The sequence below is a fragment of the Coregonus lavaretus genome (genome assembly GCF_964263955.1).
Source record: "Coregonus lavaretus genome assembly, chromosome: 20".
Taxonomy (NCBI): domain Eukaryota; kingdom Metazoa; phylum Chordata; class Actinopteri; order Salmoniformes; family Salmonidae; genus Coregonus; species Coregonus lavaretus.
In genome coordinates this window covers 1,468,444-1,540,532 of record NC_140007.1, presented here as the reverse complement: position 1 = coordinate 1,540,532, position 72,089 = coordinate 1,468,444, and the positions used below count along the sequence as shown (strand labels likewise).

Here is a 72,089-nt window from a genome sequence, read left to right as displayed (position 1 = left end):
CAGTACGCCACAGGATGTTTTTGTGCTGGTCAAGGGCAGTCAAGTCTGAGGAGAACCAGGGGCTATATCTGTTCTTAGTTCTGTATTTTTTGAATGGGGCATGTTTATTTAAGATTGAGAGGAAATTACTTTTAAAGAACAACCAGGCATCCTCTACTGACGGAATGAGATCTATATCCATCCAGGATACCTGGGCCAGGTCAATTAGGAAAGCCTGCTCGCTGAAGTGTTTTTGGGAGCGTTTGATAGTGATGAGAGGTGGTCGTTTGACCGCGGACCCGTTACGGACGCAGGCAATAAGGCAGTGATCGCTGAGATCCTGGTTGAAGACAGCGGAGGTGTATTTAGAGGGTAAGTTAGTCAGGATGATATCTATGAGGGTACCCATGTTTACGGATTTAGGGTTGTACCTGGTAGGTTCGTTGATAATTTGTGTGAGATTGAGGGCATCTAGTTTAGATTGTAGGATGGCCGGGGTGTTAAGCATATCCCAATTTAGGTCACCAAGCAGTACGAACTCTGAGGATAGATGGGAGGCAATCAATTCACATATGGTGTCCAGGGCACAGCTGGGGGTGTGACAGGTTAAAGGACATATTCATAGCCTGTTATACACTAAAAAGTATTAGTAAGTTCATGGTATGTAAGGATCTTAAAATATATACGGTTAAAAAGATCATGCATTCAGTACTAGTTCATAGAGATTGATAAAATTCATAATTGTGTTAAAATCCGTCAAGTGTACAAAGGGTAAATATTGTAAGAGGAATGTGTAAACGTTATATTGACTACTTTATTTTGTGGTGCCTAATTTAAGGGTAAAAGTGTTAATCTGTGATCTACTAAATGCTCTTAATCTATGAGCCTGAGATCGATTGCTCTGGTCTCCACCCAACTTTCTGGGGAAATCGCGGTCTTTTTTCTCATTATACTAAAGTTTTCAGTGAGGAAACATAACTGCATCACTTTCGTGATTATTTCTCCCCTTTTTCAGGTACGTTATTGATATAAAACGAGTTAATTTGAATGTAAAAACTTGCTAACATGTCAAGAGAGTTTAAGGTATGTGTTAGTAACATCTTGAGTAAGTTAGAGTTAAGTTGAAGAGAGTTATTAGGTGCGTGTGTGAGTGAAACCTGCTTGGTTGCAGCGAAGAATAGCTTCGTACTGAGAGTAGCTGCCATTTTATGCTAATTGTGAAGGAGCATGTGCGCCGTTAATAATATATTTTGGGGTTATTTGTATAATGTGTTTCGAATACTTTGTTGACAAGGTTGATAAATGTAGTTATGGGTTACTGAGCTAAAGCTACTTTGTGTTTGACAGTTATATTGAAACATTTGTATATGTTTTAGTGAATTACAGTTTATGCTGTTGTGACTTGAATAAGCTTTGTACCCTACAAAACTCTGGTTCCTGTAGATCTGTTGTTCTGTAAAATGTGGTATTTTTGTAAAAGCATTATACTAAAGTTTTCAGTGAGGAAACATAACTGCATCACTTTCGTGATTATTTCTCCCCTTTTTCAGGGGCGTAACATTTTGGAGGCTCCGCTGAGATTGCTGCTCAGATGTCCGGCTTCCACATCCTGGTCGCTGAATTCCGAGCCAGCTAAATCCCTACATAACAACCCAGGCAGGCTGCAGTGAGGAAAGTGTTGCTGTTCGAGGGGAGCTGGAAGTTGGGGGTTAAGTATGTGTCAGCTGAGGCCGTTGAGAGACCATCAGAGACAGTAAGGACCATCTAATTCAGAGTCAATGTCACGATCGTCTGAAGGAGCGGACCAATACGCAGCGCGTGGAGTGAACATGATGACTTTATTATTTAAAGCAACCACGAAGAAAACAACAAATGACGATACGTGAAGTTCAAATACTGATACAGACTAACAGCAACACGGAAACAATAACCCACAAAACAAAGGAGAAAACACACAGAATATATATGGCTCCCAATCAGAGATAACGAGCCGACAGCTGACACTCGTTACCTCCGATTGGGAGTCATAGACCAATCACCATAGACACAAACAAAATGAAACTCACCCATCCCCAACACCACCAAATGAAATACACCCAAACACATGAAAATGAACAACCCTGGCTCAATTATAAAGTCCATAGAGCCAGAGTGTCACAGTACCCCCCCCTAAAGGTGCGAACTCCGGGCGCACCAACATCAGGACTAGGGGAGGGTCTGGGTGGGCGTCTGTCCACGGTGGCGGCTCTGGCCCCGGTCGTGATCCCCACCCCACCACAGTCACAACCTGCTTCGGTAGCCTCCTCCCAATGACCACCCTCCAACTAACCCCACCTGGACTAAGGGGCAACACCGGACTAAGGGGCAGCATCGGCCTAAGGGGCAGCACCGGGATAAGGGGCAGCACCGGGATAAGGGGCAGCACCGGGACAAGGGGCAGCACCGGGCTAAGGGGCAGCACCGGACTAAGGGGCAGCACCGGACTACGGGGCAGCACCGGGCTAAGGGACAGTACCTGACTAAGGGGCAGCACCGGACTAAGGGGCAGTACCAGGCTGAATGGCGGATCCCGGCTGGTCGGCTCTGGCGGATCCCGGCTGGACGGCTCTGGCGGATCCCGGCTGGACGGCTCTGGCGGATCCCGGCTGGACGGCTCTGGCGGATCCCGGCTGGACGGCTCTGGCGGATCCCGGTTGGACGGCTCTGGCGGATCCCGGCTGGACGGCTCTGGCGGATCCCGGTTGGACGGCTCTGGCGGATCCCGGCTGGACGGCTCTGGCGGATCCCGGCGGGACGGCTCTGGCGGATCCAGGCTGGACGGCTCTGGCGGATCCTGGCGGGACGGCTCTGGCGGATCCAGGCTGGACGGCTCTGGCGGATCCTGGCTGGACGGCTCTGGCGGATCCTGGCTGGACGGCTCTGGCGGATCCTGGCTGGACAGCTCTGGCGGATCCTTGCTGGACGGCTCTGGCGGATCCTGGCTAGACGGCTCTGGCGGATCCTGGCTGGACGGCTCTGGCGGATCCTGGCTGGACAGCTCTGGCGGATCCTTGCTGGACGGCTCTGGCGGATCCTGGCTAGACGGCTCTGGCGGATCCTGGCTGGACGGCTCTGGCGGATCCTGGCTGGACGGCTCTGGAGGATCCTGGCTGGCTGACGGATCTGGCTGCTCATGGCTGGCTGACGGATCTGGCTGCTCATGGCTGGCTGACGGATCTGGCTGCTCATGGCTGGCTGACGGATCTGGCTGCTCATGGCTGGCTGACGGGTCTGGCTGCTCATGGCTGGCTGACGGATCTGGCTGCTCATGGCTGGCTGACGGATCTGGCTGCTCATGGCTGGCTGACGGATCTGGCTGCTCATGGCTGGCTGACGGATCTGGCTGCTCATGGCTGGCTGACGGATCTGGCTGCTCATGGCTGGCTGACGGGTCTGGCTGCTCATGGCTGGCTGACGGGTCTGGCTGCTCATGGCTGGCTGACGGATCTGGCTGCTCATGGCTGGCTGATGGTGCTGGCTGGGCGGCTGGCGGTGGAGGCGGACCCCAGCCTCGGATTGCAGTCATCACCTCCAGCAGGGCGGCTCCCATCTGCAGGAGCTGCTCTTGCTGGTCCCGAACCTGAGCTTCCAGTCTAGTATGGGCTGCGTCGGCTCCTGCTGATTCCATAGCAGGTGTATGATTCTGTCTGGCGGAAGGCTCTAGCGGCTCCTGTCTGGCGGAAGGCTCTAGCGGCTCCTGTCTGGCGGACGGCTCTGAAGGCTCATGGCAGACGGGCGGCTTATGCAGCGCTTGGCAGACGGGCAGTTCAGACGCCCTAGGGCAGACGGGCAGTTCCGGCGCCGTTGGGCAGACGGCCAGTTCAGGCGCCGTTGGGCAGACGGCAGACTCTGGCCGGCTGGCGACGCACATCGTGGACCTGGTGCGTGGAGTAGGAACAGGCCGGTCCATACCGGGAACACACACCACTGGCCTTAACTGGGGATCAGGAACGGGCCGGACCGGACTGGTAACACACTTCAGTCTCTCATGCCGTGCCACAACAACTTCCCTCCTTCTACTCGCCAATGGCTCCCGTACTCCGTTAGCCTTCTCTCCTTTTCTCCCTGTGGCAGCCTCCTGCTGCCCAGCTGCCCAAGCCATGTGCCCCCCCAAAAAAATTTCTTGGGGTTGCCTCTCTTCCACGGGCTTCCAGCCTCGCCTTCGCGCTGCCTCCTCGTACCACATCCTCTCGGCTTTGGCTGCCTCCAGCTCTTCACGAGGGCGGTGATATTCCTCCGGTTGTGCCCAAGGACCCTTTCCAGCCCGAATCTCCTCCCATGTCCAAAAATCCTTAGGAGGCGTCCATAACTCCTGTGTAGGTAGGCCCTGTTGCCGCTTGTTACGCTGCTTGGTCCTTTTGTGTGGGTTATTCTGTCACGATCGTCTGAAGGAGCGGACCAATACGCAGCGCGTGGAGTGAACATGATGACTTTATTATTTAAAGCAACCACGAAGAAAACAACAAATGACGATACGTGAAGTTCAAATACTGATACAGACTAACAGCAACACGGAAACAATAACCCACAAAACAAAGGAGAAAACACACAGAATATATATGGCTCCCAATCAGAGATAACGAGCCGACAGCTGACACTCGTTACCTCCGATTGGGAGTCATAGACCAATCACCATAGACACAAACAAAATGAAACTCACCCATCCCCAACACCACCAAATGAAATACACCCAAACACATGAAAATGAACAACCCTGGCTCAATTATAAAGTCCATAGAGCCAGAGTGTCACAGTCAACTCCTGCACAGTAAAGGTTCCTCCTGTCCTGTCAACATGACAACCGCCTTGGGAGAACTACAAGAACAGGTAGTAGGAGAATTGCACACCCTGACTAAAGACAAGTTACTAGACGTATGTGATTTCCTTGACATATCAGGCGAACAGAGAAGAGATGTTCAAGACAAATCCCGCATATTACTGATGACTCACATTATGATGTTCCTTGAAAGAGAGGAAGTTGCAGAGTTAGAAGATGGCGGCATGTCGGAATTATTGTTACTTAAAGACAAAATGACAGAGATGATCAGTGGCATAGATAGCAAGACAGGGCAAACTGACCATGATATTGAAACAGCCAGAACACATCACATAATCGAGGGACTGAGAACTGTAACCCCACAACAAGGGGTGGGAACTGAGCAGAGTACTGCAGACAAAGCCAGTGATTCTCTGCGCCAGCCCCAACCCCCTGCCCATCTTCAGAGGAGCATGCAGCTCTCACCCAGTGCACCGCCCGGCTCATACTGGTGCAAAGAGTTAAAAATTTCTGGTCAGATAGGTGAACCGGGCCAGAAAGATAAACTGACTTTTTCCAGCCTTGCCCATCAGATTGAGAATGGACTTAACAGAGGCTATCCTGAGGTAGAAATAGTAGACGCAGTAATCAGGGCTATTTCTCCAGGCTCACAGCTACGCAGCTACTTGGAAGGTAAACCCCAGCTAACTCTTCCCACACTTAGATGCATCCTGCGTTCCCACTTCCAAGAGAAGAGTGCAACAGAGCTTTACAAACAGCTAGCTTCAGAAGCACAGCATAGCAAGGAGACCCCTCAAAGCTTCCTGATGCGCGTCTTAGATTTGAGGCAGAAAGTACTATTTGCGTCCCAGGAGTCAGAATCAGGGCTTAAGTATGACCCTGCTCTAGTCCAGCGCATGTGTTTACACACAGTCCTTACAGGTCTCCAGAGTGACAGTATCAGGATAGACATGCAGCCTCTCCTGCTTGATAGCGAAACATCAGATGAGGTTTTGCTAGAGAAGCTTAACATTGCTTGTGCTAATGAGATAGAAAGACGAAACAAAAAGCGTTTTAATGCCCCACAGCCTGCTACAACCGTAAGTGTAGTCCAGTTAGAAGATACGCCATCTGCAAAGTGTCCTGTGAAGGAAGCCAAAGCTAAGATACCCGCAGAACTGTTAACAGAGTTAGCTGAACTTAAGACAGGTGTAGCTTCCCTAAAAGGTCTCAGTGCAGAGATTGCTCAGATTAAGGAGACATTACAGCAGCCTATGTTTCAGTCATCGCCTTATGCCCATGCCCCACTTCCAGTTAGGAGGCCAGATAGGGACCCCCAGCCACCTGTTTCCCAGCAGCAGTATTACAGCAACTACAGTCAGCCCCAAGCACCTGACCCTGCGCAGTATCAATATGCACCTAACCTGTATACCAACTGCTCTGCTCAAGCTCCAAGGAGGTGTTTTGTCTGCCAGCAGGCCAGAACAGATGCACGCTGCACACACTGCTTCCGATGTGGGAGTGGAGAACATTTTCAAGCTGGATGTAAAATCCGGGGAGTCAGACCATCCAAAGAGGCCCCTTTAAACGGGGAATGGTTACCGCTGAGGGACAAGTGTTAACTGTAGCTACCAAAAAGTCCCAGAAATGTGCAAATTGTGCCAGAGAAGATTCATTTGAGAAACTGAAACAATGTTCATCATGTAAAGAGACACTGTACTGTTCCAAAGGATTTCAAAACCAACATTGGACTAAACATAAGGAAAAATGCACTCACCTAAAAATTGACTCTACCTGTGAAAAGCTTTCCTGTACAGAAGAAAATGCCCACTCTTTACCATCCCTAGCTCAAGGTTGCCACCCCCATAAGGTCACCTCGCTAGTCGGTAGACAGTGCCTTGTTGAGTGTCACCTCAATCGCCACCACCTCCAAGCCCTATGGGACACAGGCTCTCAGGTATCGGTCATTGATGAACGATGGAAAGCGGAATCTCTCCCAAACGCAAGGCTGAGGGATGTTTCAGAAATTCTGGACTCACCTGATGATCTAAGATTGATGGCAGCAAATGGGACTGAAATGCCGTACCTGGGATGGATTGAAACAACTTTTCGGCTAGCCTCTGAAACTGACCAAACGAAGGAACTGATCATCCCAGTGCTGGTAATGAAAGGCTGTCACCTATCTCATCCCATCATAGGTTTCAATGTTATTGAGCACATCCTGACAATGACCGAAAAGACTAAACGGTACAGTACAGTGAAAAAAGCTTTCCCAAGCCTCAAAAGAAATAAGGTGAGGGCTTTTATACAGGCTGTTAGCGCAGAACAGACAGATGAATACGCAGTGAAAACCAAGAAAGAGAAGGTTGCTGTACCAAAACACAGTAGCATTCAGATTGAGTGCCGTGTAGCTTCCCAGCCTTTCAAAGACGACATGACAATGCTTTTCCAGCCAGACCTGAACCCGCAGTGGCCAGATGAACTTGAGTTCTTTGACACACTAGTCAGAGTTAAGAAAGGTGTTTTTCCAGTTGTCATGCTTGATGTCTCTTACCCCACTGACCACGACATTGCCCTGCTAGGACGCACCATAATCGGTACAGTACAAACCATTATGACTGTGTTACCTGCCCAAGTCTTTGAAAAAGCTGTCACCCCAGCCACAGTGAATCACACCAGTGTTCAAACCCCATGTACTGCTACTGAACAGTGGGATCCACCAGTAGGTTTAAGTCACCTAACCGAAGAGCAGAGAGAGGTTGTTAGGAAAATGCTTAGAGAAGAGTGTCACTCCTTCTCCAGATCAGACAATGACATTGGCTGCATTGAACGATTGAAAATGACTATTTCTCTAAAGGACTCTGAACCAGTCAAGCGCACATACATGTCAGTGCCCAGGCCACTGTATCAAGAGATGAAGGGTTACCTTCATGACCTCATAGCCCAGGGTTGGGTTAGGAAGTCAAACTCTTCATATTCTTCACCTGTCGTGTGCGTTAGGAAGAAGGACGGGACCCTCCGGTTGTGTATAGATTACAGAGACCTGAACAGAAAGACACATCCCGACCGCCAGCCCATCCCTCGGGTCCAGGACATCATGGACAGTTTAGGTGGTAATTCCTGGTTCTCCCTTTTAGATCAGGGAAAAGCATATCACCAAGGGTTCATCTCTGAAGAAAGCAGATCACTGACAGCATTTGTGACCCCATGGGGACTCTATGAGTGGATACGTATGCCATTCGGCCTCATGAATGCTCCTGCAGCTTTTCAGCGTTGTATGGAGGAATGTTTGGAAGGGCTCCGGGACAACATCTGCATTCCTTATCTGGACGACACGCTAGTTTTCAGTAAAACTTTCGACAGCCATGTGAATGATGTGCAAAAGGTTTTGCAGTGTCTCAGAGAGTATGGCATCAAACTCAAGCCAAGTAATTGTGATCTCTTTAAACCCCAGGTCCGTTATTTGGGCAGAATAGTGTCTGCAGACGGCAGCAAAGTTGACCCAGCCGATTTTGAAGCAGTAAGAGCATTGAAAGAGATCAGACCACAGACTGTGGGCCAGCTCAGAAAAATGCTTGGTTTACTCACTTACTACAGACAGTACATCAAATACTTTTCTAGGAGGGCCAGCTGTCTGTATGACCTCCTGAAAGCAGATTCATAGAAATTACCTGACCACCCACAGAAAGCAAAAACAAAGAAAGTAAGTCATGTGGTGCCCTCAAACAAGCCAATCCTGTGGACTGACCAGCATCAACAGGCACTTGAACAGCTGATTGAGTGTCTGCTTCACCCACCAGTCTTAGGTTTCCCTGACTTCACTCAGCCATTTGTTGTACACACTGATGCGTCACACCAAGGCTTGGGAGCAGTTCTTTATCAAGAGCAAAATGGGAAGCTTAGGGTCATTGCTTATGGCTCTCGAACCTTAACAGCAGCTGAGAAGAACTATCACTACCACTCTGGCAAGCTAGAATTTCTAGCTCTAAAATGGGCAATCACTGATAAGTTCCATGATTATTTGTACTATGCTCCGACCTTCACTGTATACAGCGATAACAACCCGCTCAGCTACATTCTGTCTACTGCCAAACTGAACGCAACCACTTCCAGGTGGGTTGCAGAATCGGCTGATTTCCACTTTACAATAAAGTACAGGCCAGGCAGAGAGAACAGTGATGCAGATGCTTTGTCGAGGATGCCACTGGATGTAGAGTCACTGATGAGAGAATGTTCTGAGGAGCTTCCACCAGACACCATTGCCGCCACGATACAAGCAGTAGAGGTACAGAAAGAGCCTTTTGTGCCTTGGTCAATTTCAGCTGCATCTATGTCAGTATCAGCTGAAGGTGAGACAACTACAGCAACAATCAGCTCGATCCCAAAAGAGGGGATAAGAGAGGCACAAGAGTCTGATCCGGTCATCCGTCCTGTGCTCGATTTCAAGCTGTCTGGTTCCAAACCGCCAGTTAAAGAGCAAAAGGAATTCAGTCCAAAGACAAAATGCCTATTCAGAGAATGGGACAAATTGACAATCGACAGTGATGGTATTCTTTACAGAATCACTACAGCCCGCAAGCAGTTAGTTCTACCAGAGCAGTACAAAGGTAAAGTGATGGAAGAGTTGCACAATAACATGGGACACCAAGGTACTGACCGCACTGTATCACTAGTACGTGACCGCTTCTTCTGGCCGTATATGCAATCTGACATCGAGCACTATGTGACTAAAACTTGTAGCTGTGTCAAGCAGAAAAAGCCAGGCCATGAAACAAGAGCTCCTCTGACAAACATTGTGACAACACAGCCATTTGAACTGGTATGTATAGATTTCCTCCATCTCGACAGATGCAAAGGGGGATATGAGTACATCCTCGTAATTGTTGATCATTTTACACGTTTCACTCAAGCCTATGCCACCACATCAAAGTCAGGAAAAACTGCTGCAAATCTCATCTTCAATGACTTTGCCCTGAAGTTTGGGTTCCCCTCCCGCATCCACCATGACCAAGGGGGAGAATTCGAAAATCAGTTGTTCCATCAGTTAAAGAAACTCAGTGGCATGGCGGGGTCCAGAACAACACCCTACCACCCGATGGGGAACGGTCAAGTGGAACGAATGAACAGAACATTGTTGCAAATGCTAAAGACACTAACTGAGACACAAAAGTCAAACTGGAAGGAGTCTCTAAACAAACTGGTTTATGCCTAACTGCACCCGTTGCGAAGTGACTGGCTATTCACCATTTTATCTTCTGTTTGGGAGATCACCCAGGCTTCCAGTTGATATGTTCTTTGGATTGTGCACAGAGGCAGGTTCCAGTAACCAGCGAGACTACGTGGAGAACTGGAAACGAGGAATGAAAGAAGCATACGCCATTGCAAATGAAAATGCTCAGAAAGCTGCTGAAAGAAGTAAGAAGTACTATGACACTAAAGTTAGGAGTTCAGTGCTACAGCCTGGCGAGCGAGTTCTGATTAAAAACCTGACACCAAGAGGAGGACCAGGCAAACTCCGTAACTATTGGGAAGATCAAATTCACACAGTAGTGAGACAAATGGGTTCAGACCTGCCGATTTATGAGTTGAGACCAGAAAAGGGTAGGGGACGCTCCCGGGTCCTGCACAGAAACCTGCTCATGTCCTGTGACCACTTACCTTTTGAGAGACAACCAGAAATGACTAAAGATGACAAAAGTAAGAAAAAGAGACATCAGCCTGGATCACAGCCTCTAGATTCTGATGAAGACAGCGGGGATGAATATGACCTTCATCATGAGCCACTACAGGTCCCCACATCTCCTACAGTACCTGAGAGGTATGCTGAACCAGCGAGAGAGTCGGAAAACAGGCCCCCACCAGTGAAACAGACAGTTGTGGTGCCAGTTCCTGATACGCTACCAGCACAGCCTCTTGTTGAAAATCAGCTGGAGGAGAAAACAACAGTTAAAGAACTGCCTGCTGAGGAGATGAACTTGCCTGCTGAAAATGTGCTTGATGATCGTCCACTAAGTGCCTTTCCTTCATTAACTGCTGCTGCTGAACCTGAGGAACCAGCTTACCAGCTGCCACAAAGAGAGAGACACCCTCCAAGACGTATCACCTATGATCAGCTTGGTATCCCTTCCTGCTACAGTATCCAGCCACAGCCACAGTGGTTCCCTGTCTACCCTGCACCAAGACTGGTTCCATGGCTGCCATCACTACAGCGATATTACCTTCAGCCACCCTACATGTATGGACTTCAGCAAACTTGAGGCCACAGACAGAGTTGACATGTTTGACCATGGACTACTGACTGATTTCACAGACTGTCACGAGACAATTAGCAGACTATGCATATAGATCATTAAAACTGATGGACTGTTGACAATAGTATGAGAAAAGACTGCTTATGGACTGTTTATACAGCTGGTCAACAGATATGGACTGTGAATATAACTTCTTGGTTCTATTTGAACCGTGAACTTTGACCTCTGCTCAAGTACTAGCTTATAGACTGGTTAAGAAGACAATGTTTGTAATGTTGGGACAACATTTATTTTGTCGGGGAGAGTGTGACAGGTTAAAGGACATATTCATAGCCTGTTATACACTAAAAAGTATTAGTAAGTTCATGGTATGTAAGGATCTTAAAATATCTAAGGTTAAAAAGATCATGCATTCAGTACTAGTTCATAGAGATTGATAAAATTCATAATTGTGTTAAAATCCGTCAAGTGTACAAAGGGTAAATATTGTAAGAGGAATGTGTAAACGTTATATTGACTACTTTATTTTGTGGTGCCTAATTTAAGGGTAAAAGTGTTAATCTGTGATCTACTAAATGCTCTTAATCTATGAGCCTGAGATCGATTGCTCTGATCTCCACTCAACTTTCTGGGGAAATCGCGGTCTTTTTTCTCATTATACTAAAGTTTTCAGTGAGGAAACATAACTGCATCACTTTCGTGATTATTTCTCCCCTTTTTCAGGTACGTTATTGATATAAAACGAGTTAATTTGAATGTAAAAACTTGCTAACATGTCAAGAGAGTTTAAGGTATGTGTTAGTAACATCTTGAGTAAGTTAGAGTTAAGTTGAAGAGAGTTATTAGGTGCGTGTGTGAGTGAAACCTGCTTGGTTGCAGTGAAGAATAGCTTCGTACTGAGAGTAGCTGCCATTTTATGCTAATTGTGAATGAGCATGTGCGCTGTTAATAATATATTTTGGGGTTATTTGTATAATGTGTTTCGAATACTTTGTTGACGAGGTTGATAAATGTAGTTATGGGTTACTGAGCTAAAGCTACTTTGTGTTTGACAGTTATATTGAAACATTTGTATATGTTTTAGTGAATTACAGTTTATGCTGTTGTGACTTGAATAAGCTTTGTACCCTACAAAACTCTGGTTCCTGTAGATCTGTTGTTCTGTAAAATGTGGTATTTTTGTAAAAGCATTATACTAAAGTTTTCAGTGAGGAAACATAACTGCATCACTTTCGTGATTATTTCTCCCCTTTTTCAGGGGCGTAACAGGGGCTGAGGGGGGTCTGTAGCAAGCGGCAACAGTGAGAGATTTATTTCTGGAAAGGTGGATTTTTAGAAGTAGAATATCAAACTGTTTGGGCACAGACCTGGATAGTATGATAGAGCTCTGCAGGCTCTCTCTACAGTAGATTGCAACTCCACCCCCTTTGGCAGTTCTATCTAGACGGAAAATGTTATAGTTGGGGATGGAAATTTCAGAATTTTTGGTGGCCTTCCTAAGCCAGGATTCAGACACTGCTAGAACATCAGGGTTGGCGGAGTGTGCTAACGCAGTGAATAACTCAAACTTAGGAAGGAGGCTTCTGATATTTACATGCAGAAAACCAAGGCTTTTACGGTTACAGAAGTCAACAAATGATAGCTCCTGGGGAGTAGGAGTGATACTGGGGGCTGCAGGGCCTGGGTTAGCCTCTACATCACCAGAGGAACAGAGGAGGACTAGAATAAGGATACGACTAAAGGCTTTAAGAACTGGTCTTCTAGTGCGTTGGGTACATAGAATAAAGGGGGCAGTTCTCCGGGCGTTGTAGAAAAGATTCAGGGCATTATGTACAGAAAAGGATATGGAAGGATATGAGTACAGTTGAGGTAAACCTAAGCGTTGGGTAACAATGAAAGAGATAGCATCACTGGAGGCACCGATTGAGCCGGTCTCGGCGTGTATGGAGGGTGGAACAAAGGAACTATTTGAGGCAGTTTGAGAGGGACTAGGGGTTCTACAGTGAAATTGTACAATAAGAACTAACCCAAACAGCAATAGGCAAGGCATATTGACAAGGGAGAGAGGCATAAAGCAATCACAGGTGTTATTAGAGAGAGCTAAGACAACAACTGGTAATAGCGATAAAGTTTGGGCTGAGGCTAAACAGAATAAACAGGACAGGGTACCGTGTAAAGGAACAGTCCAGCAGGCATCAGCTGTGCAGCTGAGTGATCATAAGGTCCAGTGAACAGCAATATGTGAGTCCGAGAGCAGTTCAAATTGGTGCTTCAGCACAGCTAGCAGGGAGCACAGTTGTAGTTTGCGTGTGCTAGCGGGCCGGGGCTAGCAAATGGATCTTCGTGGTCATCGCAACGGGAAGCCTGTTGAAACCACATCAGACGATTTCGTCGGCAAACCAGTCGTGTTGGATCGGCGGGGCTCAGTGTCAACACTAGGAGGTCCCGTCCGGTTGACAGAGAGGTAGATAGCCAGGAGATGGGCCTGAGGCTAGCTCAAGGCTAACTGGTGCTTGCTATGGGGCAATGGTAATTAGCCAACAACAGGTTGCAGCTAGCTAGCTGGTTGCGATGATCCGGCGCTAGGGTCCAGTGATTCCGGCAGAAAGTCCGATAAGCTCTGGGTCGATAGCACGCTGTGCAGACTGGCCGACGAATTGTCCAGGCTAGAGCTAGAGCTGGCTGGTGGATAGTGTAGGCCACGGACAATGGTGAAGACGCTAACGGTGACTAATAGCAAGTAGCCATTCAGTTGCAGCTACACTAGTTTCAGCTTAAGGTTCTTGATGAAAGTTATAAAGAAATAATAGAATCCTTTCCACGTTGGGTGAGGCGGGTTGCAGGAAAGTATATTTAGTTAAAGAATGAAAAGTAAAATTGAGAAATATATACAAAATAGACAAAAAAATACAAGAAACTGGATATTTACACTAGGACAATGAATAAAACCACGACCGCACTGCTACGCCATCTTGGACCAGTTTTCCACACCAATAATGTGTGTGTTTCGGTGTGACATCAAAAGGTGAGACAGGATTTTTTGCAGAAAGATGTTTGAAAATAAACAAAACTACTAAATAGATCAGTATATTTCAATGTAATAATATAACAACTCAAGATGTTCTATTGCTATAATAATGGTAAAAAAAATTAGGAGTCAGGATGTGGGGCTGCCACCTCTCAGTAGAAACAGGTATATAAACAATGACTTTGTACTACACTGCTCAAAAAATAAAGAAAACTCTAAAATAACACATCCTAGATCTGAATGAATGAAATAATCTTATTAAATACATTTTTCTTTACATAGTTGAATGTGCTGACAACAAAATCACACAAAAATTATCAATGGAAATCAAATGTATCAACTCATGGAGGTCTGGATTTGGAGTCACCCTCAAAATTAAAGTGGAAAACCACACTACAGGCTGATCCAACTTTGATGTAATGTCCTTAAAACAAGTCAAAATGAGGCTCAGTAGTGTGTGTGGCCTCCACGTGCCTGTATGACCTCCCTACAACGCCTGGGCATGCTCCTGATGAGGTGGCGGATGGTCTCCTGAGGGATCTCCTCCCAGACCTGGACTAAAGCATCCGCCAACTCCTGGACAGTCTGTGGTGCAACGTGGCGTTGGTGGATGGCGCGAGACATGATGTCCCAGATGTGCTCAATTGGATTCAGGTCTGGGGAACGGGTGGGCCAGTCCATAGCATCAATGCCTTCCTCTTGAAGGAACTGCTGACACACTCCAGCCACATGAGGTCTAGCATTGTCTTGCATTGGGAGGAACCCAGGGCCAACCGCACAAGCATATGGTCTCACAAGGGGTCTGAGGATCTCATCTCGGTACCTAATGGCAGTCAGGCTACCTCTGGCGAGCACATGGAGGGCTGTGCGGCCCCCCAAAGAAATGCCACACCACACCATGACTGACCCACCGGCAAACCGGTCATGCTGGAGGATGTTGCAGGCAGCAGAACGTTCTCCACGGCGTCTCCAGACTCTGTCACGTCTGTCACATGTGCTCAGTGTGAACCTGCTTTCATCTGTGAAGAGCACAGGGCGCCAGTGGCGAATTTGCCAATCTTGGTGTTCTCTGGCAAATGCCAAACTTCCTGCACGGTGTTGGGCTGTAAGCACAACCCCCACCTGTGGACGTCTGGCCCTCATACCACCCTCATGGAGTCTGTTTCTGACCATTTGAGCAGACACATGCACATTTGTGGCCTGTTGGAGGTCATTTTGCAGGGCTCTGGCAGTGCTCCTCCTGCTCCTACTTGCACAAAGGCGGAGGAAGCAGTCCTGCTGCTGGATTGTTGCCCTCCTACGGCCTCCTCCACGTCTCCTGATGTACTGGCCTGTCTCCTGGTAGCGCCTCCATGCTCTGGACACTACGCTGACAGACACAGCAAACCTTCTTACCACAGCTCGCATTGATGTGCCATCCTGGATGAGCTGCACTACCTGAGCCACTTGTGTGGGTTGTAGACTCCGTCTCATGCTACCACTAGAGTGAAAGCACCACCAGCATTTAAAAGTGACCAAAACATCAGCCAGGAAGCATAGGAACTGAGAAGTGGTCTGTGGTCACCACCTGCAAAACCAGTCCTTTATTGGGGGTGTCTTGCTAATTGTCTATAATTTCCACCTGTTGTCTATTCCATTTGCCCAACAGCATGTGAAATTTATTGTCAATCAGTGTTGCTTCCTAAGTGGACAGTTTGATTTCACAGAAGTGTGATTGACTTGGAGTTACATTGTGTTGTTTAAGTGTTCCCTTAATTTTTTGAGCAGTGTATATTAATGTAACAATATGTTTGTTATTGGCTTGGAATGAATTAGAATATATCAAAATGTAATGTTATTTTTTATAGTTTCTTATGTGGGATAGCGATTTACACCACTTCTGTAGAATCACCCAAACACACACATACACAAAGTAATCTGTGTGTGTGTGTGTGTGTGTGTGTGTGTGTGTGTTTGGAGAGACAATGGCTGCCATTCTGTGGAGTTTGACCTCTTGTCTCCTCAGGTTCACTGTGATTACCTCAGGCCACAACCTCTAGAATACAGACATCACACACACAGGAAACACACACACACGCGCCCACACACCCACAAATCAGTAACACCTAGATGTAGCACCCTCACCATCAATCCTACACATGCCAGAATTGCAAACTGTGATGAAGTGCAAAGCAAACTAAAGTCCAGTCATTGGTGAGCTGAGTACAGGGTAAGCCTTAAAACCCCATCCTGACACCTTTCCCCCCACACCATCACCCTGTCTGCTCAGACCCCAGTGTGAGCAACCCCTTTCCTCTATATTTGTCTTCGCCCAAGGGCCTCTTAGTCGTTTTCAATCCCTTTCAGACTTCCTCTCTCTCTCTGAGGGCCAGTGTGCATCCCTAACTCCGCTGCTGACATGTGGTAGCAATTTCAGCCCCACATTTCTGAGGGACAGGCTTTGAAGCTCCAGTCTCCCCTGAGGGTCCCTGGTCCTGAGGCTGACAGGGAAACATGTTTTCCCTTCACCTCCTTGTGTGCACTCATAATGATGATGATGATTGCTCTTCCTCTCACTTATTCAGAGTCTGCAGGAAAAGGGAAGGCAGTGAAAATAGAGGGGTGGGGGCAAGGGGATGGGGTGAATAGAAGGGTACTTCAGACAGTTGGTGGGGGAGCAACTCAAATACAGTGTGGGCCAAGGTACAGGAGATGAGGGGAATGAGTGGGCAGGGGGCACCTGTCTTTCCTTTAGTCATACATCACTTCTAGATAAACAAGATTACACCTCAGACATTTATAAAGCGCTACAGCTCCGTTAATAATTAGGCCTGTTCATTAATTAAAGAAATAAAGAATGTGGAACACACTGGAAATGTCCGTCCGCCGAGAAAACTAATTTCTCATGTTTGTTTTCTAATTTGTACACACAGACAGGCACAGACACCTGATAATGACCCCTGACTTCCTGTACTTGTCAGCACTGAGGTCATTGAGCTGCCAGGCTGGCTGACGTATAAACCCCAGCAAGAGAGGGCTGTTGACCTCTGAACTCTGACAGAGGGGTCACAGGGCATGTGTGGCTCTACATATAATAAATAAATAAATAATAAATTGGTCATTTAGCAGACGCTCTTATCCAGAGCGACTTACAGGAGCAATGGATATAATCTTCACAGGGATAGAGGGAGGGAGGGAGGGAGGGAGGGAGGGAGGGAGGGAGGGAGGGAGGGAGGGAGGAAAGGAGGGAAAGGATAGAGGGAGAGAAAGAGGGTAATCTTTATGGTAGTTTGTGCACAACACCAGGTAGTTTGTGCTCAAATACTCAACAGAGATGAAGAGAGATTGCGAGACAGAGAGAACCTTCCAGCTGTTTGAGTATGGAGTCATTCAATATTGCTCCCTACAGTACATGTGAACAGGAAGTAGGAAGCAGCAAGTTTGGAGTGGCGATACAATGATTTTATACTTTTTCAAAACACTTAGCTATAGGTTTTATATTTCTAAGACATTTATACATTTTATACGTTTAAAACCTTTGTTTTAAGTGTTTTATTTCAAGACTATGGTGTTAGTGCTGTTCTTAACACACTGTGTTTGGCTGGATTTTTCCATCTCCTGGAGCTAACATTAGCAGGCTAGCTCCGACTAGCTAGTGTAGAGGGTTCTTTGCACAGTGCTGATATTCTCTTATTCTTCAACAAACTTTAAACTTTAGAAAATGACACAGAAAACGGCTTCTGAGTCTATGTAAAATATATTTAGTTTTGCAATTGCAGGCAGAGGTTAATACAGAGTCAACAGGATTTGTATAGCTCTTCATAAGATCTGCAAAGTAAGCAAATGTGCATAACACATTATATATTCCCCATCATTCCCCTCTTTGAGACTTCTAAGTCTCAACAAAATCTAGGAATGTTAAAACCATTCCATATCAATATCAGTTGACTTACAACATTTCATCCGAGTCCCCATAGAGGTGGGCAGAAGGAACCAAAACAGGCCCAGCGGTCTCAGCATAGTAATTCAACTCAACCTGTTGATCTATGTGGAGGACCATCACGCCAAGGACAAATTTGTTAATTATAAATTTTCCCATACAACACAAAACACAAACACCAATAAGGAGTAAAAACATGGACAGAAGGATTGGTAACAGCCAGGTGAACAGTTTGGTTTTCCATTCCCCAAAGGTGGAAGTCAAACAGGAAGAGAACCAATCATTTTTGCTTGGTGCTAATGTATCAGCCAATTTGCTTATTTCATTAATTATTTCAGTCATGTTGTCAGAAGAATCTGGGAGCAGCATTACACACTCTCCACTAACGGTTAGCCCCAAGGCTGAGCAACATCCCCCTTGGTATGCCAATAGATAGTCTAAAGCCATTTCCTGACAAGCCACAACGGCTTTTAAGTTTTGTACATCAAGGGAGAGTTGGGTAAAGCCTTTGACAGTGAAATTCATATGTACTTGCAGAGAATAGGTCATGTTATTCACCCACTTGGACAGGATAGCAACACCAACTCTTCAGAACAGTGCCATTCCCACAATCTCCCCCGGTTTAAGAACATGGCCATAAGCTTTATCATTATCAGGAACATATTTTGATATTCTCTCTGGCCTCTAGCATGTCATGAAGGGGGATTGAGGTAATAGGGAGCATAGTTTCTCCCAGATAACAACACCCCTGCCAGTTAAGCGGAAGCTGGAGGTATCCATTACCTCCACATATCCACATGTGGCCATGGGGAATCACCATTCCCATCCTGATAGTAGACATATTAATGCCAGTAATCTGCTGACCAAATTGTACAATATGCCACTCAGCCATTTTGTTTTGAGTGTCCTTATCCAGGAATCCTGCATAGTTTAAACAGTCCTGTTACTGCCCTATAGGGATGGTCCTAGGTTACAGATACACAATGGTGGACTATGTGATGGTACTATCCCTGTCACCACATGTTCTATAGTCCCTCTACCCAAATGAGTGGCCCATTGGTGTTTTGGGGGGTAAGGGCACTCTGCTGCCTGAGAGACTGTATATGTGGCTGCTGTCCTACCCCTCCCATTTCCCCTGGTTGGCCGAAATGTAGATCCCTCATACCTAGTTTTGTTATCAGCTTTAATGTGTGGGACTTGTACATTGTTAGAGAGTCTCCCTAGGATAGTTGCACTATTGGTACCTGTTTTAGTGGCGATATATACAAATATGCCTTGTTCCTTGTTAGTTCTATCACGTCTCATAAAGTAGAGATATCCACAGGTCATATCGTCCTCTGATAGAGGTTTACCCATAGTACCAAACAGCTGAAGAAGGTTTCGGGAACATCACTATTCCGGACCCATTTGGTGATGCCCTCCTACCCAGGCCCTGCAGCATATTTACCCAGGAATTGGTTGACTTCAATTGGTTGTTCTGTATTTCCAACCCAGAGACTGAGGAAGCAAGCAGAGCACAGATTACTACACATAACACAGCACATTCATGACCCAGTGGATGTGGCTCACGGCCTCCCCTCCTTCTGTGTCCATGGAGTCCATGCAGAACTGTTGAGTCTTCATCAGGTGGCAGGTTCTGGTCATTCTTCATTCTTTGGTGGGTGGTTCTCCATCTTCTGGCAGTGTGACAGGTGGTGCCATCCCTGTCTCTCGGTCACTCTGACAGCCGTCGGGGTAACCTGGATCACTTGGTATGGTCCCATCCATCTTGGCTGGTTCCATTTTCGCTTGTGAACCTTCAGTTTCACCCAGTCTCCGATTTGCACAGGGATGTCGTCTTTATCCTCTCCGGCTGGCACTTCCTGGGCTTTCCTAGAATGAGAATACAGAGACCTAACAGTAGAGGTTAGTTCCTTCATATATCCTAACAGGTCATCTTCTAGTCCAGTCAGGTCAGTCTGTTTGTCAGTCATGGGCCTATGAGATGGGACATTCATGGGATGGCCTGTTAACATTACATTTTACATTTTACATTTTAGTCATTTAGCAGACGCTCTTATCCAGAGCGACTTACAGGAGCAATTAGGGTTAAGTGCCTTGCTCAAGGGCACATTAACGTCATTTAGCAGACGCTCTTAGCCAGAGCGACTCACAAATTGGTGCGTTCACCCTATAGCCAGTGGGATAACCACTTTACAATTTGGGAGTGGGATAACCACTTTACAATTTACAACATCTCATGAGTGCTATACCCAGTGCCTCTGTTGGGGCTGCTTCACATTTTCATCAGCACCAGAGGTACGCACTCTACCCAGGTTTTACCTGTCGAGTGGCAGGCCTTTGCCAGTCCTCCTTTAAGAGACTGGTTGGCTCTGTAACCCCATTGCTTTGTGGGTGATAGATACAGACATATTTCTAATCTATCCCCAGCATAAGGGTAATTTAGGCTATGACATCTCCAGTGAAATGGGTGCCATTGTCTGCAGACAGGGTTTCTGGGATTCCGAATCTAAGGAACATTTCCCTTACCAGAATTTTTAGCTACTGTTTTAGCATCACAGTGGGTAGTAGGAAATGCCTCTACCCATCTTGTGAATCGGTCAATTATTACTAAACAATAGCGCTTTCTCTCCTTTCTTTCAGTCATATCAATAAAATCCATTGCAATGTGTAAATGCGCCACTAGGTGAGGGGCAATGACCAGGTTTAAGTGGTGTCCCCTTGGCAATGTTGTATTGTATGCACGTGACGCTTTTAAAAATGTGTTGTTTCACATCTTCTGTTAAATTTGGGCAAAACCAATCTTGGGAAATCTTGGTTACCATATCCCCTCTTGACGAATGACACATCCCATGTGCCATTCGGCAAACTGACGGGATAAGCAGTGTTGGCAACACAGGTTTACCTGAAAGGTGTTGTCTCCAGAGGCCATCAGGGCCCCGGGAGCAACCTCTGGCCTCCCAAAGGGAGTGAGACGTGGTCAGTCGCCTGTTGTTGTTGCAAATCAACAACAGGCGAGGCCACAGCTGAAGCCAGATACACAGCATGGGTGTGACACCTTGCAGCAGCATCTTTAGCAGTAATGTCAGCAAGGTCATTTCCTTTACTGGCCTCATCTTGGTTACCCGTATGGGCCTGGACTTTAAGTTTCATAGCCGAAATAAGAGCCAAAAAGTATGATTTCTTAATAGGAGTCTCTGATGCATTAGTGAAACCTCTAGCCTTCCAAACACCTGCCCATGATAAACAGTAAATGTTAGCTGTTTTTCCCTCAGCGCCTCACAAGCTGTGGTGAGAGCTAGTAACTCTGCTTGTTGTGCAGAGAAATGATCAGGGAGGGACTGCTCTATGTGTAGTGATTTATCTATAGTTGTTACAGCAAAACCTGCATGCTTCCTTCCTGTCGTCTGATCAATGTAAGCCGACCCATCTACGAAAAGTGTCATGTCAGCCAACTCAAGAGGTTCATCAAATAGGTCAGGTCTTGCTTTTGCATCAAGTTCGATTAGTTCAGTACACACGTGTGGGGTTCCTTAGCCAGTTCCACCTCGGCCTCTTCTGAAGCCTGGCGGTGGTGCCCAACCTCCCTGGTCCACAGCAGTGGGGGACTGGTGTCTCATATGTCCAGCTATACCACATCCCCAGCAGGCTACAGGCTCACCTAGGTGCCTCCTCTGGTAAGTTTGATAGGGCTGGAATAGCTATGGATTACCATAAGGCTGTGGTGGAATCTGTACCTGTTGGGCTGGAGCGGCTGCAGGAGGCCATGGCTGTGGAACAGGTTTCGGGGCTGGAGCAGGTGCTGGGGTGCTCAGCATCATTGTGTCTGGTTTGTTACTTTTCTCCAGTGAGGCCAGTTGGGCCTTCTGCAGTTGAGTTTGCAGGCCTGTTTTCTTTGATTTCTCCTCTGCCTTTGTCTTCTTCCAGAATTTGCAGTGGTGTCTCATGTAGTCTTCTTTCTCAGGGCCATCTTTGCGGTCCCAGCCAACAAACTTCTTTCAGTTTCAGTTGTACCGCTTCTGGTAGGTTTCTACATACTCTGTCATAGAATAGTTATTCAGTGGTTAGGGTGTTATCATACATTTCACCAGTCTCATTTCTTCTTGTTTCTTCATTCTCTCCACATCATCGTAGTATTTCTGTCGGAGCGCCAGCTCTTCAGCTGCTATTCTGTCTTCCATGTCTTGTCTGGCTCCTGGGGAGAAAGCACCTTCTGTGTCATCTTCCCATCTTATCTTGTGCTCACTTTCTTTTTCCCGTCTTTCCTCTTCATCCTCTCTATGTCTGTGTCTTATCTTACATCCTCTCTCTCAAACATTTATTTGTCTCTCTGCCACTTTGCTTCACGTTCTCTGTCCGCTCTCCACTGTTCCTCTCTCTCTCTTTCCACGCTCCATCATTCTTCACTTTCCTGATTCATCTCTTCTCTCTTTCTTTCATTTTGTTGTTCTTCCATCACTGATTGTCCTGTCCTGGTGTAGGGGTATTTAGGCTTGGATGCAGTGAGTGGCTTGGTTCTTTCGTCCAAGTCCAACTTACCCAGTTCTCCTGTCAGTCTGGTAACCATGGAGGGCCCCGGACCAGGGTTTGTTGAGCCCTCTGTTCCTTTTCCGGTCTCTTCCAGGGTGCCTCTGATGATTATATTTTTCACCTTGGCTTCTGAGCCGGAGCTGTCCTGCCTCAATGGGAAGACACCCCCTTTGTAACCGGAGTGATCATATTCATATGGAGGAGGTGGTGCTGTTGGGAATGCTGGGTAGACTTTCTTATAGGATGTCACACCAGATTTTTCCTCTGGTTCTTTATTCTCGTCTTCTTCCCTTTTTTCCACTGTCTGCAGATGGATTATCCTTGAACGTGCCCAAAACACGGTCCCCTCGGACCGGAGTAATTGCAGGACAGTTAGGGATACCTGCGTGGATTTCTTTGTTGTCTTCTTTTTATCAGTCTTTCTTTTTTCCACTATGTTATGTACAACGTTAAACATGTTTTTGTCAAAAGACCCATCCTTTGGAAATCTGAACTCCCCAGAGGCAATAGTCCAATCATGCCATTTCTTGAATATCCATATAATGTCTTTAATCAAGGCTGGGTACTGCTGTCCCAGGTATTCAACAGGAGTAACACATGTCATAACTATTGTTCCAGTGGACATGTGAGAGGGACCTGTTGAGTTGTCTGCCATGGTTGCTATAATTTTTTATTGGGGCCGACCTGTGTATAATATGAATACAAAATAAATAAATCCTTATATCAGTACTTATCTAATTATCTTATTTATATAAGGTCAATATAAAAAAACACAACTTTTAAGCCTGGTGTCTCTCCATTCCCATAGTGACGGGATGGTAAATTATCTTAGATTTAATGCAGTCTAGGTGAACAAATTGCTTTACAGTATTACAGACGTTAATCAACAATGCAACAGTAAAAGGTTCCACAAAAGTTGGGACCAGACCTGTAACAGGTTTAGTCTGTACAACTATTCTAATCTCCGAATCCAAATTTTCCTCAGGTAAAGAGCTCAAAATAGTTTCAAAAGAGGTTCCACCAAGTAATGCCAGGCACAACCTATTTCTAAAAGCAGGCTCCCTTATAACAGTTGTAGCATATGAATCAAGGTTTAATGCAGCACACCTTGCCTGATGTCCTGTTATTAGTAAATGTCCATTCAACCAAGGCAAATGCACTTCATTCAAACACGTATTGAGATACACAAGAATTATAGCTCCACCATTTAGCCATTAATGATTAATCAACAAACAAATCCATGCCTAACCATCACCGATAGTCAGTCACTCATAATCATATATACAATTTATACAACAATCAATAATCAGAATCAAACCACTCGTTTACCGATCCTATAAATAACCGGGATAAACCTCTCGTTTACCGTCCCTCACACAACTAGGACAAACATCTCGTTTACCGTCCTATCACTCCAGAGTACACAATTACAGGTCTTCAATCATAACCATCGGCTTATACTTGGATTTGCCCTAAATCCTAAATCCTATCACCAAGTCAACATATACATATTCACACCTAGGAATGTCTAACTATCACCTAGGTGGTCTGTGTCAGTTTCCAACAGGTTTATCTATTAAGAGTTTAGTAATAAATCAATATATACCACAATGTAGGTTTTGTCTCTTAAATGAACAACATACTGTGAGTGAGGCGCCACTTACGTGTCAGAATGAGTCATCAACCACACAGTGCTTTGTTCAAATAACAGACTTTAGATATAACATGCGTCTGCTTACCTTTAAGTAATTAGATGCGCGGCACAGTGGGTCGACGCTCACTCTAACAGCGGGTGGTCACTCACTCCTGGCAAGCTCGCCAAAATGTAGAGAGTTCTTTGCACAGTGCTGATATTCTCTTATTCTTAAACAAACTTTTAACTTTAGAAAATGACACAGACAACAGCTTCTGAGTCTATGTAAAATATATTTAGTTTTGCAATTGCAGGCAGAAGTTAATACAGAGTCAACAGGATTTGTATAGCTCTTCATAAGTTCTGCAAAGTGTATAAAATAATCTCTGCTTTTTATGCTAGCACTCCCTTCCCATAGCCTGACGCTGAACTTGCCCTAGCAACAACAAAGTATTCTTCCTAATCCTGTCTTCCCACAAATTCAGTATCAGTGGTTGAGGTGTCATACAATAAAACGAGACATGTCTAAAAACAATGTGGCAATTGTGGTTGCAGGTTTCTGAGAACTCTCTGCTGTCAAGGCCTCCATAGTTTTTAATAATGTAAGTAAATGCGCATGATAGATAATATATTCCCCATCACTAGGTTACCTGGCTGTCACCGGCAAAGCTTGTCTCATCTGGATTGATGAAAAGCTATATTTCAAAAAGCCTGTTGATGAGTTAGTTAAGACATTAAGAATTCAAATACGCTTTTTCTATAGCAGGGCTATTCAAATCTTACACTACGAGGTCCGGAGCCTGCTGGTTTTCTGTTCTACCTGATAATTAATTGCATACACCTGGTGTCCCAGGTCTAAATCAGTCCCTGATTAGAGAGGAACAATGAAAGAATACAGTGGAACTGGCATCGACGTCCAGAGTTGAGTTTGAAGGTTCTATAGGAACAGGTCCTGTCTTTAATGAAATAGCAGAAAACAAATAATTCAGTCAACATTCATTCAGGCTCTTAACTATGGCAATATCATATATATGAATGCAGCTGCCATTACAGGTGATAGGTTCAGTACACAGCATTGCATTTTGTATCAGAAAGTAAACTGGCCCTCCTTGAAGTCTTGTAGATTGATGTATTGCACTCTTTTTGTCTATAAAGCCCTCTTGCATAAACTTCCGCCGTACCTTAGCTCATTGTTAACCTTCAGACGTATAAATTAACAGACCCGGACTCAGAGAAGGCTAACCCTGGAGATCCCTTCAATCTCAATCGAGTTAGTTAAATCTGCTTTTGTGGAATGTTCTCCACAAGTCCTTAAAGTTGGTGGACCAATTCAAGTGGTTGTTAGAGGGCCTTTTGTGATGAGGTGAAGGAGTCAGGCGCAGGAGGGTAAATCACAGAATAACAGGCTTTATTCCGCAACCACAGAGTTACGCAGTAGCGCGTAAAAACACTCCAGTGTGCAAAATAGGCGCACTGGAAAATACAAGGCACACAGGGAAATATCCCAGCGATACAAAATACAAGGAGCTCCAACGAGCTTCTCTACTCTCCACAATAAATGACCACACACAAAGACAAGGGGGCAGAGGGAACACTTATACAGGTACTGATTAGGGAATATGAGCCAGGTGTGTGTAATAAACAAGACAAAACAAATGGAATGATGAGATGAGGAGCGGCAGTGGCTAGAAGGCCGGTGACGATGAACGCTGAAGCCTGCCCGAACAAGGAGAGGAGGCAGCCTCGGAGGAAGTCGTGACATCTTTTTACTGAAGAATGTGTTTGTTTCATATGATTGTGTTTGCTTTTCATGTTTAGTTTAATTGTTGTTTATTGATTTGATGTGTTTGACAGGTCGTCATTGTAAATAATATTTTTTTCTTAATTGACTTACCTGTATAAATAAAGGTAAAATAAAAATAAAAAAGGTTTACAGTATTGAATGAATCAGTATTGCTCGCTACAGTACATGGTTTACAGTATTGCTGAAGCACTACACAGCTGATTCAAATAACCAACTCATCATCAAGCTTTGATTATTTGAATCAGCTCTGTAGTGCTAGGGCAAAAACCAAAATGTGCACTCATGAGGGGCCTGTCACGGAATCAGCCGAGGCTGCCCCTCCTCCTTGCTCGGGCAGGCTTCGGCGTTCGTCGTCCCCGGAGTACTAGCTGCCACCGATCTATGTTTCGGTGTTTGTCTAGTTTGTCCTGATTGTTTTCACCTGTTTCCCATGATGTTATATTGTATTCCCTTTATAACCCCCTGTCTCTCATTGGTTATTGTGTGTGATTGTTTTCCGTCAGGTCGGCAGTGCTGGTTGTATGCGTTTATTGTTCCTCCCTGTTTGGAGTTTTGTTTTGTACTTTCTTTACTGTGTTGAGTAAAGTACGTTCTGCCAGTAGTTCGGTGTCCTGCACTTGACTTCGTTTCCCGCATACACGTCACCTTGACAGAATCACACACCATTCATGGAGTCAGCAGGAGCGGCAGTGCCAACTGGATCAATGGAGGAACGCGTCGAACACCAAGCGGCCATGATCCAGGCTCTCGGCACCGCCATGGAACAGGTGGTGAGCACTATTGGGCGATGGGAAAGAGAGGGTCTGCCTACGCCTTCTCCAACGATACCACCACCATCGGCGATGCCCATTGCTTCACCTCCGGGGTCCAGTGGGATTCGGCTCTCGCTCCCGAGGGCTTATGATGGCACAGCGGCCGGGTGTCAGGGTTTCCTGCTCCAGGTTGAACTCTACCTAGCAACCATCCACCCGGTGCCCTCGGGATACGAGAGCGTGTCCGCCCTCATCTCCTGTCTGTCCGGCAAGGCGCTGGAGTGGGCCAATGCCGAGTGGGGGGGAATAGACGCCGCTACTGTCAACTATGCAGAGTTCACCCGCCGCTTCAGGGCAGTATTCGATCATCCACCAGAGGGTAAAGCGGCGGGTGAGCGTCTATTCCACCTTAGACAGGGGAGGAGGAGCGCACAGGAGTTCGCGCTGGACTTCTGGACGCTGGCTGCCAACGCGGGATGGAATGAGAGGGCCCTCATCGACCACTACAGATGCAGCCTGAGGGAGGACGTCTGTCGGGAATTGGCCTGCAGGGACACCAACCTCAGCTTCGACCAACTGGTGGACATGTCCATTCGCCTGGATACCCTGTTGGCTACCCGCGGACATCCGGATTCAGGGCCGTCCATTCCATCCCCCAGCAGGTCCTTCAGATGTCTAAACGCCCTGTCCGCCTCAGCCGACCACTGCAGACGCACCGGACCCCCCTTTAGCAGGGAGGTAATGGGAGCTGCTACCTGTCCAAAGCCTCGGAGTCTCAGCGCTCGGGTACGCCACCAAAACTCCGCCCCTGTGCTTCCGATTCTAAGAAGCTCAATCCGGCGGAGCGCAATTATGACGTGGGGGACAGGGAGCTTTTGGCTGTGGTTCAGGCCCTGAAGGTGTGGAGGCATTGGCTTGAGGGGGCTAAACACCCTTTTCTCATTCTGACTGACCATCGTAACCTGGAGTACATCCGGGCAGCGAGGAGGCTGAACCCTCGCCAGGCAAGGTGGTCTATGTTTCTCTCCCGATTTGTATTTAAGCTCACCTATAGACCAGGGTCACAGAACGCTAAGGCAGACGCCCTGTCCCGACTATATGACACAGAGGAGAGGTTCATTGAGCCCACTCCCATACTCCCGGAGTCTTGTCTGGTGGCACCGGTGGTGTGGGAGGTTGATGCGGACATCGAGCGGGCGTTACGTACCGATCCTACTCCCCCACAGTGTCCAGAGGGTCGGAGGTATGTGCCGCTCGAGGTTCGCGATCGATTGATATATTGGGCTCACATGTCACCCTCCTCTGGTCATCCTGGTATTGGTCGGACAGTGCACTGCCTTAGTGGGAAGTACTGGTGGCCCACTTTAGCTAAGGACGTGAGGGTTTATGTTTCCTCCTGCTCGGTGTGCGCCCAGTGTATGGCGCCTAGACACCTGCCCAGAGGGAAGTTACAACCCCTACCCGTTCCACAACGGCCGTGGTCTCACCTATCGGTGGATTTTGTCACGGACCTTCCCCCCTCCCAGGGGAACACGACGATCTTGGTCGTTGTGGATCGGTTTTCGAAGGCCTGCCGTCTCATTCCTATGCCAGGTCTCCCTACTGCCCTACAAACTGCTGACGCCCTGTTCACACACATTTTCCGGCACTACGGGGTGCCTGAGGATATAGTGTCTGATCGGGGTCCCCAGTTCACCTCTAGAGTCTGGAGGGCGTTTATGGAACGTCTGGGGGTCTCGATTAGCCTTACCTCAGGTTTTCACCCCGAGAGTAACGGTGGAGAGAGTGAACCAGGATGTGGGTAGGTTTCTGAGGTCCTATTGCCAGGACCGGCAGGAGGAGTGGTCAGGATATATTCCCTGGGCAGAGATAGCCCAAAACTCACTCCGCCACTCCTCCACTAACCTTATGCCTTTCCAGTGTGTGCTAGGTTATCAGCCAGTCCTGGCACCTTGGCATCAGAGCCAGATCGAAGCCCCTGCGGTGGACGAGTGGTTTCGGCACTCGGAAGAAACCTGGAGCGCTGCGCATGTCCATCTGCAGCGGGCTATCAGGCGGCAAAAGGCGAGTGCCGATCGCCACCGCAGTGAGGCTCCGGTGTATGCACCGGGAGATCGGGTCTGGCTCTCGACCCGAAACCTGCCCCTTCACCTGCCCTGCCGGAAGCTGGGTCAGCAGTTTGTGGGGCCATTTAAAGTCCTGAGGAGATTGAACGAGGTATGCTATAGGTTACAACTGCCCATTAATTACCGCATTAACCCCTCGTTCCATATGTCTCTCCTCAGGCCGGTGGTGGCTGGTCCACTCCAGGAGAGTGAGATATGAGAGGCTCCTCCGCCCCCGTTGGACATCGAGGGGGCTCCGGCATACTCAGTCCATTCCATCTTGGATTTGAGGCGTCGGATGGGGGGCCTGCAGTACCTCGTGGAGTGGGAGGGGTACGGTCCGGAGGAACGGTGCTGGGTCCCTAGGAGGGACATCCTATATCCCTCCATGTTGAGGGACTTCCACCGGAGTCATCCGACTCGCCCTGCTCCGCGTCCTCCTGGCCGTCCCCGAGGCCGGTGTCGGCGCACGGCTGGAGCCGCGCGTCAAGGGGGGTTACTGTCATGGAATCAGCCGAGGCTGCCCCTCCTCCTTGCTCGGGCAGGCTTCGGCGTTCGTCGTCCCCGGAGTACTAGCTGCCACCGATCTATGTTTCGGTGTTTGTCTAGTTTGTCCTGATTGTTTTCACCTGTTTCCCATGATGTTATATTGTATTCCCTTTATAACCCCCTGTCTCTCATTGGTTATTGTGTGTGATTGTTTTCCGTCAGGTCGGCAGTGCTGGTTGTATGCGTTTATTGTTCCTCCCTGTTTGGAGTTTTGTTTTGTACTTTCTTTACTGTGTTGAGTAAAGTACGTTCTGCCAGTAGTTCGGTGTCCTGCGCTTGACTTCGTTTCCCGCATACACGTCACCTTGACAGGGCCCCAGGGCCGAGTTTGGGAAACCCTGCAGTATTGTATGAATCATATTGTTCCCTACAGTACATGGTATATAGCATTGCATGTATCGTTGTTGCTACCTACAGTACATGGTTTACATTATTGTATGAATCAGTATTGCTCCCTCCATGGTTTATAGGAAGGACAGTTCAATCTGTGGCAGGAAATGTATTGCCTGGAAACAGGATGCAGCGGCTGGCGAGGAGCATTTCAATATTATCAGGAAAAATAATCAAACATGGAGCGAGTGTTAATAATCAAACATGGAGTGAGTGTTAATGAGGGAAAATGCTCATGGTGTGTGTGTGTGTGTGTCAGGATACAGAAGGTGTAAACGGTACAGTGAAATGGTTACTTGCATAGTAGCAAAATCAAAAATAATTATTAGATGACGCTTACCCGACACACTTATTGCTATATATGCTATAACCAACCCCCAGCCACATCTAGCTACAGTGGGGAGAACAAGTATTTGATACACTGCCGATTTTGCAGGTTTTCCTACTTACAAAGCATGTAGATGTCTGTAATTTTTATCATAGGTACACTTCAACTGTGAGAGACGGAATCTAAACAAAAATCCAGAAAATCACATTGTATGATTTTTAAGAAATTAATTTGCATTTTATTGCATGACATAAGTATTTGATACATCAGAAAAGCAGAACTTAATATTTGGTACAGAAACCTTTGTTTGCAATTACAGAGATCATACGTTTCCTGTAGGTCTTGACCAGGTTTGCACACACTGCAGCAGGGATTTTGGCCCACTCCTCCATACAGACCTTCTCCAGATCCTTCAGGTTTCGGGGCTGTCGCTGGGCAATACGGACTTCCAGCTCCCTCCAAAGATTTTCTATTGGGTTCAGGTCTGGAGACTGGCTAGGCCACTCCAGGGCCTTGAGATGGTTCTTATGGAGCCACTCCTTAGTTGCCCTGGCTGTGTGTTTCGGGTCGTTGTCATGCTGGAAGACCCAGCCACGACCCATCTTCAATGCTCTTACTGAGGGAAGGAGGTTGTTGGCCAAGATCTCGCGATACATGGCCCCATCCATCCTCCCCTCAATACGGTGCAGTCGTCCTGTCCCCTTTGCAGAAAAGAATCCCCAAAGAATGATGTTTCCACCTCTATGCTTCATGGTTGGGATGGTGTTCTTGGGGTTGTACTCATCCTTCTTCTTTCTCCAAACACGGCGAGTGGAGTTTAGACCAAAAAGCTCTATTTTTGTCTCATCAGACCACATGACCTTCTCCCATTCCTCCTCTGGATCATCCAGATGGTCATTGGCAAACTTCAGACAGGCCTGGACATGCGCTGGCTTGAGCAGGGGGACCTTGCGTGAGCTGCAGGATTTTAATCCATGATGGCATAGTGTGTTACTAATGGTTTTCTTTGAGACTGTGGTCCCAGCTCTCTTCAGGTCATTGACCAGGTCCTGCCGTGTAGTTCTGATTGACCGTCATCTTGAACTTCTTCCATTTTCTAATAATTGCACCAACAGTTGTTGCCTTCTCACCAAGCTGCTTGCCTATTGTCCTGTAGCCCATCCCAGCCTTGTGCAGGTCTACAATTTTATCCCTGATGTCCTTACACAGCTCTCTGGTATTGGCCATTGTGGAGAGGTTGGAGTCTGTTTGATTGAGTGTGTGGACAGGTGTCTTTTATACAGGTAACGAGTTCAAACAGGTGCAGTTAATACAGGTAATGAGTGGAGAACAGGAGGGCTTCTTAAAGAAAAACTAACAGGTCTGTGAGAGCCGGAATTCTTACTGGATGGTAGGTGATCAAATACTTATGTCATGCAATAAAATGCAAATTAATTACTTAAAAATCATACAATGTGATTTTCTGGATTTTAGATTCCATCTCTCACAGTTGAAGTGTACCTATGATAAAAATTACAGACCTCTACATGCTTTGTAAGTAGGAAAACCTGCAAAATCGGCAGTGTATCAAATACTTGTTCTCCCCACTGTAAGTGGATGGGTCACTATTGTCTAGACATGTACACATGTTCATGAAATACAATAGATGGCACACCTGGCTAACTTGATGGGTCATGTAATCATCTGGCAAAATGGAGTCTTCTGTTTAGACTTGTAGCTAGCTAGCTAGCTAGCTAAACAATGAACCGCCATAATCCCAACTCATGCTACTACCAATACAAACATTGTCAAAGCTGTAATATGAATCTGCAGGTAGCTAAAGCAGCTAACCAACTAGGTTCAATGTTAGCTAGCTAACATCAGGCTATAACTAGCAATGCAAATGGGTTTTCTGATTTGAATAATATTACTACACAGATCATACGTTCGCTAGCTAACTAACAGTATGCTTTAACTTGCAATGAAAATGACTTTCTGACTAAATTAGAAACGCATAATATAGGAAAATGTAGCTAGACTCTTACCCGTTGTAGTATCTAGACAATTTATGACTTTGCTGACGTCTGCAAATGGTGTCTTAGAGGATGTTGACTCAGCTTAGGGAAGCATCTGGAGAGCATTTCTATAGGGGCACCCTAAAACAGAGGAAGTCTGTTAGGTGGCGTCCTGGGATTGGTCTGTAGGGGAAAACACCCATATCAGGTTACATAGGATATATATACTATGGTTTGGGACAAAGGAGGAGAGAACAACATATTAAGAGATTGGGCCGTTGTTCTCCAGATGTCTGCAGAAGTCTGTAAATTGGTGCTGAAATCTTCAATGTAATAAATAATTATAATCGAGGACAGTGTCAGCGGATTTCTTGTTCTCACAGCATCTCAGCATAGTTCTCGACACTACACCGTATACATGGATGAACGCTTCACGGCTGACTGGAACCATTTAATTATATTTTGTTTGTAGCTACATCTTGTTTGGCCAGCGTTGTGTCAAGTTACTCCGGTTCACACTGACCATGGCGTGTGCAGAAAGTAGCTCATAACTTTTCCCAACTGATCTGTCGATAGCATCAATGGGCATCAATGTTGTTGGGAAAAGTAGCAAAACTTGTGTGGTTCTGGATAGCTAACATTATATTTTTCAAGAACGGCGCGGTTGAAAGGACTTTCAACACATACTGAACAGCTCATGTTATAGACAGAAGCATGCTACATGGCAGACCAATCCAAACTTATCTCCTGGCATGTCCAGCCCATCCATTATCTCAGCCAATCATGGCGAGCGGGAAGGTTCCTGTCATTTTCCATGGCTAAACCAACTAGGCTCGTAATTTAACAATTTTATTAGTATTTACGGATGGAATACAAGTTTGTTATTAAGGCACATGAAAGTTCCATTGTTCAAGAAGGCATTTCTACCCAAAAATGCATTTTGATAAAAAAATTAATGCTTACGTTCAAACGCCTATCCTGTGAAGTAGTGACGTGCGACATACGCCTAGTTTCCTGAAACGAGTCACATATAGTTCTTTATTGCGGCCCAAAGCTGATTCAGGGTTTTATACCTTTGCATGTACGGCTGCCAGATTTTTTTAAATGATGAAACGTGAAGCAGAAAAAGGTAGGTGAAGACAAACAGTATTGGTGTTTTCTTTAAATATCTGTAAACCAATGTCCAAAAAACAAATTAGGCATTAGAAATATGAAAGGGGAGGTGGAGTGTGCATGTGTGTATGTATGTATGTGGTATATGTATGTGTGAGTGTGTGTGTGTGTGCTCACACTGTGTTTTTAATTAATCTATGCACCGGCACGCCTCGATGCAATCTCCCCCATCCCCCACGGACTTGGACTGAGCCAAACTGGACTCTCCCCCCCTCTCTCTCTCTGGGCTGAGCTGTTCCCCACTCTCCCTCTCTGAGCAAATTAAACACCGTAATTACAAAACAGAATGTCAGCACCAGCGTCCAATAGCTTGGGCCAAATGAGTCCCTGGTTGCTGTGGAGACGGCAGGCGTTCTGTTTTGCATGTTGTGGTACAGACCCCAAAAACAACGCTTGGCGGGACTGGAGGAATCCCAACCGCTCTGTCTCTCCCCATGACTCACACCTATTGATGTACAAAGGAAGAGACCTGGGGAGAGGGAGGGAGAGGGGGGGGGTAAAGATGGGGGGAGAGAGAGAGAGAAAGAGAGTGAGAGAGAGAGAGAGAGAGAGAGAGAGAGAGAGAGAGAGAGAGAGAGAGAGAGAGAGAGAGAGAGAGAGAGAGAGTGGCTTTCAGCATCTCTCTGTCTCACCCTTCCACTAACAGCTAATGATGGAGGCTACAGGAATAATCCTGGAGAGAGGGGAGAGAGGAATGGGGGGAGGCAGGGACAGGGAGAGAGAGAGAGAGGGCCGGGTGCAAAGAGAAGGAGACAGACATGGGGTAGCCTTTGGTCTCCAACACTATGCATTTAGTTCCATATGCATAATCTCAGCATGTATGTATACTTACAGAGACCTCTACAGTACATTAGGGTCTTACTGTATGACGTAGCATTTCACGTTTACTGAAGGAGACGACAATAGTCTCAACGTGCTAGATTGATTACACAGGCTATATCTACCAGGAGGTCTACCTCTCCTCTCCTACCCTTCTCTATCTCTATCGCCTCTCCCTTTCTCTTTATCTCCCCTTCCCTCTCTCTCTGTTTTCCAGGGAATGTGATTCTGTCCCAGGCACCTCGCGAGCACGATAAGAGGGTATTACCAGTTAGAGTTTAGTGTATCACAGCTTAGTGAGTGAGTGCAGGTGAGACAGCAGGGATTTCCTGCAGGCCGACACTAACACATTCTTTCTAAATTGCATATTATTTCTAAAATGCGCACGCATGCACGCACGCACGCACGCACACACACACACACACACACACACACACACACCTGAGATGTCCAGTACAAAGAGTAGGATTAGGGTGTCAGTGCAGTGCAGTGTGTCAAAAGAGAGTGAGGAGGACAGTAGTAGGGTCTGGGACACTGCCAGCCAGGCAATATGAGGCTACACCTAGGGGTCCCAGCCTGGTGGTAATGGCTCTGAGATGTAATACACACACACAGACACACTCATGCACGCACAGGCATACAAGCTCTATTTTCTCTCTCTCTCTGTAAATGCCCTGTTATGTCTCTGAAAGATGGAGCACATCAAACCCTAGCCCTTAAAACGTTCACCGTCCCCTCAGAGCCCACCTTAGGCTCATTAAAACATGCTGGACGTCAAGGAGAGGAAGGTCAACGTCCTGCAGAAGAAGGTGTGTGTGACTAGCTGTCCTCCAATAGTGTTAACCAATGGTCGGGCCACTCAGTATGATTCAGAGACATCTGCTTCTAAGGACACATACGAACATGAATGCACGAACACACATGCACAAATCAAATCAAATGCTATTGGTTGCATACACATATTTAGCAGATGTTATTGTGGGTGTAGCAAAATACTTGTGTTACTAGCTCCAACAGTGCAGTAATATCTAACAATACACACAAATCTAAAAAGTAAAAGAACAGAATTAAGAAATATATAAATATTATGACGAGCAATGTCAGAAACCGGAGTATAAATATATATATATTGGATGTATAGACAATGGGATATATAGACAATATGGACAGCATATGGATAGAATATGTAGTATATCAAAAGAACACTATATGTACAGCAATAGTTAAATAGGAAAAGCCTTGATTAAAATACATGCATGACTTTTTCCACATTTTTGTTACGCTACAGCCTTATTCTAAAATGGATAAAACATATTTTTCCTCATCAATCTACATACACTACCTGTCACGCCCTGGCTCTGGTGACACTGTTATGTTGAGCCAGGGTGTGTAGATTTCTGTGTTGTAGTTCTAGGTGTTTCATTTCTATGTTGGCCAGTGTGGTTCTCAATCAGAGGCAACGAGTGTCAGCTGTGGCTGGTTGTCTCTGATTGGGAACCACATTTAAACAGGCTGTTTTCCCACAGTAGTTGTGGGATCTTGTTATGGCTCAACATAACAGTGTCCCCAGAGCCAGGGCGTGACAGTACCCCCCCCCCCTAAAGGCGCGGACTCCGACCGCGCCAACCAAATACCACAGGGGAGGGACCGGGTGGGCACTCCGCCTAGGCGGCGGATCCGGCTCCGGGCCTGATCCCCGCTCCCTCTCCAACCCCCCAAAGTATCCCTGGTCCAGTCTGGCCCCGCTGGCCGGAGCTGGACTGCACACTGGGGGAGCGGACTGCACACTGGTGGAACAGGCACGGGACGTGCCGGACTGACGACGTACACCACTGGCTTGGTGTGGGGAACAGGCACGGGCCGTGCCGGGCTGACGACGCACACCACTGGCTTGGTGTGGGGAGCAGGAGCGGGCCGGACCGGGCTGGCGATGCGCACCATTGGCTTGGTGCGGGGAGCAGGAACGGGCCGGACCGGGCTGGCAACGCGCACTATTGGCTTGGTGCGGGGAGCAGGAACAGGCCGGACCGTACTGGGGACACACACCACTGGCCCTACGCAGGGATCTGGAACGGGCCGGACCGGACTGGTAACACACCCCAGTACCTCTCGCCGTGCCTCTACACCTTCCATCCCCTCTTCGACCAGTTGTCCCCGTAACCTGGCGGCCTCCTCTGCCAACCCGCTGGGCCGCTCTGTCGCGGTCTCCTGCTGGCCCGTCGTCCACGGCGTTTGCCCCCCCCTAAAAATTTTATGGGCTTCACTCCTACCCATGGACCAGGTCTCCATACTTCTCGCCAGCCTTTCGCCCTTCTGCTTCCACGTCAAGCCCCTCTCTTCCTCACCCGGCTTGACCCAGTCGAGGAGGCGCTGGATATCCGCTAGGGATTTCCCTGGCGATGGCTCCTGGACCCGCTGCTTGGTCCAGTTCTGGTGGGATCTTCTGTCACGATCGTCGGGAACAGATGAGGACCAAGGCGCAGCGTTGCAGACGAACATACTCTTTATTAGTGATACGCGACCAAAACAACAAAAACGATAACGTGACAGTCAACGGTCAAACACAAACCAACTAGAACAAGATCGTGACACTACCCCATAATGACAAAGCGAAAACAGGTTTTTAGAAATGAGAAAAAATTGAAGAAATGTAGTGGAGTAAAAATAAAACTTGTCAAAAATATAAATAGTAAAGTACAGATAAAAGGTATCTTTCCTAATTTAAAGTATTTTTACTTAAGTACATTACACCACTGCTTATAAGCCTACCACTGGCCAATCAGATAGCTAAGATCACCGTGTCTGCACAGTTTCCTCAAGCCATAGGCTGTAAAAAGAAGCCTCCAGCACACAGCAAAGTTTATACTGTTAGATTTCAAAACTTTTAAAACCATGACTAGAGACTCAATGAATACAGCAAAGAGCTGCTGTTTTTATAAGTTAGTTAATGTTTAAGTTGTTATTCAGCACTCTCAACACTTTCTTCAATACATGTCTAAGCCATAAAATGCGCATTCTCCCTACTTCAACCTACAACCAGCACTGCAGCTGCAATGAATGAGTATAGCAAGTGTTTCAATAAGCTTGAGCTGTTATTATTAGTGGCTTGTCTTTTTTAATATCAAGGAATATTTCACTTTCTCTGGTCATAGGAGTAACATGAATTGGTGCATGAGGCAGAAATAATGCAGTGCGACTTGAGTTTCACCATCAGCGGAGAGACGGTGGGTCGGGTGAGAGACTATCAGATGTAGGCCATCAGTCCTGTAAAAAAGACGGAAATTATGCTCACTCAGCTATGCCTCACAAGTAACAACAAATTATCTATTACGAGTGTGATCATATCATTTAGAAATATTTTTTCCAAATGGTCTGAGAAGAACAACATTGGCAGGGCAATTCAAGCATAGCCTATATGCTGTGATAATGTATTGGGCCTATAGCCTACTGCACAAACCTCATTGCTACAGAACTGTTTTTAATAGCTTAATGTTACATAGGTTTAAGTCATTTTTTTATTTAATTTTTTTGTCATTTAGCAGACGCTCTTATCCAGAGCGACTTACAGGAGCAATTAGGGTTAAGTGCCTTGCTCAAGGGCACATCGACAGATTTTTAACCTAGTCGGCTCAGGGATTAGAACCAGCAACCTTTCGGTTACTGGCACAACGCTCTTACCCACTAAGCTACCTGCCGCCCCAGGTCATGTTTCTAAAAGAAATCTGAGCGGTAGATATCGGCTTGCTTTTGGACTCAAAGTGATCTTGACTCAGAAAAGGTTGGTGACCACTGATATAGACCTACATATGTGTATTTAAACATAATATCATAGGCTCTAGGTCAAAAGACTATCAGCAGCTGAATCTGAATGTATAACCCACTCCAACACCACCACCCTTAAAGTAAACAAAATTATTTTAGCTGCCTGAAGACATATTGTCCTTGTCAGCTTGATGATTTCAAATAAACAATTCTTGCAAAATCTAAGCAAGTACGTTCAATATTTGCTGCTAACATTCGGATTTAACCTCAATGTAAAGCTAATCTCCTTCATTTAATATGATAATAAAGCAGACTTCTGTGAAAAAACCCACCCACAACTAATGGCTTTACCATTCGTGACCGTCCGGCTCGATTCGGTCTTATGTAGCAAAATTTGAAATGGTGTTGTTTACATTGGATAAAAGTAAAGACTCAGAGCTAGAAAATTGTATATCATACACTACAGTTGAAGAACAATAGGAAAGTAATTCTGCTTTGAAAGTTGATCAACTTGTAACCCCACTTTTGAAAAAATGGCCCTTGAATGTTTTTTGTCTACAGCCATTCAGCAACGTTCACACCCTGTTAAGCCTTAGCCCCACCCATCTCTTTAAGGATTCACATGAGAGGCCATGTGCTAAACAGTGAATACGGTAGTGTACTAAACAACCAAAGATTTCAAGACTAAAGGCTGGTTTATGCTAAGTCTATAGACGTCTGTATACAGTTGTCGCAGTGACATCATGAACATTCTGTCATCAGACATCAGACCTGTTGTTGTCGTTAGGAAAAAGTATAAACACAAAAACGACAGAGTGCATGACATCAGCAGCCTGGTGGTCCAAAATAGCATAACTGGTGCATTTTAACACCAATAAATCCACCCGTTCAAAAAAATGAATTTAGTACATGTCAATCTAGCAAACCAGGCAACTAAAAGCAACTTTCTAAACAATGTTTTGGTTATTTTCTAGCTTGTTAGCTAGCTAGTTAACATTAAATTAGCTGGCTAGCCAGTTCAAATAATGACCATATCATATAGCTGACAACGTCTTAACTTTTGCTCATTTGTATTCATTATTACAGGAAAATAAACTAAAAACAAGATCCTTATTTACAAGTTAATGGCAAGCTATTACAGAAAATAGCTTACGGTTGTGAGTGTGATGAAATAAAAGCAGGGCATTCTACCTGAGAATTTTAGAACTTGGACACTGTCTCATTGGCCTAACTTTATATCCTAATTTGACTTTACATTTACATTTACATCATTTAGCAGACGCTCTAATCCAGAGCGACTTAGAAATATCTAGCTTGAATCATACAAAAAACTCAATTCAAATCTATATACAGTGGGGGAAAAAAGTATTTAGTCAGCCACCAATTGTGCAAGTTCTCCCACTTAAAAAGATGAGAGAGGCCTGTAATTTTCATCATAGGTACACGTCAATTATGACAGACAAAATGAGGGGAAAAAATCCAGAAAATCACATTGTAGGATTTTTTATGAATTTATTTGCAAATTATGGTGGAAAATAAGTATTTGGTCAATAACAAAAGTTTCTCAATACTTTGTTATATACCCTTTCTTGGCAATGACACAGGTCAAATGTTTTCTGTAAGTCTTCACAAGGTTTTCACACACTGTTGCTGGTATTTTGCCCCATTCCTCCATGCAGATCTCCTCTAGAGCAGTAATGTTTTGGGGCTGTCGCTGGGCAACACAGACTTTCAACTCCCTCCAAAGATTTTCTATGGGGTTGAGATCTGGAGACTGGCTAGGCCACTCCAGGACCTTGAAATGCTTCTTACGAAGCCACTCCTTCGTTGCCCGGGCGGTGTGTTTGGGATCATTGTCATGCTGAAAGACCCAGCCACGTTTCATCTTCAATGCCCTTGCTGATGGAAGGAGGTTTTCACTCAAAATCTCACGATACATGGCCCCATTCATTATTTCCTTTACACGGATCAGTCGTCCTGGTCCCTTTACAGAAAAACAGCCCCAAAGCATGATGTTTCCACCCCCGTGCTTCACAGTAGGTATGGTGTTCTTTGGATGCAACTCAGCATTCTTTGTCCTCCAAACACGACGAGTTGAGTTTTTACCAAAAAGTTCTATTTTGGTTTCATCTGACCATATGACATTCTCCCAATCCTCTTCTGGATCATCCAAATGCACTCTAGCAAACTTCAGACGGGCCTGGACATGTACTGGCTTAAGCAGGGGGACACGTCTGGCACTGCAGGATTTGAGTCCCTGGCGGCGTAGTGTGTTACTGATGGTAGGCTTTGTTACTTTGGTCCCAGCTCTCTGCAGGTCATTCACTAGGTCCACCTGTGTGGTTCTGGGATTTTTGCTCACCGTTCTTGTGATCATTTTCATCCCACGGGGTGAGATCTTGCGTGGAGCCCCAGATCGAGGGAGATTATCAGTGGTCTTGTATGTCTTCCATTTCCTAATAATTGCTCCCACAGTTGATTTCTTCAAACCAAGCTGCTTACCTATTGCATATTCAGTCTTCCCAGCCTGGTGCAGGTCTACAATTTTGTTTCTGGTGTCCTTTGACAGCTCTTTGGTCTTGGCCATAGTGGAGTTTGGAGTGTGACTGTTTGAGGTTGTGGACAGGTGTCTTTTATACTGATAACAAGTTCAAACAGGTGCCATTAATACAGGTAACGAGTGGAGGACAGAGGAGCCTCTTAAAGAAGAAGTTACAGGTCTGTGAGAGCCAGAAATCTTGCTTGTTTGTAGGTGACCAAATACTTATTTTCCACCATAATTTGCAAATAAATTCATTAAAAATCCTACAATGTGATTTTCTGGAAAATACATTCTCAATTTGTCTGTCATAGTTGACGTGTACCTATGATGAAAATTACAGGCCTCTCTCATCTTTTTAAGTGGGAGAACTTGCACAATTGGTGGCTGACTAAATACTTTTTTTCCCCACTGTACATTACACGTAATGTCCCGGTTTAGCAACGCAATTATTTTCTTTAAGTTTTGGCAGAGGTATCACGATAGGCAAAGGAAAGAGGACTATGTGTTCATTGTTTTTGTTTGGGTCTCGTATAAAAAGATAAAGACATACGTGTTATTATAAAGTACATTACAAAACTGCGCCCCCGTTCGAGTCCAGGCCATTCTGAGAATGCCGCAACCCTGCAGTCCTGTTGCCCTTGACGACCGGGACTGCCTTTTCCTCATGGGGGTCGGTGTTGGAGTCTGTGTCATTCGAGTGCTGTGTCAGGGACGTCTCACTGCCAGTTGGGGAGTCCACGCTCTCGTACCCTGCGCTCAGCTGGCTCCCAAAACCCACTGCACAGTCACTAGTCTGGCCCCCCGCCGCCTCTGAGTGGTTGGAGAGTTTAGTCTCGCCCTCGCCGGGGCTGGAGACCATGGGAGACGGAGGAAAGTCTTCCTCTGTGCTGCTGACCTCACGGTACAGGCTGGGGGTGGCCGCTGTGCCTCTCTGGGAGGACGAGCTACCGTTGCTAGGTCCGTTGGAGACCCTCTCGCAGTCTTTCCCTAGCTGGGCGGAGGAGGGGGTGAAGGTCTGCTCGGCCTGGCTGGGGGGCTCGGCAGAGCCGCTGGAGGGTGAAGTCCTGCTGGGCCCTGCCCCAAAAGAGGCAGCCTGAGCTGGGTTCTGGGAGAGCTGCAGACGGGTCTTCCTGAGCTGCTACTGGAGGACCAGGATGGTGCTCTGCATGCCCTCCACCTCCTCATCCAGCTGGATGATGAAATCGTTCAACTCATCCTGGCTGCTCTTCAGCTCCTCACTGTACTTCTTCTGCAGGGCCAGCTCTGCCTCCAGCTGGGCGATACGGCCTTGGGACAGCTGCCTCCCCAGCTCCTGGTTCTCCTGGATCAGCATCCGACACTTGGCCATGAGCTTCTTCCCTGTCTGGCTATCTGGTGTAAATTTCCAGGCACACAGTTCATTTTGGGCCTGCTCCAGTTTATCTTTAGTCTGTTCCAGTTCGCCCTTCATTTTGAGGAAAAATAAGTTTATGGCTACCATGGACGACCGCAGTTGGGCTGCACTGGGCTGCTGGACTTGCTTGAGGTACTGGATCTGGGTTGTACACTCTTGCATTTCCTGCTCCTTGGTGGCGAGCCGCATGACCAGGATGTTCCCCCTGCGTGACGCCTCCTGCTGCTGCGGCTTCAGCTTCTCCTCATACTCCTTCAGCCCTGTCACAATGTTCGAATTCAGATCAGCATATTTCGCTTCCAGGACCTGGACATAGGTTTCATGTTGTTTCCACCTCACACACAGTTCCTCTCGGGTCAGGGTCTTCATGTCAGATTCACTGAGGCGAACGTTCTTTGGAAGGGGTTCCTCATTCGTCATTCTGAGCTCTGTGGCCAGTTCTTTGCTAGCTATGTTTTCCGCTTCTTGTTTTCACAAAATGGCGGAGAAAGACGACTCCTATCCCCTTCCACAAATGAGCGTTCCCTTTTCCTTTCGCGCAAAACCCTGCTGCGAATGAAGACTTAGCGGACGCGTTTGAAACCGTATGTTTTGAACACCCACCTACTAATATGCTATTTACAATCCGAATTTGCTAATGTATTAGTTCAGGGATGCCAACTTTTGAAGATACATTAGCTTGGAGTGTGACTTCCTATTGTCAATGGCTCCACCACTTTGATGTTGTTCTTCACATTACCATCTCTGGTAAACACACACTATATCAAATAAAATCTAAGTTTTTTTGTTACATGCACAGGATACAGAAGATGTAATCAGTACAGTGAAATGGTTACTGGCATAGTGGAGTCTTTTTAGCTAGTTAAACAATGAACGATAATCCCAACTCATGTTAATACCCTGCATGAATCTACAGGTAGCTAAAGCTAACCAACTAGCTAGGTTCAATGTTAGCTAGCTAGCTAACATTAGGCTAGAACTAGCAATGCAAATAACTCTGAGATACGAATAATATTACTACATAGATCATGCACGTAACGTTAGCTAGCGAGCCAGCCAGCTAACGTCAGCTAGCTAGCTAACATTACGCTATAACTTGCAATGAAAACTACTTTCGGACAAATTTAGAAACGTATAATATCTGAAAATGTAGCTAGCTAGACTATTACCTGTGAACGCTTCTCCTTCATGTCACGGATGCCTTGGTTGCCCTTAGTTTGAAGATGTAATCCGGAGACAGGTGTTTTATACAACAGCCTTCTGTGTTCTCTTTTCAACTCCCTCCGCATTTGCAATCAAACGCCTGAATTTTCTCCATCTCCATAGCTATCATACTCTGCTTCTACCGGGCATTCCACTGATTTCAAAACTCGGTCCTCCAGAAAGTGGAGATCCTTAGCAACACTTTTGCAGTTCTTCGTGATATCTTTCAAAAAAGATGCTTTAGAAAGGATTACCTACACATACTGAACAGCTCATGTTATAGACAGAAGTGTACTACATGGCAGATCAATCCGAACTCATCTCTCGGCATGTCCAGCCCATCCATGATCTCAGCCAATCATGGCTAGCGGGAAGGTTCCTGTCTTTTTCCGTGGCTAAACCAATTAGGCTCGTAATTTAACAATTTTATTTGTATTTACAGATGGCATACACGTTTTTTATTAAGGCACATAAAAGTTCAAATGTTCCAGATGGCATTTCTGCAAAAAAACACATTTTGATAAAAAATATAAATGTTTACGTTCAAATGCCTCTCCTGTGAAGTAGTGACGTGCGAAATACGCCTAGTTTCCTGAAACGAGTCACATTTGATACCTGTCCAGTTTACTCTGTGTGTGTTTGTGCTCAGGGACAAACATTTTCCACTTTGACAATAAATTTTAAAAAAAAGACATCTTAGATGTATAAATATGCACGTCTACAGCAGTGGCGGCTCCTGAAAAAAATCTCAGGGGGGGCAATTTTTCTGATGATTTAGGTGACCTACACACATTTAAAAAAAGATATGTCCAGCAACAACATGAAGACAGGGGCAGCATATAAGTCAATACTGATATACACATTACTTGCTTCAAAAAGGCCTCATGGTTGAATTGGAAATATGTGCACCTGAGCATAATTCACAACAAGCAAGCAGGAGCTTTTGATAGAGGCTACTGAAAACATTGATGCAAGTTATTGGTAATAAGACATCTTTATAGACTTCCATATTCTGCCCTCTTGTATAGATTTGTGAAAATGAACAGTGATAGACATTTTGCCTGAAAACAGAATTTGAAAATAATTTCTAGAAAAGGTAAACACAGCTATCTGTATGGCTTTGTAAAAATGAACAACCATATTCTGGCCAATTGTATAGATTTGTAAATATGAACAACCATATTCTGGCCAATTGCATAGATTTGTAAAAATGAACATGAACAGAATTTTTTTTTTTTTATTACTTTTTTTAAAATGAAAAATAACTATTTTAAACAACATCAACTGTGAACTGATTTGGGCGTGTGTGTGTTAAAGAGACAGACAGGGAGGGACAAAGAGAGAGAGAGGCTACATTACTTGTACTGAAACTGTTCTTTTCTCTCTTTCAATGCAGCAAAGCGGTCAATGACTTTCTCATTGAAATCAGGCATGCTGAGGACTAGTTCCCTCTCCATGGAAAGCATGGCCAGTGCATTCAGACGTTCCTGGCCCATTGAATTTCGCAGGAATGTCTTAACTCGTGTCAAAGTTGAGAAACATATCTCAGCTTCAGCTGTTGTCATGGGAGTAGTTATGAGGATGTTCAACAGAGTCACAGTCTCAGAGAACGTCTCCTGGAGGTTGTAGCTCATGAGAACCTGGTACAGTGCCAGTGCACCACAGCAGCCCTTGAATTCAGGATTCTCATAGATCAGAGATAGTTCTGTCTTGAGCTTTGCCTTGCTCAGCATGGGGTATGCATTCACAGTGGCATTCAGAACCTCATCAGGAAATGAATGGCAGTACATTTCAAACATGTCTGCTTGCAGTAAGGTAGCACTCACAAGGTGGCCAGAGAAAGAGAACCTTTCTTTGGTGTGATCCAGGATGGTGTTGCAGACCTCTTCAGACAGCCTCTGCTTCTCCTCTTCTCTCAAAGCTGTTCTGGGTCTTTTGGCTCCTGTTGCTTCTTGCAGCTGCTGTTGAGAGGAGTCCCTGGAGGCAAACAGACCAATGTGTTTGTTGGCTTTGTACAGTATTGTTGTCTATGTGATGCACAGGTCTATGCAATGTATCCATGTATAGTACAAATACTTCAGTTCCACTTAAAATGGGCAGGGATGCATAAAGTCTTTAGTGTTTAAGTTAGCCTTTGTGTCTCACATAGCCTGGATGTTCAGCACAGTATACAGTGGTGCTCATAAGCTTATGAGCCCATGCTAAAGTTGACTAAAAAGAGGAATAAAAAAGAAAAGAAAATTGGTGTCCTTAAAGGTTGGATTTTCCAACTTTTTTAATTAAGTCATTAAGATCAATTTCCAAAAGATGATTTTTTTATTTTTGTATTCCTCTTTTTAGTCAACTTTAGAATGTGTTCATACACTTATGAGCACCACTGTACAGTACACATAGTATATAAAATAAGCTAGATTACACCACTGGCCATATATAATGAGAATAATGTAATTTCAAACACAAATGCAGTCTCCTTTCATGCATACATTTTCAAATAAAGCTCTGCTTTGAGAAAGATCGAATGATATTGTTTAATCTTACCTTATGGCCTGCACACTGCTTGTGAAGCTGTCGAGGGCACGTTTGATGAAGACAGCATCGATGTCCTTCTTCTGTAGCTTCTGGTACAGAATGTCGACGTGGGGCATGATTTTGTGAAAAAGCCCCAGGAAAAAAATAAAATCTTCATCATGTAGCATCCTCACGTAGCCAGATGCCTCTCTCACGGTGGGCTGGTCAAATGAACCCAATGAACCCGTCCGGATGGCTTCAAAACATTCTATGAGGTCGTCTCGATTCTCGTAGACAGTGTTCACGACTCTGCTGTTGAAGTTCCACCGTGTGGATGAAAGTCTGGGCAGTCTTCGTGCAACAGTCTGGTCAAGAATGCTGGTGCGTTTGGGTGACCGGGAAAAAAAAGTTGCAATCCCGCTCAGATCGGAAAAGAAAATGTTCACTTTTTTGATGCGAGAAGTAGCTTGCTGCATGATCAAATTCAGCTGATGCGCATAGCAATGCACGTAATGGGCATTCTTGAAATGCTCACGCACCTTTTGCTGCACACCAGCCTTCTCTCCCCTCATCACACTGGCTCCATCGTAAGCTTGCGCAATGAGTTTGACTTTCTCGTCGTCGGCAAAAAGACCGTTCAGTCTCTCCAAAAGCACACTGGCGATTGAGACTGAGGTTGATTCCGAGATGGGAAGGAACTCAAAAAAGCGCTCCTGCACTTTGTGGTTGCTATCTATGTACCTCAGCACAAGCACCAGCTGTGTCTGTGTAGAAACGTCCGTGGTCTCGTCAGCTTGGATAGCTACGAAGTTCGCCGACTTCACCTCCTCCACAATATGTTCCCTCATGACCGCTAGCATACACTCCAGTAGCTCGTTTTGAATGGTCTTTGATGTGCCCTTGAAAACTTTAGCATTTTTAAGATGGTCATCAAACACCTCATCTAATTGTGCCACAAAGTTGACAAGTCCAAGAAAAATACCAGGGTTGGTGGAGCCCTCAGTTTCATCTTTGCCTCGCAAAGCTAACTCAAACACTCCACAAAACTTCACACACTGGATTAGCCGGCTGAGGATGTGGCGGTTCTTGCTAACCTCATCGTTGTGGCGGCGGACAGCTAGCCTGTATCCCTCATCCAGTTGAGTGGCAATGTTCACTCTCCCCAAAGCAGACAATCTCAAACAGCTATCCATGTGGGTCTTTGACAGCTCATGTTTCTTAATCTTTTCTGAAAGATGGTGCATGTCCGTTACACCAGTCGCTGTCCAAGCGGTGCTGTCTGCCGTGCTGCCTTCAGGGTGAAAGAGTAAGCAGGGGTAGCAGAAGACTGCATTAGCTACATCGCAGCCTGCTAGCCAGGTTTTTCGTTCGTACCAATTTTTGGAAAATCCTTGGGTGTAGGACTTTCCCCCTTTAGTAGAAACCTGTTGAATTATAAAATTTGGTCTGGGAGGTCCTAATTGTTTCGTTGCCAATTTATCTTGATTTGTTCGCCGACAAAAAGGAACTTCTTTCAAAGAGACAATCGAGTTGCACTGAACGCTAGCCATCTTGACAGTAGTACGTGAATTGATTGACGCTGCTACCCGCTCTTTTCTTAGTTATGTTCATGGTTATGTTACGTATGATGAAAGCACGTAAGTGCAAGCCCTCCCGGAACCCATAGAGATTGTATTGAAAGCTCTGATATTTGAAAAAAAAATATTTTACTTGAGAGTCTATGAGAGACTTCTGGTGCGATTTTCAACCTGACTGAAATCGCCCCAAAAGGGGCGGGGCCATTTGAAGCACGACTTTAGCCTGATTGGACATTTAGTGGCAGATCAGACGTCTAGATTAGAACACTGATAACTACTGTTGCCGTGATATAATTGATTAGAAAAAAATCCCTTCCTTTTCCCGTTTGGCAGTGCGTCGCCCATATCGCCCTAATGAACACACCGCCCCTGGTCTACAGCATGAGCACAACCCCCCACAATTGTTTGAAGCAAAATTATAATTTGATATTATATACATATATACACATTTTAAAAACTTTTCTCAACAAATGATATAATTACTGTACAAATGAAAGAGAAAAAAGACACGGCACAACTATTTGTTAGCTCAGGTGGACCCGAACTAGCCCGGCCCACCCTAATCTCCTCCTTTCAAGTGTTGTTAGGATGAGTTTAGTTAGGGCTACTACAGAAATGAAAGTGCATCGAGGAGGTCAAAGGAGAGCAGACAGAAATACATTAATTCAGTAACACCTCAAACACCTTTTCAGTTTCTAGCTTTACAGACATTTATAAAGTGGCCACGCCAAGTGGAAATCTTTAAACCATATCCTATAACAGTTTAAACTATGTTGTGAATTGTGAATAATATACTCTGACTGTCTAAAGCCTAGGTGACTGTGGTATGCCACCCATGGGGCGGCGCACAATTGGCCCAGCGTCGTCCAGGGTAGGGGAGGGAATGGCCGGCAGGGGATGTAGCTCAGTTGGTAGAGCATGACGTTTGCAACGCCAGGGTTGTTGGTTCGATAAAATAATGTATGCGCTAACTGTAAGTCGCTCTGGATAAGAGCGTCTGCTAAATGACTAAAATGTAATGTAAATGTATGCAAGTTTCTTGAAGACTAAAATGACCAGGAATTCAGATTTTTAAATGTAATTTAGGACATCTGTTCCCAAGTATTCTCACAAATAAAAAAGAGAGGTGATCGTGTCGCAATGTAATCAAGGGATGAAATGATTGTTATTTCAAATACAATCTATTTTGGGGCTTATTTGTGGTACAAATTATTATGTTCCGGCCCCCCGACCAACCACTCAGACAAGAATCAGCCAACTGCTGAATCTAGTTGCCTACCCCTGCCATAGAGGCATAATTAATATGAACAGAATATCACAAGATATCATACTTCACCCTCGTGCTTTCAAAAAGTATTGAAATTTAGCAGACTACTGCAGAAAGAGGGGTTTAAAATCTCTAGCTACCCATTCCATTATAGGCTGAATTAACTGATGGGTTGTCTGAGGTTAACAACCTAGGGCTGTCTGCAGAACTAAAATACAGAGATGCCGTACCATTCATTTTGTATTGAAAATTCATCGATATGAAGTTCCCAAATTAAATACAAGTAGCAGAAAGAAAGACAAAGATGGAAGGCAAAAATGATTTTAGTCCAGGGAGGAAAGTAATGAGATTTTAAAGGAAGAATTGTAGATTGCTCATTTCAACAGGACTGTCTTTGAGAGGAAAGTGTCAATTTTGCCGTCGGACAGATTGTGGCTAGAAGATGAAAGGGTAACAGTAGAGGGGGAGGGAGCAGATGCTCTGGGCAGACTGTACATATAGATGGCTCCAATGACCAGACCAGCACCCAGCGTGAAAAGGAGGTCCACGTGGAACCCAAAGAGGTAGACAGAGACTACAGTGGAGACTATGATGGAAAAGGAGGTGGCGAACCCCTTCAGGATGTTATCTGCGTACTTCACTACCACTGCCAACAGTAAGCCCCCAAAAGCCTGGTTGAAGATGACGCCCCACACCATGGGTGTGTACCCAAACAGGAAGCCTTTCTCTGCAATGGCAAGTCCATTGTTCCACCACATCCCCAACAGGCCTAGTACAGTTCCAAATATGCCTAGCTGGATGTTCCTCATCCACACAGAGGCTGAGCTGCCCTTAAGGATTTTCTCAAAGTACACTCCAGCAAAGCCAGAGGAGAGGCAGGACACTATCACTGCCACCAGTCCTTTGGCATAGTTCTGGCTCAGTCTAGTGACTGTAGTCTCCTTCTGTTTTCCTTCCTGCTCCACTTGTACGATAGCAACCCCAGCGACACCCACTGAATCCTCGATAGGCTCTTTCGCACCATCAGCACAGAGAAAAGGGTTGTGGTCAGGATTTTCAGCTGGTAGGTCACCTGGAGAAATAACCACAAAATTAATTAAACCAAACAGCATTTACCAACATACTACATTTAGCATATTCCAGACCTAAACCTTTACAATTACTTGCAAGGGGATAACATGGGACACCCAAAACATATTGCATTCTATGCTGTAATGCAGTGGTTGCCAACCAGGGGTACTAGGCCTATTCACAGGGGGACTTGAGAAGACTCATGAGACCATAGGCTAGCTGATCAAATGCACGAGGGGGTACTTCAGGGGTACTCCAGGACAAGCAAAATTCAGTTGGTGGTATATTAAACGAAAAAGGTTGGGAACCACTGCTTTAATGGGAAATTATTTGATTAATTATTTTCCTCTATTTTATTTATTGTTGATATGGATTGCTATGTAATAAATATGATGGTATGTGCGCGGAGATGCAGACAGATGCATTCCATTGGGGGAAAGGAAACAAGAGTTACATTTGGTACTTAAACTGTTCGCTGCTCTGGCACCCCAATGGTGGAACAAGCTCCCTCACAACGCCAGGACAGCGGAGTCACTCACCACCTTCCGGAGACATTTGAAACCCCACCTCTTTAAAGAATACCTGGGATAGGATAAAGTAATCCTTCCACCCCCCCCCCCCCCAAAAAAAAAAAGATATAAAAAAATAAAAATAAAAAAAAGTGTAAAGTGGTTATCCCACTGGCTATAGGGTGAATGCACCAATTTGTAAGTCGCTCTGGATAAGAGCGTCTGCTAAATGACGTAAATGTGCCCTTGAGCAAGGCACTTAACCCTAATTGCTCCTGTAAGTCGCTCTGGATAAGAGCGTCTGCTAAATGACTAAAATGTAAATATGTAAATGTATAAATGTTAACTTAATTAATTTAGTATATTTTATCATTATCTGTTGTAACTAAGTACTGATGTTCCTAACTTTGACCTGTTTAACTGCCAGTATTGAATGGTGGTTGAAGTTTGACGCCAGACTGGGCCAAGGACACACTGATAATGTATCAGTGACATTAACCATGTTTCCATCCACAGTTTTTATGCAAGTAAAGTCATACTGTATGAAAATAATAATAATCATGACAGCTGTGATGGAAACAGGACGTTTCGGAACAATTTTATAAATGCCGATAGATAATTTGTTCGTTCGACATAGTGTGATCTTTATGTCTGTGAAATTAATTATGCGAGAAATAGCAGTGGAAATGCCTTTATGCGCAAATAGATCCCACTATATATATACTCTGACAGAGCTCCACAGTTCCTCTGTGGAGATGGGAGAACCTTCCAGAAGGACAACCATCTCTGCAGCACTCCATCAATCAGGCCTTTATGGTAGAGTAACCAGACGGAAGCCACTCCTCAGTAAAAAGGCACATGACAGCCCGCTTGGAGTTTGCCAAAAGGCACCTAAAGGACTCTCAGACCATGAGAAACATGATTCTCTGGTCTGATGAAACCAAGACTGAACTCTTTGGCCTGAATGCCTAGCGTTCCGTCTGGAGGAAACCAGGCACCGCTCATCACCTGGCCAATACCATCCCCACATGGGAAGCATGGTGGTGGCAGCATCATGCTGTGGGGATGTTTTTCAGCGTCAGGGACTGGGAGACTAATCTTGTTTCTCATGGTCAGAGTCCTTTAGGTGCCTTAGACCACTGCGCCACTCGGGAGGTCGAACTTGTTGGATGCATTTGCTGTTTATTTTGGATGTGTTTCAGATGATTTTGTGCCCAAAAGAAATGAATGGCAAATAATGTATTGTGTCATTTTGGAGTCACTTTTATTGTAAAGAATAATATAATATGCTTCTAAACACTTCTACATTAATGTGGATGCTGCCATGATTACGGAAATGCTTAATTTTAGCCGGATTCTGCCGGAACAGGATCCAGCAGCTCTCCGTTTTGGACTGTTTCTTTCCAGAACCCCCGGCACATCCCGATTGACAAATTAAGCACCGGATTATGGATAGCCCTGAATGAATCGTGAATAATAATTAGTGAGAAGGTTAGACACTCATATACTGTATCATACCCCCCCCCAAAAAAAATGCTAACCTCCCCTGTTATTGTAATAGTGAGAGGTTAGCATGTCTTGGGGGTATGATATTTGTGCGTCCTATTACTTCGCACTCATCATTATTCACGATTCAGTCAGGACTATCCGTAATCATGGTAGCATCCACATTAATGTAGAAGTGTTTAGACTCATCACATATGCTGCTCTTGCTGTTTATTATCTATCCTGTTGCCTAGTCACTTCATCCCTACCTATATGTCTACCTCAATTACCTCGTACCCCTGCACATAAACTCGGTACTGGTACCTGGTATATATAGCAAAGTTATCATTACTCATTGTGTATTTATTCCTTATGTTATTCTTTTTCTATTATTTCATTCTTTTATTTTTTTGCATTGTTGGGAATGGCCCTTAAGCATTTAACTGTAAGTCTACACCTGTTGTTAACGAAGCATGTGACAAATACATTTTGATTTGATTACTTTATTATTTCATTCCATGTCATCTCAGCTGCTGCCTATGCTGTCTGGTCACTATTTTAGTAGTTCTTCAAAGTAAATAAGGCATACTTTTATGACTGCTGAATACCAACTATCAATCACTTAGCTGTATTTTCAAGTAGAGATACCTCGAAACAACTGCTCTCTATCCCTCTCGATCGCCTATCTTCTGTCTCTTCTCTCCTTCTCCGTGTCTCCCCCCACACTGACCAGACAAGTAGGCACGCAATGGATTATGGTCATTGTAGTTAATTAAATTTTCTGAGCTAAACTATGTAGAATATTGGCCTGTTGGAAACTACAACTCCCTACTACATCGCACAGTTCGGGCTTGATCTGATTTATCTCTAGAGAAACTGCGCAGTGAACCCGAATGAGAAAAACCTAAACGAAATTCAAATAATTCATCCACCTTCGGTCAATTAGTTGTTTAAAAATCGAAGAATAACCAACATTTCGGTTAATCGCACAGCATTATTAGCGACACTAGTTTTTACACACTAGTGTTGCTGGGAATTAGCTTGCAAAACAACTGAAAAGTCCACCAGAAGTTAAATAAAATTATATTTCAATTTTACTCTATCGATTGTCTGTAGGCTTAGTCTAGGATTGTCTGTGGTCCTTATTCAGTGGGAATTATGAAGAAAAAATACATATAAATTTAACGCATAATAGAGCCCCACAGTGGACGAGTCATAATACCCTTAAAACCTTCCGGTCAAACACGGAAATAGTTCCAATAATTTTTCACCATTCATTTTTTACCATAGGGGATTTTAGAACCACTTCAAAAAAGGTATGTGTTTCATATAGGCTTTCCCTGGCGTGACGTTTTGATAACCGTGTAAATCTCTCTCAGACAAGATGACTTTTTTCAATATATTTGGCTCCATTTACTCTCAGATTCTAAAATGCTAACATTAAATACAATTGGTAGGACTTGCTTTAACTCTTTTAAAAAAATGGTGGTAGTGATAGAAGTTTTTACTATTTAATGCAGTTTTAAAGTATGTATGTTTTGAAAAACGTTATAGTAGTGGTGCGGTCACTAGTTGTGTGGTTGTGGACAGTAGTTGTGGTCAGTGATTTTGGTAAGTAGTTGTGTGGTTGTGGTCAGTAGTTCTGGTCAGAGTAAATAGGGCACGGTTGTTGTCAGTAGTGGTCAGTTCTTGTGTGGTTCAGTAGTTGTGTGGTTGTGGTCAGTAGTTGTGGGCAGTAGTTGTATGGTTAGTAGTTGTGTGGTTGTGGTCAGTAGTTGTGTGGTTGTGGTCCATAGCTGTGGTCAGTTGTTGTGGGGTTGTGGTCAGGAGTTGTGTGCAGTAGCTGTGGTCAGTAGTTGTGTGGTCACTAGTTGTGTGGTTGTGGTCAGTAGTTGTGGTAAGTGATTCTGGTCAGTGATTGTGGTCAGTAGTTGTGTAGTTGTGGCCAGTAGTTGTGGTCAGTAGGTGTGTAGTTGTGGTCAGTAGTTATGTGGTTCAGTAGTTGTGTGGTCACTTTTGTGATTGTGGTCAATAGTTGTGGAAAGTGAATATGGTCAGTAGTTGTGTGTTTGTGGTCAGTAGTTGTGGTCAGGAATTGTGTTCAGTAGTTGTGTTGTTGTGGTCAGTAGGTGTGGTCAGTCGTTTTCTGGTTGTGGTCAGTAATTGCGGTCAGCAGTTGTGTGGTTGTGGTCAGTAATTGGGCGATTGGGTGAAATATGAAAGGAGGGAAGCGTGTTGCTAGGTAATAGTTGCCTGCTCCCTCCATGGCTAAAGCCAGTGTGAGAAACATGCTAACATAATGGGTACGTTTGTGCTATGAAACTAAATAAATACTGCACTTTGACGAAAATGTATTTCAGAAGAACAGAAAATGAGTTGTCCTACTGTATGTTATCTGGCTATGCGCCATGCCATAGATAGGCTGTAAGCTTGTTCATTTAGCAAACAAGACAGGCTTATAAGTCCTGTGCCATTATTTTATATTCTATGATTTTATAGTAAGAATATAATTGAATTTAGCTGAATAAAATAGAAAGGCATTTTTTTACCATTCTGGAGCAAGAGTGCGTGCATATGAAGAGGGTATGTTGAGCATAAAAGTGATCATTTGAAACAGGCCCTATATGCAAGATTTAGTATCCCGAGTGGCGCAGTGGTCTAAGGCACTGCATCGCAGTGCTAGTTGTGCCACTAGAGATCCTGGTTCGAATCCAGGCTCTGTCGTAGCCGGCCGCGACCGGGAGACCCATGGGGCGGCGCACAATTGGCCCAGGGTAGGGGAGGGACTGGCCGGCAGGGATGTAGCTCAGTTGGAAGAGCATGGCGTTTGCAACGCCAGGGTTGTGGGTTTGATTCCCACAGGGGGTATGAAAAAAAATAAGGTATGCACTCACTAACTGTAAGTCACTCTGGATAAGAGTGTCTACTGAAATTATTTGGAGTGTTTTTGGCAACTTTAGTTGTGAATGATACAAATCTTAGAATGCCTTAGAAATCTAAAGATATATTGGCTGCATGATGCGACTATAGGCTTGCGCTCTGTTCCTTTCCTCAGGCTGCACACGCTGTTCTCTCAAGTGATCATACTGTATTTTCACCCATCAGACTATTCTCAATCTAAATCTGGTCTTTACTAATATGTAAAATGTGTTTAGATGTAGAATGAATCATTATCAAATGTGCAAGAACAGGGGCAAGAAAAAAAGAATACATGTCATCTTTATGCACTGGAATACCAAATGGAGGCCACTTTCCCGACAATACCTTTTTCACTCACGTCGGCTACTCGGATAATTTCGCAGCGACAGGTGATATTCCGCCAAAACTCTGTTTCGATGGGCTCTCCTGCAGCTATCCAATGCTTAATTTGGAAAACCAAGTGAAATCTGTTTGGGAACATCGATAGTAACATGTTTTCACAACTAAACATATTTCATAAAACTGTTGACAGCCCCTCTCTCTGTGCGCTGGAGAAAATAATGAAGGAGAGAGGGGAGGAGATGGAAGCTCACAGTGGTGCGATATTCTGTATCTAAAAAGGTAATGTGTCAGCCTATTAATTATGAAAATATATTTAAAAAAATGCCCTATAACAAATTCACTATAAATGTAGGCTAAATCAGAATTTGTTTAATTTAGTCTAGACCAATTATGTACTAAAGACACAGTATCTTAAATCAGTATTTTTGTTGTTTTTCTGCCATGTGTAATATGCGGTAGCTATGTATTGTATAACAGCACAATCATTATTTTAATTCAGGATGATTATTTTTTCGGGCTTGGGCTCATATATAGACCTATGCTTATGCATAAACTCTAATATGCATATGGGTGTTTTTAATTAATCATTACCTTAGAAAGCGCTGTCCATTTCGTTGTGTTTGGATTTGAAACAACATCCACAATGACCATGTTTTCCACTCAGTTTAAACCTGCTGTTTAACTTCTTTCTTCAAATTGATAAATCACAGTGAGGTGAGATTCAAAAGCACATAAGTGTTTGATGATAAGTGTTTGATGTGATTTTCAATTGCATTTACATTGATGTCAGAGTAGTTAGAGAGACAATGCATGACCTACCATTAGCGACCTGATAATCGTTAGCGAGTTGGGGACTACTAATGCATGTCCAGAGCGCATAAGAGGGATGACCGTGACTCAACGGTCATGTAGAATTTTACTGCGGTCATGACTCATGACTACCGGTGTGGCCGTAATACGGTCACCGCAACAGCCGTAACTCTGACCCACAAATTTTATTTTCTAGATTCATGATGTTGTTGTTAGACAAAGCAAGAGAAGTGAACTTCAAAACGTGATGTAGTTTAATTGGAATTTGCAGCTGTTGTTGGTAAGTATTAATTAGCAGATTCATTACTTACCATGACTTCCTGCATCTACAGTGCATTCGGAAAGTATTCAGACCCCTTCCCCTTTTCCACATTTTACTACGTTACAGCCTTATTCTAAAATTGATTAAATATTTTTTTTCAACTCATCAACATACAGTGATGGAAAAAAGTATTTGATCCCCTGCTGATTTTGTACGTTTGCCCACTGACAAAGACATGATCAGTCTTTCATTTTAATGGTAGGTTTATTTGAACAGTGAGAGACGGAATAACAACAACAAAATTCCAGAAAAACGCATGTCATAAATGTTAGAAATTGATTTGCATTTTAATGAGGGAAATAAGTATTTGACCCCTCTGCAAAACATGACTTAGTACTTGGTGGCAAAACCCTTGTTGGCAATCACAGAGGTCAGACGTTTCTTGTAGTTGGCCACCAGGTTTGCACACATCTCAGGAGGGATTTTGTCACACTCCTCTTTGCAGATCTTCTTCAAGTCATTAAGGTTTCGAGGCTGACGTTTGGCAACTCGAACCTTCAGCTCCCTCCACAGATTTTCTATGGGATTAAGATCTGGAGACAGGCTAGGCCACTCCAGGACCTTAATGTGCTTTTTTTGAGCCACTCCTTTGTTGCCTTGGCCGTGTGTTTTGGGTCATTGTCATGCTGGAATATCCATCCACGACCCATTTTCAATGCCCTGGCTGAGGGAAGGAGGTTCTCACCCAAGATTTGACGGTACATGGCCCCGTCCATCGTCCCTTTGATGCGGTGAAGTTGTCCTGTCCCCTTAGCAGAAAAACAACCCCAAAGCATAATGTTTCCACCTCCATGTTTGACGGTGGGGATGGTGTTCTTGGGGTCATAGGCAGCATTCCTCCTCCTCCAAACACGGCGAGTTGAGTTGATGCCAAAGAGCTCGATTTTGGTCTCATCTGACCACACTTTCACCCAGTTCTCCTCTGAATCACTCAGATGTTCATTGGCAAACTTCAGACAGGCCTGTGTATGTGCTTTGTTGAGAAGGGGGACCTTGCGGGCGCAGTAGGATTTCAGTCCTTCACGGCGTAGTGTGTTACCAATTGTTTTCTTGGTGACTATGGTCCCAGCTGCCTTGAGATCGTTGAGAAGATCATCTTGTGTAGTTATGCGCTGCTTCCTCACCGTTCTCATGGTCATTGAAACTCCACGAGGTGAGATCTTGCATGGAGCCCCAGGCCGAGGGAGATTGACAGTTATTTTGTGTTTCTTCCATTTGCGAATAATCGCACCAACTGTTGTCACCTTCTCACCAAGCTGCTTGGCGATGGTCTTGTAGCCTATTCCAGCCTTGTGTAGGTCTACAATCTTATCCCTGATATCCTTGGAGAGCTCTTTGGTCTTGGCCATGGTGTAGAGTTTGGAATCTGATTGATTGATTGCTTCTGTGGACAGGTGTCTTTTATACAGGTAACAAGCTGAGATTAGGAGCACTCCCTTTAAGAGTGTGCTCCTAACCTCAGCTCGTTACCTGTAAAAAAAAGACACCTGGGAGCCAGAAATCTTTCTGATTGAGAGTGGGTCAAATACTTATTTCCCTCATTAAAATGCAAATCAATTTTTTACTTTTTTGACATGCGTTTTTCTGGATTATTTTGTTGTTATTCTGTCTCTCACTGTTCAAATAAACCTACCATTAAAATTATAGACTGATCTTCTTTGTCAGTGGGCAAACGTACAAAATCAGCAGGGGATCAAATATTTTTTTCCCTCACTGTACACACAATTTCCCATAATGACAAAGCGAAAACAAGTTTTTTGAAATTTTTGCTAATCTATTGAAAATAAGAAACAGAAATACCCTTTGCTAGGAGACTAGAAATTGATCTCAGGTGCATCCTGTTTCCATTGATCATCCTTGATTGGAGTCCAGCTGTGGTAAATTCAATTGATTGGACATTATTTGGAAACGAACACACCTGTCTAAATAAGGTACCACAGTTGACAGTGCATGCACTCGGAGCAAAAACCAAGCCATGAGGTCGAAGGAATTGTCCGTAGTACTCAGAGACAGGATTGTGTCGAGGCACAGATCTGGGGAAGGGTACCAAAACATTTTTGCAGCATTGAAGGTCCCCATGAACACAGTGGCCTTCATCATTCATAAATGGAAGAAGTTTGGAACCACCAAGACTTCCTAGAGCTGGCCGCCTGGCCAAACTGAGCAATCGGGGGAGAAGGGCCTTGGTCAGGGAAGTGACCAAGAACCCGATGATCAGTCTGACATGGCTCCAAAGTTCTCTGTGAAGATGGGAGAACCTTCCAGAAGGACAACCATCTTTGGAGCACTCCACCAATCAGGCCTTTATGGTAGAGTGGCTAGACGGAAGCCACTCCTCAGTAAAAGGCACGAAAGACCACTTGGAGTTTGTCAAAAGGCACCTTAAGGACTCTCAGACTGTGAGAAACAAGATTCTCTGGTCTGATAAAACTAAGACTGAACTCTTTGGCCTGAATGCCAAGCGTCACATCTGGAGGAAAACTGGTAGAGTAGAGAGATCCTTGAGGAAAACCTGCTCCAGAGCGCTCAGGACCTCAGACTGGGCGAAGGTTCACCTTCCGACAGGACAACGACCCTAAGCACACAGAAAAGTGTCGTGACGTGACTAACATTAATCTGAAGACTGTTATCTCTAATTAACCGCCGGCCACTTTGAGTAAGAAATCATGAATGTATTTACGTGAATCTCTTGGTGAACCAGACCGCCTTGGAAGGGGGGTGGGCCTTTTCACGGCACGCTCGTAAGTCTCTTATTGTCCGAAATGGTTCCAACAGTCATCTACTGTTGTCTTTCTTCGTAGTTGTCCGGTCTCCGATAACTTGTCATGTAGTCCTGAACAGAACTACAGAATTGATTTTCCTTCCATTAGCTCTTGAAGTTGCTTCTTTGAAGATCGATGGTTCCCCAATGGGGTGATGAGAGTAGCGTAATACGATGTATTGAGCAGAGTAGCAGATGGTCCTACTTAAATTCACTTTCGAATATACCTTACTTAGGACAGCTAATCAGCCGAACCAGTGATTGTCCGGGAGGTGAGTTTATTTTCTTCAACTCGTGTTGAGATTCAAAGTTCCAACCATTTTAAACGTGTAGCTGCCGCTTCATGTTTTTCTGGTCTAATGTATTTTTTCTTTAACCCATCATTTATACACTTTGGTCGAAGGGGCGGTTCCGGCAGGCTGGCACGCTTTCTGACCTCACTTTGGGCGGTGACTACTAACTGTGCAAATATAACCGGTGTGAAATGGCTAGCTAGTTAGCGGTGCGTGCTAGTAGCATTTCAATCGGTGACGTCACTCGCTCTGAGACCTTGAAGTAGATGTTTCCCTTGCTCTGCAAGGGCCACGGCTTTTGTGGAGCGACGGGTAACGGTGCTTCGAGGGTGACTATTGTCGATGTATGCAGAGGGTCCCTGTTTCGAGCCCAGGTAGGGGCGAGGAGAGGGACGGAAGCAATACTGTTACACAAAGTTATGAAAAACAATTATCTCTTATAACTTCTCAAATCATATCACTCTCTTAACAAAAACACTTTCATAATTTTTCATATTACATGCAGAACGCATAGTATGGCAACGTCAAATATGTAGTGGGTATACCTTCCAAGTTACAGTATGTCCTTTATAAAAAGAAATATGACATCACAAAATAACAAACAAAATGATATTATTATTCAATATATCGCCTCTGACCATTCCAGTATTTACTTTCAACGTGTTAGAGTTTCAGCGGGAAAAAGTCTGTTGAAACAAAGACATTCCTTTGGTGAATCTTGAGGGCGCAGGCCTGCATGTTCTCCTTTGATTTACAACAGGGTGTGAGTTGTTAATCACCACTAGTTCTTTCCTTCCCCCTCTACGGTTGAGAGGGGGTCTGATTGAAGTTATTCATAGCAAACCTGATCTGAACTATTTGGATTCTCGTGGACAGTCATGACACAAGACAATGCAGGAGTGGCTTCAGGACAAGTATCTGAATGTCCTTGAGTGGCCCAGCCAGAGCCTGGACTTGAACCCGATCTAACATCTCTGGAGAGACCTGAAAATAGCTATGCAGCAATGCTCCCCATCCAACTTGACAGAGCTTGAGAGGATTTGCAGAGAAAATGGGAAAAACTCCTCAATAACAGGTGTGCCAAGCTTGTAGCATCATACCCAAGAAGACTTGAGGCTGTAATCGTTGCCAAAGGTGCATCAACAAAGTACTGAGTAATGTAAATGTGATATTTCATCAAATATATTACAAAAAAACGTATGTAAATGTGATATGAGTTTATTTTTAATACATTTGCAAAACTTTCTAAAAACCTGTTTTTGCTTTGTCATTATGGGGTAGTGTGTGTAGATTGATTAGCAAAAAACAATTTAATCCATTTTAGAATAAGGGTGTAATATAACAAAATGTGGAAAAAGTCAAGGGATCTGAATACTTTCCGAATGCACTGTATAATGAAAGCAGTTGATGGTTACTAAAACAGCTATATCTATTGATTGGTAGAAGCTATTCCTAATCTTTCTTCAGATTAGAAAATCAGATAAGTAGAGGATGATTTCATACACTCAACGTTTTTGTCTGACTTGTTAGGGGAGTGGTCAAAACAGCAGTTGTTTGGAAAAAGTTGGAAAAAATGTGTTAATGCGGTTTCTAAAACAGCTGTATCGTTAGATCCGTAGATCATTAGTTCAGTAGTTGAGTCAGTAGTTGTGGTCAGTAGTTATGGTCAGTAGTTGTGTGGTTGTGGTCAATAGTTGTGTGTTTCAGTAGTTGTGTGGTTATGGTGGACGGTGGACGGTGGTCGGGAGAGGTTGTGTTTTCTCTAGCAGGAGGTAAGCTTGGCTTCTTATATGGTGTTGAGTAAAGCTTAAACCATGTATTTAGATTGTAGGTAGGTATTGTAGTTAGGTATTATAGGTAGTTTACTCAGGTAGTTATTGTAGGTTATTGTAGGTAATTATTGTAGGTAAGGACTGTATTCGGCGGACCCCGGCGAAGCACGAGGCTAGCTTACCCACTACTTGGACCAACAAAGCTAGCTAGCTAGCTAGCGGGTAGCTACTGGTAACTTTTAGCAACAGTGGTTAGTTGTTTCCAATGTTATTTCACGCTTAAGAGTACCTGTGATTGAGCCAGCTAGCCGCCACCATTCAGCTGTTTTTCTAACCTCATTATCATTAACGTTAGGTGGTTGGTAGCTGCTGTACTTAATTACGGCTACTGATTGCAGTCTGCCAGTTTGGCTTTATACATAGCTTGGGCTTTGTCGAGTAAGGCTTAAACTATGTATTTAGATTGTAGTTAGGTATTATAGGTAGGCATCGTGGGCTGTATATTATTAAGTAGTATAGGTAGGCATCGTGGGCTGTTGTGGGTAGCTGTTGTGTAGTTATTGTAGGTTACTTTTGTATTCGGCGGTGCCGGGTGTAGCACGAAGCTAGCTAGCTAACTCACCTCCTGGATTAGCTGGCGAGTAGCTATTAGCAACGGTAGCAACTAAAAACAATATCCTTTTAGCCAGCTACATTCGTTCGCAGCGACGCCGTTTTTCAAACAAAGTCAACACAGCAGCCATTGCTAGCTAGCCAACACTACCAGCTGGCTGTACTGTAGTAGCTAAATACAATATATTTGTGCTAGCTACCCAACGTTTAATCATTGCTGCGTTATGAAAGGTAAGCTTGGCTACTTATATGGTGTTGAGTTAAGCTTAAACCATGTATTTAGATTGTAGGTAGGTATTGTAGTTTGGTATTATAGGTAGCTTACTCAGGTAGTTATTGAAGGTTATTGTAGGTAATTATTGTAGGTAAGTATTGTATTCGGCAGACCCCGGCGAAGCACGAGGCTAGCTTACCCACTACTTGGACCAACAAAGCTAGCTAGCTAGCTAGCGGGTAGCTACTGGTAACTTTTAGCAACTGTGGTTAGTTGTTTCCAATGTTATTTCATGCTTAAGAGTACCTGTGATTGAGCCAGCTAGCTGCTACCATTCAGCTGTTTTTCTAACCTCATCCGAGGCATTAACGTTAGGTGGTTGGTAGCTGCTGTACTTAATTACAGCTACTGATAACAGTCTGCTGTAGTTTACAACAATTCTAATTTCTAAAGTGGAAGTTGGGAGAGTTTTATTCGGGTGGTTCAGTGAAACAATTATAGTTTCTGAGGTGGAAGTTGGGAGAGTTATATTATTATTTTTTTGGTGAGGGAGGCCTGCTCTCTCCTTTCCCAGATGTTTAGTTCATTTCATTCCGATCTCCTCTGCATTATTGTAGCCATCTGCTGCAGCCAGTCAACTATGCCTCTGCCTATCCCTGTTCTCTCCTCTCCGCACAGGCTACACAAATGCCTCACACCGCGTGGCTGCTGCCTCTCTAACCTGGTGGTCCCTGCACGCACCACACACCTGGAGTTCCAGGTCTCAGGCAGCCTCTGGAACTGCCGTTCTGCCGCCAACAAGGCTGACTTCATCCCAGCCTATGCTACCCTCCAGTCCCTCGACTTCCTGGCGCTGACGGAAACATGGATTACCACTGAAAACACTGCTACTCCTACTGCTCTCTCCTCGTCTGACCATGTGTTCTCGCATACCCCGAGAGCATCTGGTCAGAGGGGTGGTGGCACAGGAATCCTCATCTCTCCCAAGTGGTCATTCTCAATTTTTCCCCTAACCCATCTGTCTATCTCCTCATTTGAATTCCACGCTGTCACAGTCACTAGCCCATTTAAGCTTAATATCCTTGTCATCTATCGCCCTCCAGGTTCCCTTGGAGAGTTCATCAATGAGCTTGACGCCTTGATAAGTTCCTTTCCTGAGGATGGCTCACCCTTCACAGTTTTGGGGGATTTCAACCTCCCTACGTCTACATTTGACTCATTTCTCTCTGCCTCCTTCTTTCCACTCCTCTCCTCTTTTGACCTCACCCTCTCACCATCCCCCCCCACTCACAAGGCAGGCAATACGCTTGACTTCTTCTTTACTAGATGTTGCTCTTCTACTAATCTCACTGCAACTCCCCTCCATGTCTCCGACCACTACTTTGTATCCTTTTCTCTCTTGCTCTCCTCCAACACTACTCACTCTGCCCCTACACAGATGGTAACGCGCCGCCGCAACCTTCGCTCTCTCTCTCCCACTACTCTCTCCTCTTCCATCCTATCATCTCTTCCCTCTGCTCAATCCTTCTCCCTCCAATCTCCTGATTCTGCCTCCTCAACCCTCCTCTCCTCCCTTTCTGCATCCTTTGACTCCCTGTGTCCCCTATCCTCCCGGCCGGCTCGGTCCTTCCCTCCAGCTCCGTGGCTTGATGACTCATTGCGAGCTCACAGAACAGAGCTCCGGGCAACTGAGCGGAAATGGAAGAAAACTAAACTCCCTGCCGACCTGGCATCTTTTCACTCCCTCCTCTCTACATTTTCTTCATCTGTTTCTGCTGCTAAGGCCACTTTCTACCACTCTAAATTCCAAGCATCTGCCTCTAACCCTAGGAAGCTCTTTGCCACATTCTCCTCACTGCTGAATCCTCCCCCCCCCCCCCCCCCCCCTCCCTCTCTGTGGATGACTTCGTCAACCACTTTGAAAAGAAGGTTGACGACATCCGATCCTCGTTTGTTAAGTCTAATGACACTGCTGGTCCTGCTCACACTGCCCTACCCTATGCTTTGACTTCTTTCTCCCCTCTCTCTCCAGATAAAATCTTGCGACTAGTGACTGCAGGCCGCCCAACAACCTGCCCGCTTGACCCCATCCCCTCCTCTCTTCTCCAGACCATCTCCGGTGACCTTCTCCCCTACCTCACCTCGCTGATCAACTCATCCTTGACCGCTGGCCATGTCCCTTCCGTCTTCAAGAGAGCGAGAGTTGCACCCCTTCTCAAAAAACCAACACTCGATCCCACTGATGTCAACAACTACAGACCAGTATCCCTTCTTTCTTTTCTTTCCAAAACTATTGAGCGTGCCGTCTTTAGCCAACTCTCTTGCTATCTCTCTCAGAATGACCTTCTTGATCCAAACCAGTCAGGTTTCAGGACTGGTCATTCAACTGAGACTGCTCTTCTCTGTGTCACGGAGGCTCTCCGCACTGCTAAAGCTAACTCTCTCTCCTCTGCTCTTGTCCTTCTAGACCTGTCTGCTGCCTTTGATACAGTGAACCATCAGATCCTCCTCTCCACCCTCTCCGAGCTGGGCATCTCCGGCGCGGCTCACTCCTGGATTGCGTCCTACCTGACCGGTCGCTCCTACCAAGTGGCGTGGCGAGAAGCTGTCTCCGCACCACGTGCTCTCACCACTGGTGTCCCCCAGGGCTCAGTTCTAGGCCCTCTCCTTTTCTCCCTATACACCAAGTCACTTGGCTCTGTCATATCCTCACATGGCCTCTCCTATCATTGCTACGCTGACGATACACAACTAATCTTCTCCTTTCCCCCTTCTGATAACCAGGTGGCGAATCGCATCTCTGCATGTCTGGCCGACATATCAGTATGGATGACGGATCACCACCTCAAGCTGAACCCTGGCAAGACGGAGCTGCTCTTCCTCCCGGGGAAGGACTGCCCGTTCCATGATCTCGCCATCACGGTTGACAACTCCGTTGTGTCCTCCTCCCAGAGTGCGAAGAGCCTTGGCGTGACCCTGGACAACACCCTGTCGTTCTCCGCTAACATCAAGGCGGTGACCCGATCCTGCAGGTTCATGCTCTACAACATTCGGAGAGTACGACCCTGCCTTACACAGGAAGCGGCACAGGTCCTAATCCAGGCACTTGTCATCTCCCGTCTGGATTACTGCAACTCGCTGTTGGCTGGGCTCCCTGCCTGTGCCATTAAACCCCTACAACTCATCCAGAATGCCGCAGCCCGTCTGGTGTTCAACCTTCCCAAGTTCTCTCACGTCACCCCCCTCCTCCGCACACTCCACTGGCTTCCAGTTGAAGCTCGCATCCGTTACAAGACCATGGTGCTTGCCTATGGAGCAGTGAGGGGAACGGCACCTCCGTACCTTCAGGCTCTGATCAGTCCCTACACCCAAACGAGGGCATTACGTTCATCCACCTCTGGCCTGCTGGCTCCCCTTCCTCTGCGGAAGTATAGTTCCCGCTCAGCCCAGTCAAAACTGTTCGCTGCTCTGGCACCCCAATGGTGGAACAAGCTCCCTCACGACGCCAGGACAGCGGAGTCACTCACCACCTTCCGGAGACATTTGAAACCCCACCTCTTTAAGGAACACCTGGGATAGGATAAAGTAATCCTTCTACCCCTCCCCCCCCCAAAAAAAATAAAATAAAATAAAATAAAAAATATATAATTGTAAAGTGGTTATCCCACTGGCTATAGGGTGAATGCACCAATTTGTAGTCGCTCTGGATAAGAGCGTCTGCTAAATGACGTAAATGTGCCCTTGAGCAAGGCACTTAACCCTAATTGCTCCTGTAAGTCGCTCTGGATAAGAGCGTCTGCTAAATGACTAAAATGTAATGTAAATGTAATGTAAATATGGTCAGTAGTTGTGCTTTTCAGTAGTTGTGTGGTCAATAGTTGTGTGGTTGTGGTCAATAGTTGTGTGTTTCAGTAGTTGTGTGGTTATGGTCAGTAGTTGTGCTTTTCAGTAGTTGTGTGGTCAATAGTTGTGTGGTTGTGGTCACTAGTTGTGTGGTTGTGGTCAGTGTCTAAACTACAGTTGTGTGTGAACTGAAAGTGCAATGAAAAGTGATCGGGTGAAATATGAAGCGAGTGAATGGTGGCAGTTGTCCAAGGCAGTTGTTGCTAGGCAACAGTTGCCTTGGCAGGCCTGCTCCCCCCTTTTGGCTAAAGCCAGTGTGAAAAAATGCTAACAAACATTTGTGCTTTGAAACTAAATAAATACATCACTCTGGCCCACAAAATGTATCTGCTAGATTTATGATAGTGTTGGTAGACAAAGCAAGGAAAGTGAACTTCAAAACATGTTGTTTTATTGGAATTTGCAGCCGTTGTTGGTAATTAATGAATCTGCTAGCTTCTGACATGACTTACTGCATCTATAAAGAGAGCAGTTGATGGGTTACTAAAACAGCTATATCTATTGACTGGTAGAAGCTATTCCTAATCCTCTGAAAAGCAGAGAAGTAGAGGACGATTTCATATGTTTTAGGTTTCTGTGCGACTTGTTGGGGGAATGGTCAGAAATTACAGAAAATGTTGTTGATGCGGTTACTAAAACAGCTGTAACTTTTTATCGGAATAAGATATTTTTGAAAAGCAGGGAAGTAGACCAAGATGTCAGACACTCTAACTTTCTGTGTAAGTTCTTAGAAAAGTGGTCAAAGTAGCTGATATGTCAAAAGTTGCATTGTTGCATTTACAGTGAATGGATGTTGGAAGTGATGATGTCACAATGGAGCGCTTTAGAATGTTGAGGAAATGCAATAAAAGTGGATGGATTACCAAAATATTTAATTTTTTATAACTTAGAAACTATAAAAGATATCATAAAGTTGTATGCAAACACACTGGCCCTGACTAGTCTACAGTCGTGGTCAAACGTTTTGAGAATGACAAGTATTGGTCTTCACAAAGTTTGTTGCTTCAGTGTTTTTAGATATTTTTGTCAGATGTTACTATGGTATACTGAAGTATAATTACAAGCATTCCATAAGTGTCAAAGGCTTTTATTCACAATTACATTACGTTTATGCAAAGAGTCAATATTTGCAGTGTTGACCCTTCTTTTTCAAGACCTCTGCAATCCGTCCTGGCATGCTGTCAATTAACTTCTGGGCCACATCCTGACTGATGGCAGCCCATTCTTGCTTAATCAATGCTTGGAGTTTGTCAGAATTTGTGGGGTTTTGTTTGTCCACCCGCCTCGAGGATTGACCACACATTCTCAATGGGATTAAGGTCTGGGGAGTTTCCTGGCCATGGACCCAAAATGTCGATGTTTTGTTCCCCGAGCTACTTTGTTATCACTTTTGCCTTATGGCAAGGTGCTCCATCATGCTGGAAAAGGCATTGTTCGTCAACAAACTGTTCTTGGATGGTTGGGAGAAGTTGCTCTCAGAGGATGTGTTGGTACCATTCTTTATTCATGGCTGTGTTCTTAGGTGACACAGGACTGATGGTAGTGCTCACCTTGTCTTCTCCGGACAAGCTTTTTTCAGGATGCCCCAAACAATCGGAAAGGGGATTCATCAGAGAAAATGAATTTACCCCAGTCCTCAGCAGTCCAAACCCTGTACCTTTTGCTGAATATCAGTCTGTCCCTGATGTTTTTCCTGGAGAGAAGTGGCTTCCTCGCTGCCCTTCTTGACACCAGGCCATCCTCTAAAAGTATTCGCCTCACTGTGCGTGCAGATGCACTCACACCTGCCTGCTGCCATTGCTGAGCAAGCTCTGCACTGGTGGTGCCCCGATCCCACAGCTGAATCAACTTTAGGAGACGGTCCTGGCGCTTGCTCGACTTTCTTGGGCGCCCTGAAGCCTTCTTCACAACAATTGAACCTCTCTCCTTGAAGTTCTTGATGATCCGATAAATGGTTGATTTAGTTGCAATCTTACTAGCAGCAATATCCTTGACTGTGAAGCACTTTTTGTGCAAAGCAATGATGACGGCACATGTTTCCTTGCAGGTAACCATGGTTAACAGAGGAAGAACAATGATTTCAAGTACCACCCTCCTTTTAAAGCTTCCAGTCTGTTATTCTAACTCAATCAGCATGACAGAGTGATCTCCAGCCTTGTCCTCGTCAACACTCTCACCTGTGTTAACGAGAGAATCACTGACATGATGTCAGCTGGTCCTTTTGTGGCAGGGCTGAAATGCAGTGGAAATGTTTTTTGGGGATTAAGTTCATTTTCATGGCAAAGAGGGCCTTTGCAATTAATTGCAATTCATCTGATCACTCTTCATAACATTTTGGAGTATATGCAAATTGACATCATAAAAACTGAGGCAGCAGACTTTGTGAAAATTAATATTTGTGTCATTCTCAAAACTTTTGACCACGACTGTCCACGTTTTAAAGTTAGAAAGGCATTTCTGCCTTAAACGGTGTAAGAGGAGTAGCATGCTAAATAATAATACAATAAATAAGTCAGCAGTATGGCAAAGATTTAAAGTCGGGACTTCTGCTTCGCAAGTCCAACCTAATAATAATAAGTATGAATAAGATTTAAAGTCAGGACTTTTACATCCAAGTCTCACCTAATTAGCATCAAAGTAGACATCATGTAAGACTACAAATCCCTGCAAGCTCCTGCACTTCATCTCTAGCTGACACCTTTGCTGTCAGTTAGCTAGCTGTTAGATACCTTGATCCAAAACAAAAGATATTGAACATTTTAATTTACTGTTCCATATTTTATTTAACTAATATTTGTCTTATTTATGCATTTGGTCTTGTGTCTTGTACAGAATACTATCCTAGTAACAGTCAGATATTTACAATGTATCATGAATACTAGGCTATTGTTTTGCAAAAAGCTAGCTGACTACCTACCAAATGATATTAGCAACATACCCTTATTTTACCAGATCCTCTTCTCCTTCAGCCGGTGGAGGTCTATATTTAATCCCTTATAATTCCTACCAACTATATGAACGAGGTGAAATCTATTTCAATTCATGGTGTCAGAATGCACTGCTGTATTAAAGCAATTCAGAATTAACTTGTTGACATGTTCTGTTTCAGACAAAGCCAAATTAACTCATTGCAGAATGTATCTGTAATCATGAATAACTAAGAATTTCTATTTGACAAGAATGGATTTAGTCACCCATCAATTACGTCAAATACCTGAACTCCAACAATGACATTGTTTTAAATAAATCTAAATAGTAAACAATACATACATACTGTATGTATTTTATACATAACATATAAACATCTGACCTGAAGTAAACATAACATTATTTATTAATCAATACCACAAACCCGGGACATCGAAGAGCACCACATTAACTATTATTACTATCCGAGAGAGCACAGATTCTTCTACTTTTCCATTTTAGGAATTAGACCAGCACAAATAACACAAAATGTAAAACAGCATATTGTGATTTTTGGTGGGTGAGTTACAAATGGAGAAACAACTAGATGCGTAAGGTAGGTTTAATATAAAATACCAGGTCAACTCCAGCAATATGAGAAACACGCTTAACAGACTCAAAACAATGAAGCAATGCCTAAACACAGCTATATAAAACCCCTTCTTGTCAATTTAACAGGTCAACTTGCTGCTGTCAATTGTGAGCAGCACATTTACACTGCATTCAGTCTGAATGCCAGAATTAGCAGCTGGTTATTTCTGCACCCCTTTTAGGTCATTGTCAAAAATATCCGGCCCATGTCCAGTCATACTCGGGGTCTCAGCGTGTGTCCCTCGACGTCTTTCAGTCTCAGTTGCAGCATTAAAATCTTGGTCATCGTGTGTCTGTGAATCGCAACATTAAAGACGACGAGTTTCCACAGCATTTCCACAAATTGAGCCATACACAATGCAATTTACACATCGACAACATGGTAGTTTACAACAGGGGTTCCCAAACTTTTTCACTCAGGCCCCCCTACCAGTATTGGGGAACAGCCTGCGTCCCCCTTGTTTGAATGTTAAATAACGAGGCAGAGGCATTGATGCGAGTAACCAGTCTTGTTCAGTATATTGCAATACAAAAAAATAAATAAATAATGTATGCACGCATGACTGTAAGTCGCTTTGGATAAAAGTGTCTGCTAAATGGCATATTATTATTATATTATTATTATTATATTATATCTCAAGTACACCGGTAAAACACTGGAGTTGCAGTAATGAACATTTACCAACAGATGGCATCATTGTGCCATCTTCCACCCATAACATCTTTCCTTTTATAAAATAGGACAGGAGCTGTCAATTCACTAACAAAACAAACCTAGTAGTAATTTCCAACATGAACAGTTAAGTATTATTATTATAATATTTTTTTTAGTTAACCACAACACATTTTGATACTCTCTTCACTTTTATCTCTGTCTGTCAACAATCCCTAATGGGAAACCTACAGATTAAGTCTTTTTGGTGGCTGGGACAGACGCTCGCAGCGTGAAAAGACAGGGGGCTTGTCTGCGTGGACTGCGGGCTCCCGCACAGGCGTGTCACCTGACTGTCTAAGGGGAGTATTGATGGGCGAGGGAGTGGCCGACCTGTGATCCCCTGGCTCTTCGCCCAGTGCCTCAGGCCCCATGTGACTTGCTGGGGTTCCGTCTTTTGTCATGCGACCCCTATGACCATCAGAGTTCTGAGTAGATGCTGGCTCAGCAATCCGAAGGTCAACCCTGTTACGACGGTACAGTGATCCATTCACTTCGACCAAGTAGGAGCGTGGTGCCACTTTCTGTACACAGGATCCGAGTCTCCAGAGGCCCGTCCGGTCCCCTGGTAGTGGCTTCATTCGCACCGTTTCACCCACCCTGAGCTCAGGTAAGTATTTTGCTGATTTGTCGTAGATGAACTTGGAGACCTGTCTTCTGTGACGTAGCTTCACCAGCACGTCTGTCACCACACATGGCTCCAGGAGAGTGCTTGCTACTGGCAGAGCTGCTTTTAAACGCCGTGCCATGAGGCGCTGGGCCGGGCTGCTATCCATGCCTTCTGTCGGGGTATTGCGCCATTGCAGGATTGCTTTCCAGGCCTCTTTGCCCTCTCGCAGAGCTTTTTTGCAGAGGTTCTTTGCAATTTTGACTGCCGACTCAGCCTTCCCATTAGCTTTTGGGTGTCGTGGTGATGAAGTGACGTGCTCGAATTCCCATTCTGCAGCAAATTTTCGAAACTCACATCCGGAGAATTGGGGTCCATTATCTGAATTTACCCTATCTGGCTGGCCATAGCGGGCAAACTGAGCCTTGCAGCGTTTGATCGTTGTCTCTGCTGAGAGGTCGGGGAGGAGGTCAATCTCCCAGAAGTCTGAGTAATGATCAACTACCAGCAGAAAGTCTTTGCCACTGTGCTGGAAGATATCTAGACTTACTATCTGCCAGGGGCGCATTGGTAGCTCGTGGGACATCATCGACTCTCTCTGTTGCTCAATGGCATATTAATTGCAGATTGTGCATTTACTGACATAGTCTTTGATTTCACTCTGCATTCCTGGCCAATACAGTGTGTCACGTGCTTGTCTGTAACAGGCCTCACCTCCTATGTGACTTGAGTGCACGCGCGCCAACATCTCAGGGCGCAGAGACCGGGGAATAACGACTCTCTGACCCTTGAATATTACTCCGTTTGAACACTGAGCTCTTCTTTGACTGGCCAATATTCTCTGATGGCTAAAGCAGTTTCTTCCTTGCAGTTGGGCCAGCCCATCAGAATCACAGACCTCAATGCCTGGAGTTGCTCGTCCCTGTCTGTGTGCTGTCTGATTTGTATAAGGCGCTGGTCCGTAACATTGAGGTAGTCAGCCTGGTTGATGTGTTCAACATCCACTTGCTCTGTTTGTAAGCTGCACACTGCGTGTTGTTCATGCATGGAGCGTGTGTGAGTGCCTGATGCAGTAGCCCTGCTGAGCGTGTCACTCACATACATCTCTGGCCCTGGCTTATACACCACCTTGAGGTTGTAGTTTTGTAGGGCCAGTAGCATGCTCTGCAGTCGTTTCGGGGCATTCAGGAGAGGCTTGCTGAATATAGCAATAAGGGGCTTGTGATCTGTCTCTGCGGTAATATTGTCACGCCCGTACAGGTAGTGGTGGAAGCGTTGGCATGCAAACACAATGCTGAGGCACTCCTTCTCTATCTGGGCATAGTTCTGCTCTGTTGGAGTGAGTGCCCTAGAGGCGAATGCCACAGGCTGGCCCTCTTGCATGAGGCAACAGCCCAGTCCATACTGGCTTCAGTCACTCTGAATCGTGACAGGTTTTGACACATCGTAGTATCGCAGCACAGGTGTTGTTTTATTTCCCTCACCGCTGTGTCATGTTTTGGGAGCCAATGCCAGATGGTGTCCTTGTCCATGAGCCTCCTTAGGGGTTCACACACTTCAGAGAGCCGCGGTAGGAACTTGGCCAGGTAGGTGACGAATCCGACGAAGCGCTGCACTGCCTTCACGTCAGATGGGTGGGGCATATCCAAGACAGCCTTCACTTTTTCTGGATCCGCCTTCAATCCAGTGGAGGACAAGATGTGCCCATGAAAGCGAACCTCTGGCACTTTAAACTGAAGCTTTTTTATGCTTAGCCTTAGCTTGACCTGTCTGCACCTGAACATCAGGGCCAGCAGCTTGGCATCATGGTCACATTCTGCCTCCTCATCACTGTCCCCACAGCCCACTACGAGGATGTCATCTGCTATGGGTTCCACGCCGCTGAGTCCCATCAACAG

The 72,089-nt window shown here is 45.1% G+C and overlaps 2 pseudogenes across 2 annotated transcripts; both read right to left on the bottom strand.

Moving 5' to 3' along the window:
• Positions 1–40,921: 40,921 nt before the first annotated feature.
• Positions 40,922–42,260, bottom strand: LOC311147428 (pre-mRNA-splicing regulator WTAP-like; annotated as a pseudogene). Its single transcript has one exon. The product of its transcript is annotated as a pre-mRNA-splicing regulator WTAP-like (transcript).
• Positions 42,261–48,675: 6,415 nt separating this feature from the next.
• On the bottom strand, positions 48,676–69,158 carry LOC311147577 (UDP-galactose translocator-like; annotated as a pseudogene). The gene is made up of 2 exons: positions 69,093–69,158; positions 48,676–49,373 (listed from the first exon to the last, which is right to left on the bottom strand). The product of its transcript is annotated as a UDP-galactose translocator-like (transcript).
• Between the last annotated feature and the right edge of the window lie 2,931 nt (positions 69,159–72,089).